General features: G+C 38.2%; 1 protein-coding gene and 2 non-coding genes across 10 annotated transcripts; all 3 read left to right on the top strand.

Annotated features, from left to right (window-relative positions):
• Positions 1 to 6836: 6836 nt before the first annotated feature.
• Positions 6837 to 6908, top strand: TRNAD-GUC (transfer RNA aspartic acid (anticodon GUC)). The gene has a single exon. It is a non-coding gene; the product is annotated as a tRNA-Asp (tRNA).
• A 640-nt stretch (positions 6909 to 7548) lies between these two features.
• On the top strand, positions 7549 to 7620 carry TRNAW-CCA (transfer RNA tryptophan (anticodon CCA)). Its single transcript has one exon. It is a non-coding gene; the product is annotated as a tRNA-Trp (tRNA).
• Positions 7621 to 16196: 8576 nt separating this feature from the next.
• TMPO (thymopoietin) lies at positions 16197 to 44801 on the top strand. 8 transcript variants are annotated; one of them, XM_019641687.1, is made up of 10 exons: positions 16288 to 16738; positions 25063 to 25189; positions 27152 to 27310; positions 28302 to 28394; positions 32551 to 32648; positions 39649 to 39768; positions 39868 to 39963; positions 40384 to 40494; positions 41492 to 41577; positions 42597 to 44801. In XM_019641687.1, the coding sequence occupies exons 1-10, from the start codon at positions 16460 to 16462 to the stop codon at positions 42880 to 42882; spliced, it is 1455 nt and encodes a 484-aa protein (XP_019497232.1). In that variant the 5' UTR covers positions 16288 to 16459; the 3' UTR covers positions 42883 to 44801. The 8 variants fall into 8 exon arrangements, with proteins under 8 accessions (XP_019497233.1, XP_019497239.1, XP_019497230.1 ...); XM_019641688.1 differs by lacking the exon at positions 28302 to 28394 and having other exon boundaries at positions 16197 to 16738; XM_019641689.1 differs by lacking the exon at positions 39649 to 39768.
• The last annotated feature ends 13523 nt before the right edge of the window (positions 44802 to 58324 follow it).

The raw sequence follows: 58324 nt of genomic DNA, 5'->3' as shown, positions 1-58324 counted from the left end.
TGATATTGGGGGGGTGATGGACTGGGAAGGAGGGTTGTCACTTTGTAAGGGGTGAAAAGTATAACAATTGCATTGTTTTGTATACCTGAAACTAAAAAAAAAAAAAAAAGGAACTTTTAACACTTAATAATAAAAAAAAACTCAATTTTAAAATGGGCAAAAGATTTGGATGCTTAAATAAATCCATGAAAAGATGTACAACATTATCAATCACTAAAGAAAGGCATATTAAAACCATAGTGCGATCCCACTACACATCTATTAGAACAGTGTCCAAAAAAAAAAAGTGTAGCACAATAGCAAGTGCTAGAAAAGATGTGGAACAACAAGAACTCTTACGTATTGTTGGTGGGAAAGTAAAATGTTGCAGCCACTTAGGAAAACAGTTTGGCAGTTTCTTATAAAAGTAAACATACATTGGGCCGGCCGAGTGGCACAATGGTTAAGAGCTGGCTTGGGACACCAGAGGGCCCCGGTTCGGATCCCACATATGAGGGCCAGTGACACTGCTCTCTACAGCTAAGATGCTGAACAACAGCTCAACCAGGAGCTGGGCTGCCACCAGTAGCCAGCAACAGAGTAGGCTGCAGCCCCTGTTGCAGTGGGTTGCCATGGGCTACCGTGTGTAGCCAGCAGCCAGCGTGAGCGGCCAGCAGCCACTGTGAGTGGCCGTCCAGAAGCCAGCGACTGATCTGCCTCGCTGGGAAGAGCGCAATGATGGTGCCAACTTGGGCCAGTGAAGCATCGTCCTCCACAACTAGACTGAAGAACAAAACGACAACAACTTGTCTGTTCCCCTTCCCCAATTCCCCAGCACTGTTCCCATCCCCCCAACTCCCCAATTAAAAAAAAAAAAGTAAACATACATTTACCAAAAGACCTGGCAGTCCCACTCCTAGGTATTGACTAAAGAGAAAAGATATATATATGTCCAGACAAAAACTGTACATTAATGTTTATAATAGCTATATTTATAATAATTGAAAACTGGAAACAACCCAAGTGTCCATCAGCTAGTGAATGGATAAACATCTATATAAAGTAATACTAAACAGCAATTAAAAGAAAAAAGGGGGAAAAAATTACTGATACACGCAACAATGTGGATGACTCTCACAAGCATAATGCTAATTGAAATAATCCATATTCAAAAGGCTACAGACTGTATGGTTCCATTAATATGGCATTCTGGAGATGGAAATCACCCTGTGGTTGCCTGTGGCTGGAGGGAGGGGTTTGGCTGGAAAGGGGTATAAGGGAACTTTGTGATGAAAGTGATGGGGGTGATGGAAATAATCTATAACTTTATTATGGTCAAAATTAATAGATGGTACACTTAGAAAAGAGTAAGTTTTACTGAATATGTTATACTTCAGGATTTCCAGTCAAGATGATGGAGTAGGTAAATGCTGTGCTCACCTCCTCACAGGATCAAATCAATTAAACTGAACTACAGAACCACCATTATTGAGAATCATCTGAAATCTAGCTGAACAAAAGCCCTACAACTGCAGATATATAGAAATCACCTCAAGATTGGTAGGAGAGGCAGAGATGTAGAACAGGCTGTTCCCATACCTGCATGTGACGATTAAAAATCAGGAAGGATATCTCAGCTGTGGAGGTCCTCCCCCCACCCACCCCAGAGGAACGAGGCATCCCAACCCCACAGCCAAGGGTTCCAGGGCCAGAGAGAGATGTTCCCATAACTTCTGGCTGTGAGAACCAGCAGAAATTGTGGCTGAGCGAGGCATAGGGTAGCTGGAGTTGCAAGTATTCCTCTTAAAGGGCCCACACATGAACTTACTGGCGGAGTTATTCGCTCTGAACTCCATCTCTGGGGCAGCAGCTTGGGGAACACCAGGGACATGTGGGGAAGAACTGAGTTGTCTAGCTTCGGGGTGAGGACTAGAGGGGCAGCTTTTTCCTAGCGGCAGGAGGTGGCAGAGGCCATTTTTTTCTTTGTTGAGCCCTCCCCCTCCCTGCGTGCAGATGCAGGCAGCTGCCATGTCTGAGTCTCCATCAAACCAGCCATCACCTTTTGTCTGCCCCGCCCTAGTGATTAACAGAGACCCTGCCTCACCCAACTTTCAGGCAAACCCAAGCTGCTTCCAGTGGCTTTTCTGTACAAACAACCTGTCTTAGCTCATGCTTCAGACTTTCATAAAATCTCTCAAATGTTCACAAAACCCAAACAAGCAGCACCTGGCTTGGGCGTGTCCTGTACCTCTGGCTGAGCAGCCCTAAGGCCAGCACCAGCAACACATCATAATTAAAATTCCAAAGGTAAAAACAAAGACAGAATCTTAAAAGCAGGAAGGGAAAAGCAGTTAGTTACTTACAAGGGAGCTATCATAAGACTATCAGCTGATTTCTTAACAGAAACTTTGCAGGCCAGAAGGAATTAGCATGAAATATCCAAAGTGATGAAAAGTAAGGACCTACAATCAAGATTTCTCTACCCAGCAAGCTATCATTTAGAATCCAAGGAAAGATAAAGAGCTTCCCAGACAAGAAAAAGCTAAAAGAGTTCATTACCCCTAAACTGGTATTACAAGGAATTTTAGAGGGACTTCTTTAAAATGAAAAGAAAAATAAGATAAAAAATATGAATAATAAAATGGCAATAACTGGCTCAGTTGGTTAAGAGCTCGCTCAAGAGTGCGAGCTCTGAGCAACAGCGGTTCGAGTCCAGCCCGAGCTGAGCCGCTGCTGAGCTGTCAACAGGTAGCAGGATGGCTCAGCTAAAAAAAAAAATACAAATTGGTTGTTACATAGTAGTCATGAGGATGTAGGATATAGCATAAGGGATATAGTAAAAAATATTGTAATAATTATGTATGGTGTCAGATGGGTACTAGATTTATTGGAGTGCTAGATAGGAGGAGGGTTGGGGGTCTGGGTGAAAAAGGTAAAGTGAAAGTGATTAAGAAGTACAATTGGTCCTTACAAAATAATCATGGGGATGTAAAATAAAGCATAGAGAATATAGTCAATAATATGGTAGTAACTGTGCATAGTGCCAGGTGGGGACTAGAATAGTCAGGGGGATCACCTCTTGAATTATGTAAGTATCTAACCACTATTCCATACTCCTGAAATTATAAAATAATATTGAATGTTAAAGTGTAAAAAAAATTTTTAAGTTATACCTCAATAAACCCTAAAAATAATATATAAATATATACATAAATAAATAAATTACAATGAATAAGAGGCCAAAAAAAATAAAAAGTTCTTAAAACAGCCTGAGAGTCCCTGCATTATCCTATTTCCATTGGCCTTCCAGCTTCATCTCTCCCATGATGCTCCTCTCTCTCCCTAGCCACTTCAGTCTTCTTTCAACTCCTGTTACTCATCATGTTTCCTTAGTTCCTGTAACCTTTGCACATCTAGTTCCATCTAGCTAGAAAGCTCTTCCCTAATCTTCTTAGTAACTGTCATAGTTGTAATTTACCTTTGTTGTTGTTATTGTTGTCTTTTGATTAGTGATATGTGTCTCCTCCACTAAAATGAAAGCCCCTTGTGATCAGGGTCTGTCTTTGCTCATCACTGTACCTCCCAGGAGCCAGCGCTTGGTTTGGCCTACACAGAGTACTCAAGCATTATATTCATTCACTTGCTTACTCAATGTCTCAACCTTAACACATCCAAAACGGAAATGCTTATTATCCTCCAAAATACTGCTGGACATGCAGAGCTGCCGTGTTGCACAATTCCAAGGAGCGCTATCCACACAATATCTATGTGAATGGTGCTCTGCCTCCTCTCCAGTTGTGCCCTTCACGTGGACTATCAATATGGATGGTAGGTATCCTCTGAAGTTGTGCATTAATTCTTCTCCACTTCAGCTGATGGCAACGCTATCCCTCCAGTTGCTCAGGCCAAAAATTTTGGAAGCATCTTTGATTGCTCTTTTACTTTCACACTCCACATTCACTCTATAAGAAAATTGTATTGGCTCTGCCTTCAAATATATCAGCACTTCTTAAATTCTCCACCACTCCCACTCTAGCCTGAACCATCATCATCTCCCACGTGCATTAATGCAGTAGGCCTCTTTGGTCCCCCTGCTTCTGCCCTTGTCTCCTACAGTCTACTCTTAACCATATAGCCAAAAACTCTTTAAAACATCAATCAGACCATGTCACTTCTTTGTTCAAAACCCTATAGTAGCTTCTTATTTCCCCTCAGAATAAAAGCCAGTCTTTACAATAGCTCTAAGGCCCCAAGGGCCTCCCAGATAACTACATGATTACATCCCTTACTTCCTTCAAGTCTGTTCAAATGTTACCTTCTTAAAATGAGGCCTACTCCATCCATTGCATTTAACTTGCCACTCTCCAAAGCCCCTTACCATGCTATTTTTTTCTATTTCCACTCTTTCGCCATCTAGCATATTCACTTATTATATTTAGTGTTCATTGTCTATCTTCCTTCTGTTAGGATATTAGCTCCACAAGAACAAGATTTATCCATTAAAACCTCCCCAGGCATCTAAAACAATGTTTGGCATACGGTAGGTTCAATAGTGAATGAATAACTGTAGTGCCTGCTAAGTATTAGAGGTTAGTAAGTATTAATACAGGAATAAGCGTGACACATGTTGATATTTAGTAACAATGTTTTTCTCTCCATAACACATATTTACTTGTTAAAATACATGTGTGAGGAATTGTGCAGCAGAGTGAAAATTGCACAAAATTTGCAGTCAAGTCTTGGGTGATTGTGGCCTCTATGACTTCCTACCTGTATGACTCTGCACAACATTTTCTTTATCTGCCTGTGAAATAAGAATAAAACATTTGCCCTATTAACCTCACAGGCCTGTTGAGAAAAGAAAATGAATGTGAATGGTTTTGCAAGCTGTGATAAGCTACACAAACAGCTATTTAGGTAGAGCAAGATTTGAAACTTTCAATAACATCGATTGCTATCATGCTATTTACTTCCAAAGAGTTCTGTGCTCTCTGTACTGCCAGTCAGGTTTGTAACCTTTACTCTCTCTCCCAGTGCTGACAGTGAGGAATCTCTCAGCTCTCTTACCCTGTTCAGGTTAATAACCCTCTTTTCCTTTCCATTTTAGGAAGATGGACAGCAGGTGTTGGGTTCCCTGCTCCATGATCTCTGCTGACTCAGGCTGCTTCTTCATTTCTCCAGGGAGGAAGAAAGACCAGCAAAAACACACGTGTGAACACTGACATAGCTTTACCAGAGGTTAGGTGGAGAGGATGGTGTCTCTCTTGACCGGACAAAGATGAAGCCTCTTCTACTAAAGCATGGATGGCATGTGTATTGGGGGAGGGGGGAGAGGGGGNGGGGGTGGGGTGTAGTGGCGTGGGGGGGATGACCAATAGGCAGTTCATGAGACCTAGGTTACCACTGCCCTGAAGTTTTGACAACTTAGTGACCTGGGGCAAGTCCCCTTGATCTCACCAGGAAAAGGACATGAAAATACCGAGGGTGCCAAAAAAATGTATACAAGTGGACACTTTGGTCAACATTGCTCAAGCAGTAGTTTGCTGTAATCAGAAGTGTCTGGATGCTGACACTTGGAGCACTGCTTGTAATTGCAGAAGTCAAACGTGACTTGTATTCATTTTCTGTTATTGGTATATCTTGAGTATTACAATTTTAATACAGTTTTCCTTTCTTAAGATGTGCATACATTTTTTTGGCACCCTCTGTAGTTACCACAGTATTCTTTGGATCCCACAAGTTATTGGAGGGTCAGAAGTAGAAAGAGACCCCAGGACATTGAATTTTATTGAGAATTTTGGTGCATTTAAGAATGAAAAAAATATGCCAAAGCAGACCTCAGAAATTGCCATATTTTAATGTCTGTATTAAACAATCTCATTCATTTGATGGATAATACTACTATGTAACTTATGATCAACAAAAATGTATTAATTCATAGTACACTACAAGGAATGGATTCCTTAGGACTCATAAGCTTTTCTATAATGAAAACTTTCAATCGTATCAGTTTGTGACTCTAAGAAATCACTTAGAGATAATGTCTAAAGTTCATGTGAGGCCCTCCTGGTCCCCCTGGGAACAGTCTTGATCCTGTTAATGAAAAGGCTCAGGCTGATAGAAATTATTCTATTAGTGCACTTTCCTACCCCTGTGTTTAATCATAGGGTTAAACTGCATATCCTTCTTTTGAATTATTTAAATGTATTAGTATTTAACAATTTATGTGTTTATTTGTCATATTCAAGTAACTGTAGACACCTCAGGAAAGAGACCAAAATACAGGAAAAATCAGCTAACAAAATTTCATTTGGCCTCAGCTGGTCAAAACGCACGAGTCTTTTTGTGTCAGGAAAGCTTACAAATTGAAGATGCACTGGACTGTGGGACAACCTTCACTGTTCCGAACATCTGGCAACTACATGATATCCTTGAACTTCCACTTCAGAATGAAAATATAAATTTGTGAAAGTAAAGCTCTGCTTCAACGCACATACTCTTGGGCACTATTAAAACAAATAGAAACCTCGAGCCAGAAGCCTAAATCATCCGGAAAACATAAACAGTCCAGGAAATTATTTTCAACAATACACCATCCCTAAAATTGGAAGCGCATTTTGTTCAATTTATTCTAAAGCTTTTTACTCTTTACTAACTAAACCTGTATACTAATTCTTTTCACGTTAAGCAGAGTCGAAGGTACCGAGAGAGGATAATAAGCGGGGAACCGACCTAAGCGTCAGAGTTTTCACATTTCCGGTTGGCGGGCGGAAGAGATGAAAGGGAAACGGGGTGGGGTGGGCGCGGAAATCTTCTTTCACTTTGAACTAGGATTTAGGAGGCGCCTCGCTATCGGCTCCTCGTTAGTATAGTGGTTAGTATCCCCGCCTGTCACGCGGGAGACCGGGGTTCAATTCCCCGACGGGGAGGTTGAGAAATTTTACTAACCGCTATCTATTTTTCCGTGTAATTTAACTGAACATTGCTGACGTACACAGTATGCTAATACATTTTGTGTGTCTTTACAAAATAATGTCTATGCTTACGGTGAAACAAAAGCCTACACAGAGAGTAAATGCTTTCTATTGTTGGCAAAAAAGGGAAGGGAAAGAGAAAGAAAATGTTCAGAGGAGCCTCCGGGATCGCTTCCAGCCGCTGGCTGGCAAAGCTCTGCGCGTGCGCAGTGGCACCCTGCCAAATTCCAACTCGAAGGAGGTCACGAACTCAGCGCGCCGAACCCTGGGGGGAGGGGAGAGAAAGGGCGGAGTCCCCGCCCCTAACGGGGAGGGTAAAAACGGAAATCGCTTTCTCTAGTAGAGGAAGGACTGTTTTCCTTTTACCCTGGGTATTCAACTAAACGGAAACTCTATTCTGCTACCTCCACTAGTTCCATCGCAAGCAAGGTAGAGGGCCAGCTGTCAGGAAAATCTTGGTGCTAAAGGAATCAATCTCTAATCCACATATACTTGGAGGAGGGGCCAGGAGAAAATGGAAGAAAAAATAGTGGGCACCCGGAAGATAGCCATATTTCTCGAGTCCTAAGAAACTGCGCGAGGCACAGCCCAGCAGGACCTCGTGGCGCAACGGTAGCGCGTCTGACTCCAGATCAGAAGGCTGCGTGTTCGAATCACGTCGGGGTCATAATGTTTTTTTTCTTCCCCCCCTAAACACTATCTCCTTATAAACGTGGGTGTATTCCCGCCATTTTTTAAAAAGGCCTTTAATTTTAGGATTAAATAGTCCTCGCTCAAGTGTTATCCTAGTAATCCTTAGTCTGCAAAACGACAAGGCTCAACATGTATCGTAGAGCCTTAAAGCTGATGTTTTTTATACAGTTTGGCCTTGGAAAGTAAGTTTTCTCTTGTTTAACATGCATAATGCATAAAACTATAGCTATTGCTGTTGTGCATTAGTGGGCATCTTAGTCCACGGTGGTCCTTCACAGGTAATGTACAATATGCTGTGCAAGCTGTTTTTCCAAAAACAGTTTTAGACCCGTTTGTGTGCCTTCTGAAAGCAAGTAAAATAGAGCACAATTTTTAACTGAAAATTATAATAGTTTACATGTTTTAGTTCATGTGCCAGGCCCTGTAAACAACCTTACAATATGTGATGAACATTGTGCTTTTACAGATGAAACTGTGGCACACAGAAATAGTGACCTGCCAAGAGTCACCCAGGGTTCCAACCCAGGTGACTGACTCCAGATCCCCTTCCTTACTAAATGTTTTATAATAAAGGTGGAGACAAACTGTTGAAAATGTGCTAGAAGCCGTTGACCTTAAGTGATACACTAATACACCTTTTATATTTTCACCATTCGTGCAAGTGGTGACAGCTCAGATGCCACTCTCAGCTAGTGTATTGATCTCGTTAATAGCAGGGAGCAAAGTTTACTCATTCACCTTTGTCAGCTTCAAAACTCTTAATAATAAATAGTTCCTTAGAGACATATGTCAAATATTTGTTCTACAAAAAATGAATTAGCAAGAGCATGAGAAGTTAATGTGGTTAGAATTTTATTGGATATGTTCTGTAAAAGTCCCTGAGATTTTCTGTTCAGTGTTGTAAAACTATGAAATATTAATTTATTATGATTCAATCTATTATAGCAGTATAGCTGGACAATGTATTTTCACTTTGTGTAGTTTGTTCATCTATTTGGTTCAATTGAGATTAGATCATCCATTGGAACAGATATTTATGTACCACCAATTATCATGAGCCTGATACTGTGCCAAAGCACTGACGAAAAGGGTGTATACTGAGTAAAAATGGGGGGTTTTTGAGCAGCAGGAGACAGATACGTTAAATAACAAAATACCATAATTTGTTGGGATAAGTGCTATGAAAGCAGCATGAATAGAGTGGTGCGATGGTACTAAATGAGGGACATTAACTCTGCCTTGGGTAGTTCAAGGCCTCATAAAGGTGGATTTTGAAAAATAATGAAACAAAATACCGCAGACTGGGTGGCTTAAACAAAGAAAATTTATTTTCTTACAGTTCTGGAGGCTAGACGTCCAAAATCAAGGTGAAAGCAGAGTTGGAGTCTTCCGAGACCTGTCTTTGGCTTATAGATGGCTACCTTTTCACTATATCCTCAGATGGTCTTTCCTCTGTATTGGCACATCCCTGGTGTCTCCCTGTGTGTCCAAGCTTCCTCTTATAAGGACACCAGTCAGATTGGATTAGGGCCCACTCTAATAGCCTCATTTTAACTAACCACCTCTTAAAAGATCTCATCTCCAAATACGTTCACATCTTGAGGTGCTGGGGTTAGGGCTTCAACATATGAATTTTAGGGTGACAGAATTCAGCCCGAAACATGGATGTTCTTGCTCCCCCTGGCAACCTTTGCATATACAGCATATATCTGCAACAATACTTACTTGACCTTAGCTTGGACCAAGCATGTTATATCCTTTGTACAAAATCATACTCTTGTGAGATAGACAAGGCAGGTTGTTACCTTGTTAATCATTTTGTTATGGCAGCCCTAGTAAAGTAATGCAACTTTGTTACCGCAATCAAGGGGTTCGTTTGGCCTGTATGCATCAAAGCCAAAGGAGACATGAACAGGAGTTTACAGAAAAGAAAGTAAAAGTTTATTTAAGGAAATGGCGCCAAGCCCAGAGACACAGGTGAGCTAGCGCTCAAAGACCTGGCTCCCCAGTGACATGTAAGTTATATGTTATATGGAACAAAATCACAAGACACTGTGGGTTAGGGGTTCAGAGTCGTGCTCGGAGCTGGTTGGTCAGAGGTGAGGTAAGGGTAATGAATCATTTCTTCGGGTCTTGAGGACAGCTCTGTGGGCTTTTCTGGAGTCCCTCTGTCCAGTCTCATGGGAAAGTATCCACAGGGTCATTCCACCTTAGGGCTCAGGAACTGAAACCTAACTTAGATCAAGATACTATCTTTACCCTGCCAGAGGTCCTGACAATATGACCATTAGTTCAATTAGGGCTACTATCTGCTGCTGCCTCAGGGGCTGCCGATTAAGTGTGTGTGTGTGTGTGTGTGTGTGTGTGTGTGTGTGTGTGTGTGTGTGTGTGTTGGGGGGTGGGAGGTAGGTCTCTGAGGGGTGTATAGAGAGGGATATGATTTCTAGAGCTAGAATTTAAAACTAAATGTAATCAAAGTCATAAGGTCCCTTCGTTTCAGCTTCTTTGGAGAATTGCTGGTTCTCCAGTCAGGCTGGAGAGGAAGAGAGAGAGAAAGCTGTAGGGGTAAACAGTAGTGAGAACACTCAGGACCTTGGGTACCATTCTAATTCAGGTTTTATTCTGAGGGCAAAGCTGAGCTATTATTTAAGAATGTGACAGGGTCAGCTCTGGCTTTACAAAGAATGTTAAAAATGGCCTAGAGCAGTTGTTTCCAGAACAGACTTGAGAACAAGTTAGAAACACAAATTTTCAGGCCCCACCCTAGACCTAAAGACTCAGAAAGCTGGGGGTGGGGCCTAGCAACCTGAGTTTTAACCAGGCCTTCCAGGGGATTCTGATGCAAGCTAATGTTTGAGAACCCCTGGCCTACCTATACACAGCAAGACCAGACTGGAGACCCCACTTAACTCATAGGGTTGTTAAGAGAATCAAATAAGATAAAATATGTAAAAATGGTTTCTAATCTCTGTGTGTGTGTGTGTGTGTGTGTGTGTGTGATTATTAATACTGCTATAGCTCTAAAACTATCACTTCACAGGTTCCAGCTTCTTTTCCAAAGCTGGGACATCTATAGTTTCTTAGTATGGCCCATTTGCTGACTTGCTATAACTTTGAAATGACCTAAAATCCAACACTTTATTATTTGATTTTATTTTTTTTAAGATTTTATTGGGGAATTGGGGGAGGGGAATAACTTAAACGTCTATCCTCATTATATAGGAATGATGGGAGGAAAGAGTCTCTGGAATAGATCTGTGTTTGAATTACCAAATCCTGATAAATAGCTCTCTGGTTTTGTTCTTTTTCACCAAAAATTTTCCAGTCTATCATTCTTCCATGTGGATTTATCCACTAGTACAGAATGCTCTGAACATTTATTTCACCTGTTTAATAAATTAGCTTTCTTTTTTTTTTAAGATTTTTTTTTTATTGGGGAACTGGGGGAGGGAACAGTGTTGGGGAATCAGGGAAGGGGTATAGACAAGTTGCTGCCCTTTTGCTCTTCAGTCTAGTTGTGGAGGACATTGCTTCACTGGCCCATGTTGGTATTGTGATCATTGCGTTCTTCCTGGCTGAGGCAGATCAGTTGCTGGCCATTGAACAGCTGCTTATGCTGGCTACCAGCCACTCACGGAAGCTTATGGCAGCTCACTGCAGCCCCACTGCAGCCTACACCATCGCCAGCAACTCAAGGCAGCCCAGCTCCAGGTTGAGCTGTTGTTCACCATCTTAGCTATAGAGGGCGCAGTGTCACTGGCTCATGTGGGATCCAAACCGGCGGCCCTGCTGCTCAGCGCTCAAGCTCCCAAGCCAACTCTTAACCAACGAGCTATTCGGCCGGCCCTAAACTAGCTTTCTTTTCTGAGAATATTTTTTAATCAGTTTACCTTAGACTGAAGTACTCTGGATGAACTGATAAAATGGAGCCTTTGAAAATGCAAAAGTGACAAACTCTGGATTCTGATAAGCCAATTGTGTTTCTTGTAGAAATCTTGGAAAATATACAAAAACATATGGATGAAATAAAAATCACCTGTGCCCCACTACGTAGAGGAAATTACTACAAATATTTTGGTCTATATTCATTTAGTCTTTTATTTTTGTATATATATTTTTTGTTTTTGTTTTTGTTTTGTTTTTTTTAGCTGAGCCATCCTGCTACCTGTTGGCAGCTCAGCAGCTGCTCAGCTCGGGCCGGGCATCAAACCACTGTTGCTCAGAGCTCAAACTCTTGAGTGAGCTCTTAACCAACTGAGCCACTCGGCCAGCCCTTATATATATTTTTAAATAAACGCATATCAGTACTCACTTCAGTTCTTTATAGAACTGAGATCTCACCCTAATATGGTTCTGTTTGTTTTTTACTAAATGCTGTATTGTGAACATTTTTCTTAATATTAAATGAATTTCAAGAACATGATTTTTATGACCATGTTGTATTTCATCTTCTCTGTTTTGAGGTGACACCCTTAAATTCAAAACCAAGGCCTATGCAAAATAAAACTAATGTTAGTTTTACATGTAATATTTTGATAATGAAAGACAAAAAAGCCAGCTGTATGCTAATAACATTAAGAACTTCAAAAAGGAAAATGGAGGCAATTATCCAAGTGATTTAGAAAAAAAAAAGTTTTGAAAATGTTTTCTGACAAAGCTATTGCATCATTTTTTTGTTTTTTAGCTGTAGCCTTGCATAGAAATATCTTTCCACTGCTTCCCAAGGTTTTAGGTGTCAATGCTGTAACATTTTAAAGATTTTTTTTAAAAAACCTAACAGCTGTTTCAACATAAAAGATAGTAAAGAAACTTTTTTATTGGATGAATGTAACACAAAATGAAAGTCTAATCTTTATTTTAATACAGAAATTTCACAGATGATTGAAAGAATCAACTCTTTGAGAAAGAGAGAAGGATGAGAGTCAGAGAACAAGTGGTAAAATTCACTCCCATAGGACACCTTTTCCACTGGAACAAAAATGATAGAGGCAAGAGAAAATGGGTACAGATTTGACCCTGAAGTTGAGGCATTCCCCATGGCTTTTGTTTTCGAAATGTGAAGGAGTCACTAGCTGAAAATAGGGGATGGTGGGGGAAAGGGATGTGATTTATGGAGAAGAGTGATTTATGGAGAGAAGCGAAAGTGAATAATCCATTGGATGAATAGCTTTCCCAGCCAGTGTTGAGGGCACCTATGAGGCCTGAGGTCTTGAATTAAAACCAATCAGCCCTGTTGAATGATTTTTCTCCAGGAATATTTGCTACTTGGTTGCAAGCAATGAGAAAATTTGTTCCAGCAGGGTTAGGTCCAAGCAAGGCTGAGGTTCTTCCAAGTAAGAAAGATAGACATTGGGATAAGAGAGTTGAACCCCTTTGCAAAATAGCGATTATAAGAATTGATCAGGAAATCTAAGTCAGGTGAGTTGGAAACGATTATATGATGGCAGAAGCATGATAATAGATTGTTTTGAAAGTGTTGGGGTTAATAGATTGGAGATCTGAATTAAGTCAGTGAGAGTACAAAAAATGAGCAGAGGGAAAAGGCTAGTGATTGACAATTGGGATGCCTGAAATTGAGATTTAGAAGGTAAAACAGTTATTGATGACAAGATTCAGTCTTAACAACTGGAGTGGATGGATGAGAGAATAGAGGAATAAGTTGTTGGAGATGAAGAGGTCAAAGATCTAAGAGGTCAAGTGTTAGTATTACATGGGTCATCTATAATATTGTTGAATTCACACACAATGTAGACTAGAGGGATGGTGAGGAAAACCCAGAGCAAGGAGCAACAGTCTACAATTTCTGAGAGAGAGTGGCCAGGAGGTAGGTGGTAAAGAGTGATTTAGCCAGATGATATGAACTGCGAACTTCATATGTTTTTGAAGGAGGAAAGAAAAGAAATGGTTTGGAAGTAGTAATCAGGAACAAAGAGACCACATAAGCTCTTTAGACCCAACTTCTTTGCCTTAAGGTTCATAGAGTATAAGAAAAAAATAGCCTCTACTTTGGAGATCTACAGGAGAGTCAAAAGAAAAAAATTACCTTCATGACTAAGAATGGTGGTGCTAGGGATATACCTGGGTGCATCTATAATGATAGCAAGTCTGAATTTGATAACTCATGATTTTGTGGATAAAGTAGAAAGGCAACCTCACTGATAACTTCTGACATCAACCATGTCTCCTAAGAAATGTGTAATCTGCAAGTTACCTCTGGGATAAGAAAAGGAGAATAAAAAGATGTTTTTGCTCAGGGAACATGTATTTCAGGCATCTAGAATGCAGTTCTTTGTGAATTACCTTTAATGTTGGCCTGTAGGGCTAGTACTGTCTCTACTTGAAATAACTTTCAAACTCTATACGTGATTTTTTTTTGCTTGTGGTAAAAGTGGGATGAATTATTGTCTCTTTAAGTATTATACTGCTGGGAAAATTTCTAGTGCAAAGGCCCTATGACAAAAGCAGTTCCCATGCAGCATGGGATGACTCACTTAGGTGGCTCTGTGACTCTTGTGTTGTACTCTACTCACATCACATTAAGGTAGAAGAATATTATCTTCAAGGGTCAGTCGATGGCACCTCCTCTACGGGTCCACTTCAGGGACCTAGCTGCCCAGGTATCTTAAGACCATAGGGCAGCTGTCAGAGCCTGGAAACACTTCCAGTCAGATCAAATCTAGCCCTGGTAATTCTGACCCTTTTCAGTTAGAGTAGTGAAATCTATCTTTTAAAAACTATTACTACAGTTAAGCCAATGCCAAAATCTTCAACTACCAAGGTAATGATTTAATAGGATAACTTGCAGAGATTATGATCAGGACTTTGTTGCTCTGCCTATTATAATTTGAGACTATTCTGGAAGAAATAACTGAACTGTGTCAGGCACACTGCAGATTGGGACCATCACACACGCATTAATTACATTTGTGAGGTTACCAGTCACTGCAAAATCATGGTCCTTTGCCAGTCTGCTTAGTTCCCCTCTGAAGATAAAGACACTGGCCTATGTGTTCAGCGAAGCTGAGGGTTGGGGAGGATGAGGTAACTTATATAAGGCAGCCTCAAACATCTACAAAACAACTTGCTAACTAAAATACTATTTTTAATTTGTATTACTGAGCTTAATACTTTGCTTAAATATATGTAAATTCTGAGATTTTTAGAAAAGAATTAATATATAAAATTGCCTCTAGGAAAGTAATCCATCATTAAAAGAAATATGTCTCCTCAATTTGAACAAAATAAAATGGCTTAATTCATAGGTAACATTTTTAGTGAAGGCGTTTGTTTTAAATTTTCTCGGGAAAAGAAAAAAACTCACAAATTTACTCGAACTTAGCCACGCAGAAATCAGATAAAATTTAAAAAATTATTTTTAAGGAGATTATAAAGTATAGTTTGAAGGTCAGAATCTGGGGAAATAATGATTAAGACACTCTAAATCCAAGGTCTGCCTCTCCTTTCCTGGAAGAAAACGTCTTGAAACATAAATTATTAAAAAATATAAATTTTTATCATCAATAATATTTGTTTCAGGAAGACATTTTAATTGTAGTAAATTTCTGAAACTCTACAAGGTTTTAATTTCAATCAGTAACATAGATTTGATTAGGGTTCCTGGACTAATTACAGGACGCAGGATTTCCCGTATGATTAAAATCCAGTATGTATGTCATCTTTAGTTGCTCATCCAGGCATTCCTAAATGTTTCCTTTCATTTTGTTGTATCATTAAACATTAGGTTTGAATAAATTATGGCAAGATACTTACTTACAGGTGGAGAAATCTAACCCAGGGAAAGCTCTCAACAAAAATTCAGTTGAGCCCTAACTAGCTGTTCAAATGAAGTAATTTAGAAATGCCCTCAACCTTTAGGGTAAGAAGCAAGCGGAACATTTGACAATACAATTTCGTCGCAAATTCAAGGGCACTTTAAAGTGCCCAGTAGTCGAGAGGTCCGGCTTTTCCTCAATTTCGGGAACAAAAGAAGCGTTCACAAGCAGAGACGGGGCTTTAAATGCCGGCTCTCCCCTTCCCTCCCCCGAAAGTAAATCAAATTAAGGAAGATGAGTGCCTACAAACACGCCTCGCTTGTTTTCCTTCCTTTCAGGGCTAGCATTTGGGGAAGGAAAGGCTGCGGCTATTCTTCGGTGGATCAGTGTCCTGAGATTGAGAAAGGCCCAGCGCGGATCCTCGTAGCTGGTGTGCAACTTGGCCCGTTCGTAGGCGATCGACCCCGGGGAGGAAGGCTGCTTCTTAAGCAGGGAGGGAGAGGAAATCGCGCACAAAAGCAGTACGACTTGTCCCTTATCAGCGTCTAAGGGGAAGGGTGGAGAATAGGGTAACAGAAACGGGCCGGCGCCGGGGATCCCGCCCGAGAGGCTTTTAAACTGCGTTTCTACAACCTCTCGCAGGGCGCCGCGGCTAATGGAACCCGCGCGAGGCGTCCCGCCAATCGCCGTCGCGCTTCCTCCCGCCGCCGGCCAATGGCGGCGCGTGTTCTTGGGGCGTGGGCGAAGCAGGCTGCTCTCCTTGGCTGTAGTGTGTGGGCTGGGGTTGGTGCGGGCTCCTATCTTGGCTGCACTTGGTCCGTAGTTCGGCTACGGGGGCTTTTGTGTCCAGCGTTTGCTTTTTTTTTGCTTTGCTTTGTGTGCGTTTTTTCTTTTTCTTTTTTTTTTTTGCTCCGCGGTGTTGCTCCCGGCTGGGAGCCCGGAGGCTCGGAGGCGGCAGCGAGGCCCCCCCCGGGCGAGGAGCGAGCGCGCCGGCGTGAGCGGCGGGTGTGAGGGTTGCGGGGAAGGGGATACGTCGCCGAGATGCCGGAGTTTCTGGAAGACCCCTCAGTCCTGACGAAAGAGAAGTTAAAGAGTGAGTTGGTGGCCAACAATGTGACGCTGCCGGCCGGGGAGCAACGCAAAGACGTGTACGTGCAGCTGTACCTGCAGCACCTCACGGCGCGCAACCGGCTGCCGCTCGCCGCCGGCGCCAACAGCAAGGGGCCCCCGGACTTCTCCAGCGACGAGGAGCGCGAGCCCACCCCGGTCCTCGGCTCCGGGGCCGCCGCCGCGGGCCGCAGCCGAGCCAGCGTCGGCAGGGTAAGGACGCTCGGCCGGGGTCACAAAGGCGGGCGTTTAGCGGTTGTCGCTCCCCGCGCGCTCGCAGCCCTCCCTCCTTGGCGCCCCCTCGGGCCTCCTCGGCGGTGGGGTTGTCCCCGCGCCGCACTAGATGGCTGGCCTCTGGGTCGGCGGACGCTGGATTCGGGTCCTTCGTCGCGGGCTTGCAGGGGAGGGCGCTGGAGAGAGGAGAGTCCCAAAGTTGGGGACGCAGGGCTGGCGGCTTCGCCGTGTGTGTCTGGGAGGTGTGAAGTTGGCGTGTGCTCTGAGGTTAAGCGTGGGTGACGGGCTCGCGCGGGTGGTTGGGTGTTCCTTGAGCTGCGGCTGCCAGGAGTGGATATTCGGACTGGGACTTCGTGCCCTTTTTGAAAGCTCTAAAGAGGAGTCAGCCCGAAACTGCTATAGGTTACATTGGAGCGTTTTCCCGCTTTCTTAACCGAAATGACTGGTAACCGAGTCTCAGAGCGCTCCCTGGAGGGCAATTTGTGCATACTAATTTCTAACCAAAATTTGAAATAAATTCCCGCCTTTTTATGGGTTCCCCCCCCCCCAATCTGGAGGGCTTTTTGAACCGTTTATGTTTTTCTTGTTTGCGTTACTCTTTTCCACAACAGGACATCTTTTGATGGGTCAGCTTTGTAACAAATTAAAAGAAGCATTTAAAAATACACCATTAAGCGGTTTTCATAGATGCTCAAATGTTTGAAAATTCTACTTACTAGAGGCTTGGGTTTTTGGATATTTTTCCTTTTTGGTAAATTTTGCATGAGGAAGGGAAAAGCTTCAGAATCAGGAGAATTGTTTATTTCATGACATTTTTATATGTCCGTATCGCAATTTGGAATATCTAATCCCGGATAAATCTCAAATTGGCTCCAACAAATATGTATTTTGTTTGAGAATAGTTTTTTGTTTTGTTTTGTATTGTTTTGTTCTGTGGGTTTCTATATGCTATTTTACTGCTATGAATCTGCCTAGTTACCAGACTTCAAATCCTAACAAAGTGTAGTAAAAAGTGATTTGGTGTAACGTACAATGAATGCTTTGTAAAACACTGAATGTAGAGTTTGGACTTGTTGCTACTGATTACTAGTATAACTCAAAAACAAAAAATACTGCTTCTTTCAAAGTTATGTTGTTTAACTTTAGTTTTAAAAAATCTACCTGATATGCTTTCTGGACTACCTAGGTGGAAATGAACGATGTAATAGACACATATAAATTTAATTAAATCTTAGCCCAGGCTTTAGCGAATTGAAAATCTTACGGTTTAAGTTGGTGTCTGGCACATAGTAGTGCCAAATAAATATTTGCTCAGTAAATAAAAGGCCACCCGCACCTTATTGTTTCTGATGTCTTGTTTTTTTGTGGACTTAGAGCAAGCCACTTGATGTCCCTCTAATAACTGACACTTATTTGCATTCCCCTCCCCTTCTTTTGTGTTTTTTGTCACCTGAGGAAATACATTTGATGAGTGCTGGAAACTTTTTAAGTGGTTTAAAATTTGTTTTCATTGTTCCCAGTGGGTCATGGACAGCAAAGATTCATTGCACTTATGAACAAGAAACCTTTTTTTCAATTTTTGTGTAATTTACAAGTGCTGATGCAAGCCTCTTTCAGGTCAAGAAAATAAATGTTTACAAATATAAAAAAATAAAGCCACTTGACTCCTCCATAATAAATAGAAATTTACTTTTGAAGTAAAGCATAGCCCTTGTTTTTCCCCAAATCCCTCTTGAAAAAGTAATATTCAAACTATATGTTTCAGTAAAGGTTTATTGAAAGTGAAATATTTTCCATTTAAATTAGCACACTTGAAAAAACATCTTTAGAAACCTGTATTGGTCTTCTGTGCACACATTTTATTCTTGAGCCGTGAAAGTATTTGGTTGTATGTTTATAATAGGATTATTCATTCTTATTTATTTTGATGTTGATTTCATTTTCGATGGAAACATCCATTTGGGTTTTGATCTTTTTCCTGCAGCAACTTTTTAAAAGTATGTCCCAATCTATCCAGTGTTCTTTGGGTTGTAAGAAGACCTGAATGTAAAAATTTAAAATTTTAAATCGGTTATTCAATGTTTTTAGTTTCTACCATCTGCTCTTGACTACTGGATATGGATTTCTGCAGACCCCACCCACCACCATAATAATTTAATGGGTTTTCTTGTATAATTGATTGTGTTTATTACTCATCTCAACAAATTCCCCATGTCATCCAAGATGTTTAGCACTATGCAAATAAGCTCTGAGTGAAAGGAATTAACCTTTTAAGAGAATGTACTATGTCCAGTGGCATGCTAAGCCCTTTAAAATCTCATTAAATATTTGGATACATATAGAGAAATACTATTTCATAGCCATAGATTAAAGACTTCTCTACCATGAGTGTTTAAAACTCAAAAATGTGTACCCTTGGCTAGGCTCAATGGTGTCAACAATTTGAAAGAGTTAAAAGTCGGTCAGTAGCATCATTTTCTGTTTTAAAGCACATTAAGTAAAAGGTGAGTTATAATTTAACTTAGGAGTGTGAGAAGCATTTTATCAGACATAGGAAAAATATCTTGACTTTACAAGAAAAGAACCTAAGGCATTTATAATAAAATTCTCTGTGGAACATTCCTTTTATGTATACAATATTTTATATTCTAGTCATTGTTAGTACCATGTATAATAACTGTATATTCACATTTCTTAAAGAGTATTTATAGGGCCGGCTGAGTGGCTCAGCTGGTTAAGAGCTTGCTTGGGAGCGCCAGCTCTGAGCAGCAGGGCTGTGGCTCGGATTCCACATTGAGGGCCAGTGACACTGCCCTCTACAGCTAAGATGATGAACAACAGCTTGACCTGGGGCTGGGCTGCTGTGAATCGCCGGCGACAGCATAGGCTGCAGTGGGCTGCCATGAGCTACGTGAGTGGCTGGCAGCCAGTGTGAGCTGCAGGAAGCTGTTGTGAGCTGCCGGGAGTTGGTGTGAGCAGCCAACCAATGACCGGCGACTGATCTGCCTCATCTGGGAAGAGCACAATGATCATACCAACAAGGGCCAGTGAAGCGAAGTCCTCCACTGAACTAGACTGAGGAACAAAAACAGCAATTTGTCTACCTGTCTGTTCCCCTTTCCCAATTAAAATCTTTAAAAAAAACCCCAGTATTTATAACCTAGGAGAAAGCCAAATTATGTTTGAAAGTTGCAGATAAGGCAAAATTTTTAGGTGGGTGAGTTTTTGACATTTTAAAACAAAATCAAATATTAATGTGGATTCCGCCCAAGGCATAGCATATACCTTCTATTTAAACATAGGTTTCTAAGCAGTGTTCTTTTTTGTTTTTAAAGATTTTATTGGGGAGTTGGGGGAGGGAACAGTGTTGGGCAATCGGGGAAGGGGAACAGACAAGTTGTTCTCCTTTTGTTCTTCAGTCTAGTTGTGGAGGACGTTGCTTCACTGGCCCATGTTGGTATTGTGATCATTGCGCTCTTCCTGGCCGAGGCAGATCAGTTGCCGGCCATTGGACAGCTGCTCAGGGCTGCTCAGGGCAGCTAACAGCCAGCTGTTGGCCGCTCACGGTAGTTTAAGGCAGCCCGCTGCAGACCCCCTGCAGCCTACGCTATCACCGGTGACTCACGGCAGCCCAGCTCCAGGTTGAGCTGTTGTTCACCATCTTAGCTGGAGAGGGCAGCGTCACTGTCCCATATGGGATCAGAACTGGTGGCCCCTCTGCTCAGAGCTCGCCCTCCGAAGCCAACTCTTAACCAACGAGCCACTTGGCCAGCCTGAGGAATGCTTTTAATTAAAGGAGAGTTTCATTTCAGTCATTGTCATGGTCTCTTAAATTCATTTGGTATAATATGCCAAAAAATAGTTTGCATATTCAAATTTTGGTTTTGGTTTTTAGTTTTCTTATTTCTGAGCTTTTTATGTTATATGTCTTGGTGATACCAGTAATTTTAGATGTTGAGATTATCTAGATTATCAACACAAAATAAACATTTACAGAGTTGGCAATCTCTGCCTTTTCCTTCCAAGGTGCAAAGCAGTGTAGCTTTTTGGAATCCAGTGGAGCAAAACATTCTTGCGTGGTCTGATCTTATGGATTATAAATTCTTAACAGGAAATATTTAAAGGCATGGAACAAAAACAGAAAAAGTTAATGTTAGTGATGTAAATGTTAATTAGGAATTGGCCGTCATACTCTACAGTAAGGTATTAAGTGCCCAGGCTTCTGAATCGGTTATAGATTCAAATTCCAGGTCTCCCCCTTATTGGCCTTGAAAAATGAAAAGTGCCTATCAACTGCTCAATTTTCATTTGGAAAATAGGAATACTCTAATAGCTACTTAATTAGATGAGGATTACGGTAGGTTGCATTTGCATCTGTGAAAGTGTCTAGTGCTTTTTTGTTTTTAGTGCCAAATCAGTACAGTGTTAACCATAATACATTCTTCAGAATTGGAAGAGGTAATTTGTAAAAGTGATGTGTACATAAAGTCTGTTCAGATGTTACTATATAGCATAGGATGCAGATTGCCTGAGTTAGCTGTGCAGCTTTTGACTTCAGTTTTCTCTCTTGTAAAATGGGGATATTAGCAGCTATCTCATAGGATTTTTAGGATTGTTAAGTTAATACATATAAGACACTTAGAATACAATTTGGTAAGTAATAAGGGCTCACTAGAATGTATTTTGTAACAATAATTATTGTTATACTTCATCTTTGCTACTAATGGTAGAGATTAAAAAAGAGTAGGCCATAGGTGGTATCATGTAACTGTTGAATTTTAAAGTTGAAAAATATAAGATATCATCTGGTAGTTGGGAATAAACTGGAGAGCAGTGTCTGGCACATAAGTACCGTATTTCCCCATGTATAAGACACACCCTTTTAAAAAAAATTTGGGTCTAAAAACTGGGTGCGTCTCACACAGTGGTGGTAGATTATTTTTACTTGCATTTCCTGCTTTTTTCGCGCTTGTTTTTTGCGCTCATGCAACCACTGTATAAGACACACCCAGTTTTTAGACCCCAAATTTTTCAAAAAAGGGTGCGTCTTACACATGGGGAAATGGTAGGTACTGAGTATTTTTAACTGAATGAAAGTAAGATTACATGATTTACTTAAAGGAACAGCTTTATGGAGGCAGGAATCAGTAAAATTAATGGTTCCTTATTTAAACTGCTAGCTTGATAATTATGTGTGCCACACTACTTGTCACCCAATTTTTATTCCTATTAAATTGGATATTTCACAAAATGGCATTACTTTGCTGGGACTTTTCTCCCTACAAATTAAAAATAAAATCAAGTAGCTTGTTATGAACCCCGGCTCTATTTGACTTACTTTATTCCAATTTATTGACCTTGTAAGATTACTTGGTGCAGCTGTAGTTTTTCATTATGTTTTATGAAAACATAAGAGAGTTGGTTTCCTGCTTCGATTTGATAAGCCTTTGTTATTAATAAGAAATGGATTTTTAAAAATAAGTGGCTTTTCCCTCCCCAGATGGCACTTTCATTCATTTATTCATTCAACAAAACATCTGTTGGGTGCCCTTTCCTGTGTCAGGCACTCTTTATTTTAGGTGCTTGGGACACAAATATGAATATGACATAGTTCTTGCTTTCTGCCATCTTTTTTTTTTTTTTTAGCTGAGCCATCCTGCCACCTGTTGGCAGCTCAGCAGCAGTTCAGCTTGGGCTGTGAATCGAACTGGCGACCCTGTTGCTCAGAGCTCGCACTCTTGAACAAGCTCTTAACCACCTGAGCCACTCGGCCGGCCCACTGCCATCTTCTTAAACGCTGCATCCAAAATTCCCTGAGATACACATTAAAATACAGATTCTCAGACCCAACAGTAGGACTCAGAATGGGATAAGACTTTTTCAAATAGAGGTAACTTTTCCAAAAGTTTTGAGGTTTTGATAACAAACCAGACTTAGGGACTATTGCTCAAGGAGTTCACCATCTAGAGAAGATAAAGTATTTTTACAAATAACTAATGCAAAGTAGGTTGAACGTGGTGAGTGCCAAAGAAAGGTTTCTTGAAAACCTCAAACTGTTGCAAGAAGTTGAAATTCCTGGATGTTTGGTTGATAATTAGAGTTTGATTGAACATTCTTCTGGTGGAAGGGATTATCTACAAGTAATGTGTACCTGATTGAATTTTCAGTTGAGTTTTTCTTTCCAACCTGTCCTCACGTTTTGGAAAATTCAAGTATTTCACTTACATTGGGATTAGGTCTTTTTGATTAAAGAAGTCTTTTCTCTAAAGAATCTAAGACTTTAGTATTGGGTTGTCAGAAAAGTCATGACGCATTTTTTCAACAACAACAAAAAAATACGTCATGACTTTTCCGACAACCCAATATATAGAACTCTTAGACTCTATAAGCAACTGTTTTGATAGCAAGGTGTGTGGGTTGCTTCAGGATTTGAGCCTGTCCATCTTAGATCAGTGCAATATGTTTAATAAAGCCTTTTGAAAGTACCATCACTAACTTTTCACAGCCATATTTTTATTAAAGATTTCTCTTTAATTGGCATTCTTATTAGCATGTATCTTTAAAAAATAATTTCTCGTAATCTTTTCTGATGAACTTTCAAATTTTTATTTGGTTAAACAAATTTTAATGCATGGTCAAATAATGCCTGATTTCCCCCCAGGCATCACTGCAAAGTGAACAGTCCATACAACTTGATGATTTTTCCCATTTTGCATAAAATATTGCTAGTATTGACTCTTCTTCCTTAAATAGTACTTTGGGCCTAAATTGGCTTTGATATTTATGGCCATTATCTAAACAGCCAGTTATGTTCAGTGTTCAGAGTCATTTGTAGAGCTATTTGCCACAGCCCTGAAAGGTACCCATACTTCTGCTCCTTACTCCTGTTTAACCTTGCAATTTTATATAGTTTTTTCTAGTAGATAACTGCCATTGCTTTACTCTCAAAGCTTGTTTCATGTTCTTTTAACTATAGTAGTGTTCCCCCTTATCCGTGATTTCAGTTACCTTCAGTCAACCAAACTGTAAATATTAAATTTAAAATTTCAGAAATAAACAATTCATGAGTTTTAAATTGTGTGTTGTTCTGAGTAATGTGACAAAATCTTGCACTGTCCAGCTCTGTCCTACCCAGGACTTTCATTACAGTATATTGTTATAGGTGTTCTATTTTATTATTAGTTATTGTTAATCTCTTACTGTGCCGAATTTGTAAACTTTATCATAGGTATGTATGTATAGCTAAAAATATAGTATATGTAGGGTAGCACTATCCACAGTTTCACACATCCGTTGGGGGCCTTAGGCCATAACCCCTTGGATAAGAAGAGGGCACTACTATATTCTTAATAAAAAGGTCATATTGAACTAAGAATGGCAACAAAGCTGTATCAGAGGAGATATATCTGACTTTATGGGTCAAAAACTGGCTACTAACGGTCACTGCGTTTTGAGAGAAGATTCATTTGGGCTTCTTAAATTATAATTGCTTGTTTAAAGGAAATCTTTTTTTTGTTGTTAAAGATTTTTATTGGGGAAGGGGAACAGCCAAGTTGTTGTCCTTCAGTCTTAGTTGTGGAAGGCGCAGCTAGCTCGGCTCTGAAGTCCAGTCGCCATCCGGCTGCCTGCCGGCAACTCACGGCTGCTCAGCTCAAGGTGCATTGTTCAAGCTTAGTTGCGGGTGGGCGTCACCCACCATCCCATGTGGGAGTCAAACCGGCAACCTTATTGTCCTGTTGGCAGCTCAGCTCGGGCGCAGCTCTCTGGCCCATGTGGGAATCAAACCGGTGACCCTGTTGCTCAGAGCTTGTGCTCTTAACCAACTGAGCCACTTGGCCGGCCCTTAAAGGAAATCATTTTTTTATACATATCTAAGTATAAACCTTTATGGTAAGGTCTTAAACTCCTAGGTTAATTAAAACTTTAAATATTATCAGAAGAAGCCAGTAGTAAATTGTATTTACACTTATATGAATGAAAGTTTAAATCCAGTCTTTGCTCATTTTAATTTTTTATGTTATCACCTCCTCTTTAGACAGGTTAGCCAAAACTTAACTATTTTAACAGTAATATCTTTAAAATTTGAGTTACTTGCTTGCCTATTAGGTTTGTATAATTATAACCAAACTTAGGAAATATCTCCAAACAATGAATTGCTTTTAATTTAATCAAATTGCCAGGGTTTAATATAATTATAAATCAACTTAAAGGTGAATTTGCATGTTTACTGAATACAGTGTTACTTACATAGTAAATTAATTTTTTAAATTCATGTGGAAATGATAACTGGACTTTATTTACAGAAAGCCACAAAGAAAACTGATAAACCCAGACAAGAAGATAAAGATGATGTAGATGTAACAGAGCTCACTAATGAAGACCTTCTGGATCAGCTTGTGAAATATGGAGTGAATCCTGGTCCTATTGTGGGTAAGATGATAAAATATCAAATATCTTTTCTATGAAGCAGTACCCCATTCTTTTTCCCTCTTGCCTAGCAGTTACATTTGGGTTCTCAAGGCCAGTCTGTCTTTAACCATTTATATGACCAAGACCTCAGTTTTCTTAACAATAAACGAGGGAAATAAAATGTGAGAATTGAACTAGATAATCTCCAAGATTACCTCTGTTGTTGGGATGGTTTCATATGGTGCTCATATCACACTACCTGGTGAGACATGTGGGTGTCTTATATGTGACTTGAGGGTAATCTGAGGTAACACAGCTGTTCAAATTCATTCAGATAAGTAAGTTAGTGATAGACTTGTTCCTATAACTCAAGTTACTCAGTTCTCGGTATAGTACCCATTTTCAGTTATTAAAAGTATGCTTTTAAAAGTCTTGGCTTGATTGGAATTCAAGAATGATATCCTAAAGGAACAAACTAAAAAGAGCTGAATTTCCATCATTTGGTTACTTTTGGTCATTTTACAAGGCTGATTATGCCTTAATTTTGGAGGGTCTTGGCAATAACCTCAAGATAAGCAAAGTCTATGTACTATTTTGATCTTCTGAATTGCATAAAAGTTTGAACACTAGAGATTTGTCAGTCTGTTTTTTCCTATAGGCGTAGATGGAAACAAGGACTTAGAATGTTGTCTAAATACTTTTATTTAATACACAGCTTCTAAATAGATGATAGTAAGCCTATTAATATAATTACCAGCAGACCTTTGATACCCATTTTAATTTTAAATTTCATTTAAAATTGCAAAAGGGAGATGCCAAAAAATGTGTATTATTATCAACATAAATTAAATTACATGTTGGTATACCACCTGTTCATTTTTTTCCCCAGCTATATTGAGGTATAATTGACAAGAGTTGTATATATTTAAGGTGTACAACTTGATGTTTTGATATACATAAAAGTGTGAAATAATTGCCATAATCAAGATAATTAACATATCCACCACCTAACAGTTTTCAGTTTTCTTTTGTGTGTGTGGTGAGAGCACTTAAGATCTACCTTCTTAACAAATTTCAAGTATATAATACAATATTATTAGCTATGACCTATGTTATACATCTATTTCCAGAACATACTCATCTTGCATAACTGAAATTTTGTACCCTCTGACCAACATCATGTCAAATATATTTAATTTTTTAAAATGTCATTTGTAGGACTTTTCCCATAACTGAATGGTTGTTTATAGGCGTATTAATCTCTTAGAGTTGTGGGGTTTTAATCATAGTAATTCAGAGGAGTGCAATCTGTTAATAAAAACAATTTTTTCTGTAAAAGCAAGTACTGTTATTTAGTATTGGAGAAAATAAAGTCCAAAATACTCAGTTGTACATAGTTCTTCAGTAGGTGATCTAGTAAGACATATCAATCTACTATGTAGTACTTGGTATAAAAGAAACATTATTGTAATTATGTATTAAAACACCAGAAAAACACCTTTTTATAAAAGAATTTAATATATAGTTTTTTTTGTTTTGTTTTTTAAGATTTTATTGGGGAATCGGGGAAGGGGAACAGACAAGTTGCTGTCCTTTTGTTCTTCAGTCTAGTTGTGGAGGACANGGCTCTTCCCCGGTGAGGCAGCCGCTCGCCTGCCATTGGATGTCTGCTCACGCTGGCTGCCTGCCACTCAACGGTAGCCTACTGCAGCCTATGCCATCTCAGGCGGCTCACGGCAGCCGAGCTCCAGGTCGAGCTGTTGTTCACCATCTTAGCTATAGAGGGCGCAGTGTCACTGGCCCATGTGGGATCCGAACCGGGACCCTGCTGTTCAGAGCTGGTGTCCCAGCCAACTCCCAACCAACGTGCCATTCCGCTGGCCCGAAAGTTACACTTTAATGTTGCTAAAGATAATGTCTGAGTTCTATCTTAAATAAGGTGATATAAGCACTAAAGTACTAAAGTGAGTTCTGCCTTAACAGGAACAACCAGGAAGCTATATGAGAAAAAGCTGTTGAAACTGAGGGAACAAGGAACAGAATCAAGATCTTCTACTCCTTTGCCAACAATTTCTTCTTCAGCAGAAAATACAAGACAGAATGGAAGTAATGACTCTGACAGATACAGTGACAATGAGGAAGGTAAAATTTTAAATGATGTTAATTAAATATATGTGATTTTTTTTTTCAGAATCATAAGATATAGTAACCATGAAGAAGACAAAATTTAAAATAATATTACCAAGATATATGTAGTTTTTGTTCATATCATTAGAGTAATTCTCCAAGTAATTTGATTTATAAATACCTTTTGTTGAGAATTCTAAGAAACAGAAAAGTACAAATGTCTAATTTTCTGTCACCTAAAATTAACATCTACCTTTATCTTTTTTCTTCAAATATCATTTTTCTAAGAGAATAAAGTATTACGAATAAACACAAAGTGCCCCCACTTACCTCTTTCCAAGCATCATCTCCATAGAAACAACCATGTCATTAGTTGGGTGATTATTGTTTTATCCTATTTTAAAATATTTTTTCTTATGCATTTATCTAATACATGGTATTATTTTGTACTTTAAAAAGATCTATATAAATAATATGCTAAATTTGTCACTTTATTATCGAGATCTTATTGATATATTACATCTTTTTTATTCCTTGTAAGTAATATATAGCAGTAGTATTTATATATGGCACGTTTTGTCTGTTCGCTGTTGATAGGCATTGAAATTTATAGTTTTCGTTGGAAAATATGATTTCAGGGCAACTTGAAAGCAAATATTTTGACATTTTAGTGGACTATTTTAAGAAAATTTGACCGTGATATTTAAATATTTTAAAAAATAGTACAAGAAATAAATAACCTTTTAAAATTTATTTTAAGAAAAAGTTGGTATTTATAAATGTTTAATTCATTTGAAATGTTTATTAATTTCATGAATTTAATTTGACCCAAATTGCTTATATCTCCGTAAGCATTGTCTGCCAGAGCACAGTCTGTCAGATTGGTTTTTCAGAATATGATATATAGTCTTTTCCTTCAACAGCACTATGTTAGCAAGGAGGCAAAGAATAAAATCAGCTTAAACACAAGTAATGCTTAAACTTCCTGCCTCTTTTGCCTCTACAGGAAAGAAGAAAGAACACAAGAAAGTGAAGTCCACTAGGGATTTTGTTCCTTTTTCTGAACTTCCAACTACTCCCTCTGGTGGATTTTTTCAGGGTATTTCTTTTCCTGACATCTCCCCCCGTCCTCCTTTGGGCAGGACTGAACTACAGGCAGCTAAGAGAGTACATACATCTAAGGGAGACTCACCTAGGGAACCTCTTATTGCCACAACATTGCCTGGCAGGGAACAGATGCAGAAGTTAGCCTCTGGAGGGAATCGGTTTATTTCCTCCAAGTCTAGCCATGATAGGTGTTTAGAGAAAAGTTCTTCGACGTCTTCTCAGCATGAACTCACTGCCCTGTTGGCCTCTGCTGCAGCTTCTCCTTCACTGATTAAAGAAACCACCACTACTTGCTATAAAGACGTAGTAGAAAATATTTACTCTGGAGAGAAAAGTGGAATTCAACCAGTATGTCCTGAGAGGTCCCAGGGTTCAGATCAGTCGATTCTCTCCAGTAAAAGGAAAACACTAGAAGAGTCTGAGAGATCACAAGTAATTTCTCCACCACTTGCTCAGGCAATCAGAGATTATGTCAATTCTCTGTTGGTCCAGGGTGGGGTAGGTAGTTTGCCTGGGACTTCTAACTCTACATCCCCACTGGATGTAGAAAACATATGGAAGAGAATTGATCAGTCTAATTTTCAAGAAACTAAATCCCCGTCTCCTCCACAAAAATTCCCTAAAGTAGGTAAAAAGTCAGTGGAGGAAAAGGATTCGGGTTCCTCTGTGGCATTTCAAAATACACGTGGATCTGAATTGATGTCTTCTTTTGCCAAAACTGTTGTCTCTCACTCACTTGCTACCTTAGGCATAGAAGGGTCTAAGCAATCACAGCATGGTATAACAGATGCCCCAGAACTATCTTTTCCTATCCATGGATCTATTTTAGAAGTAATTAAAGAGGAGTGGCAGCAAATTGATAGGCAGCTGCCTTCATTGGCATGCAAGTATCCAGTTGCTTCCAAAGAGGCAACACAGATATTATCAGTTCCAAAAGTAGATGATGAAATCCTGGGGTTTATTTCTGAAGCCACTCCACCAGCAGATATTCAGGCAGCTTCCACTGATAAACAGTTGGACTTAGCACTTTGTAGAGCATATGAAGCTGCAGCATCAGCATTGCAGATTGCAACCCATACCGCCTTTGTAGCTCGGGCTATGCAGGCAGACATTAGTCAGGCTGCACAGATTCTTAGCTCAGATCCTAGTCATGTGCACCAAGCCCTTGGGATTCTGAGCAAAACACATGATGCAGCCTCATTTGTTTGTGATGCTGCCTTTGATGAAGTAAAGATGGCTGCCCAAACCATGGGATCTTCCACTTTAGGTCGCCGTTATCTCTGGCTGAAGGGCTGCAAAATTAATCCAGCTTCTAAGAATAAGCTGGCTGTGACTCCCTTTAAAGGTGGAACATTATTTGGAGGAGAAGTTTACAAAGTAGTTAAAAAGCGTGGAAACAAACACTAATAAAATTAAAGATAAAGATCTATCTTTGACATGGGGAACTTAGCAGATTTTCTAGGCATTTCAAGTACTTTTTTTCCCCCAAATTTTAGGGTCTTTTTAGTCTCCAGATGGGGCTTTTATCCATCAAGTTATAGTTTATAAGTAGTTGCTTACATAGAACTACCCCTTTTTTTGAAGTTGCACAGATAGAAAGCCTGATACAAATAATTTAAAGCTTTCTAGATCACATTTTTATCTCAAATTGTTCACTCTTTCCTGTTTTACATAAGATTTTACAACTCTTGACAACTAAGAAAATACCATTTACTAGATTATATGTAGAGTCTTCTGGTCTAAATATCTTTTCACTTTCTAGAACTTCTCTATATTTTTCTTTTATGTTCTTGCTTTTGTTTTTTACTTATGTCTTCAGTATCATTCATAATATTCTAGATCATTGCAACTCAGTGTCAGTCTACAGACTGTTACTGATCCACAGTTAAGATAAGCGCACACCAGAATTTTAATCTAGAGACCCTTTCTAGATCAATGACAAGGTTTAGTTTTGTGGTAAAATTTTATCGGTAGAGAAAACTGCTAGTTTATATTCTGTTGTAAGTGCCTCATTTCTTCATGGACTGGTAGCAAACAGTTTGTGGACCATTATTTGAGAAATACTGCTCCAGACCATAATATTCAAGGATAGTACATTCTCACCATCACTGTAGTTTGTCAGATGACCTAGACACTGGAAATATGGGGCTTTTTTTTTTAAGTAACACTTTCAAGGTATATTGTCATTCATAGACTTAGTCAAAATTCTAAAAGCAAATTTAAGTTAGTTTTTTTAAAGTCATAAGAAATCATACTATATCCCAGTGTCTGTGTGTCTATATAAAACAGTATATTATCCTGTGTTTTCATTTCTATGATTGTAAGATGAGTCTAATTGTAGAGGCATTTGATAATCAAATTTCTTTGTATTTTTATGGAAATAGTAGTAGTAAATATAAGCAAAATATGCTCCCTTCAGTACTTTTAGCCATATTCTTAGACTATACATGTCCATCTTTGCAGCTTTCTGGGAGTAATTTTGTTTGTTATTTGTCTTGTGAAATGTACATGTATACATGTACCTACTAAGTGCTATGTGATTTTAAAATGTATTACTGTAGAATGCTTCTGCAAATTCAATAAAGTTGTTAAATTTGAACAGTTTTGTGTGGTCTCCAGAAACATGTTGTATGTGTGTTTTATTCTTGGAGTTGCAACAAGTTAGATATTTGTGGATGAACATCCCTTTATCATTTCATCATTGAAACTCACTTGACATTTCAATGGTATAGTTGAAAATACTGTAAATATTGTTCTTTATTCTCTTGGAGCACCGTGTTTTTATTGGCTATTGGAATTTTAAAATATTAGGAAGAATTAATCTAACCAGATACCTTATTTGTTTAAATCAGTTTCTGCTCAATTACTGTTGGGTTCGTAAGATGCTTTCTAATTCTTAGAATCTGAGTTAACAAAGCTTAACATTTTATAATGCTGAGGATTGTCCCAAACATAGATATAATGATAGATTTATTAATAGGAGCACTGGGAGGTGGGGTTGACACCGTAATCCTAAGTAAAGGTTGAACTATTTGAATATCATGGTAAAAATTACTATTTATTTTGGGGAAGCTTACAAGTAGATCCTGGACTGACCAGTATTAAGAGTAGATAGTTATCAAGACACATGACTATCTTGACTACTTTTTAGTATAACTGCATTGAATTCATGCAAAACTAAGCTTTTATTTAAGAATTGACTCCATTTCTGTCTCTGATAAGTAGTCTAAAAGTTTTGATAACAGGTTTTAGAATAACAGCTGACACTAATTTTGCTATACAATGATAAATGGCCACAAAAATATGGAAGTTAACTAAAATTTATATCAGTCTTTTCATATATCCAGCTCTTTAAATGGTGATAGAATCAAGACTAGGGGAATGGAATTTTGAAGCCTATAAAAAGATATATATATTTGAGTTAGGTTAATAACCATCATAGTGATATGCTAAGTAATACATATGCACTGGCTTCTCTTCAAGGAGATGTTATCTTACTTGTACTGTGGGAGGGAGAAGAGAAGTAGCCTGTGATTTGTTGTACTTCTCTGCCAACAAGATTCCTCTTTACCTCAACTGTACCCAGGTTTTTTAGAATCACATCAAAAAAGAAGGGAGGAGAGACTTAAACTGACTTATTAATGTCATTGCACTAACATTGTTATAAGCTTGGTACCATATAGGTTTTTCCCCATAAAATTCCCTATAGCTTTTTCCTTTTCATATTCCAAATTTTAATTTAACAACTAATTTGTACTGTATGGACAAAAGAATGGTAACAACTGTATATTTTAATATTCTCTCCCCACATCTAAACGTTTTTTTAGTGAAAAGTCTCCATGGGAACAGTTTGAATTCACTTTTATGTTTCAGGCTATTCGTCTTAGAAAAAGGAAAGGAAAATAAATAGGAAGTAATGATGAGATTAAAGAGTGGGGGAGATAAATAGAAAGGGAATAAAATAATGGGAAATAAAAATTTTAAAGATAAATTGTGGTTAAACAGTTTTGGTCTATTGAGGTAACACCAGTAGACAAAATTGTTTTACATATTAACGTGCCTAAAACCAACATTCCAAAATAATGTTAAGATGATTATAGTTTATTGTATGTTTCAAAGAGTAATGGTTTCTCCAATGTTATTTGCAGACCCTAAAATAGAGCTCAAGCTTGAGAAGAGAGAACCACTAAAGGGCAGAGCAAAGACTTCAGTAACACTCAAGCAAAGAAGAGTTGAGCAAAATCAGGTATCTTTAGTTTTATGATCACTGTATTTAGGTATAAGTAACCTCCAGACAACACTAATTTGCCTGTGTCCTAACCTTTGGTTAATAGTTGACACCCAGATTGCAGCACACTCAATAAAGTGTTCATTTCATTGTTCATTAAATGGCATTAGAAATCTAAACTTTGTGTTAAGTCTTGTCAGTAGTGTAGCCGTGCAAAAGTGTTTAATGTCTCATTTGTGTTTGATTCTGTGCTACGCATAGTTCCAAGCCAGTCATCCTGCTTTTTGAGAAACGTATTTTTTTATCATATATTTTTTTTATTTTTATTTTTTAATTACAGCTAACATTCAATATTATATTAGTTTCAGGTGTACAGCATAGTGGTTAGACATTTATACAAGTATAATTTACAAAGGGATCTCTCCTATATAAGTCTAGTATCCACCTGGCACCATACATAGTTATTAAAATATTATTGACTGTATTCCCTATGCTTTGTTTTACATCCCCATGACTATTTTGACTACCAATTTGTACTTCTTAATCCCTTCACCGTTTTCATCCAGCGTCCAACCCTTTTCCATCTGGCAACCATCAGTTTGTTCTCTGGATCTATGAGTCTGTTTCTGTTTTGTTTGTTCGTTTGTTTCGTTCTTTAGATTCCTCATAAATGAAATCATATGGTGTTTGTCTTTCTAAGAGAAGTATTTTGAAAGGTGGAAATGCCTGTGCAACACTGATACAATTTTTTTAAAAGATGGGAAGGGTGTTATATTTGTGTCTTTTCTGGATTTCTGACTTTGCTTTTACTTTTGCCTGTCTTCTGTGACTTTTCCCTCAACTCTGGAGCTAGCCTAATCCTAAGACTACACTGTTTTCTTTCCTTATTCCTGATGAAAATTTACTTTTTTTATTGTGGGCGAGGCAAGATGCAGTTAATACAGAAACTAGAAAAATCTTGTGAAGGACACTGAAATAGATAAGCATGGAGAATTTTGGCCCAGAGTGTGAAGGTAAGATGGTATAGTGCTAGCAAGAATGCATAACTGGTCAGATAATAGGTTAAAAGAAGGGAAGAAGGATGGTAGGAAAGGTGGTTTCAGGGGTAATGGAGTTGAGGAATCTAAACTGAGAGACAGGATAGATAGTCAAAGAAGAGTAGATTTAGGAGACGATAGGCAGAATTAGACAATGGCTTTATTGTACAAAATTGAAAACATTAGAAAAGTGGAGGAAAGAGTTTAATGACCTTCTAGTCATAGAGCCTCAACAGTTGTCAACATTTTGCCAGTTTTATTTCATTCTCACCTGCACCTTCCAGCTTTTTAAATTCCTTTTAGTTTTGTTTTCCTTTTCCTGGATTATATTAAAGCAAATCTCTAACGTTCATTTCATACATTAAAATGTCAGTATTTCCATATATATTTCTAAAAGATAGGAGCTGTTTTTATACACACACATACAATGCTACTATCACACCTAATAAAATTAATAATTTTTCATGTCTGTGTTCAAAATCCTCCAGTTTCAGAAATGTCCCTTATGATTAAATTATTCAAGTCAAGTCAGGATCCAAACTTCACATATTATTTGTTTTATTTTAAAGTTGTTTTTTTTTTAACTTTATTGGGGAACAGTGTTTTTCCCAGGACCCATCAGCTCTAAGTCAAGTTGTCTTAGTTGTGGAGAGCGCAGCTCAGCTCAGCTCCAAGTCCAGTCGCCATTTTCAATCTAGTTGCACGGGGCGCAGGCCACCATCCCATGTGGGAATTGAACCGGCAGCCTTCTTCTTAAGAGCACTGTGCTCTAACCAACTGAGCCACCTGGCCGCCCCACATATTTGTTTGATATTGTTTTGTTTTATCTCTTAACTCTGTAGCTTTTTCTGGTATAATTGTTTCCTCTCCACTTATTTGGTAAAGAAACCAGGTCAGTTTGCTACAGAATTGCCCACATTCTGGGTTTGGCAGATGGTTTCTTCAAGTGTCATTAATTTGCTCTTCTAGACCCTGCATTTCCTGTCGTCTGGGAGCTAGACTTATAGCAGGGCTATACAGTAGACCTTTCTGTGATGATCGAAGTGTATCTGCTGTCCATTATGGTAGCCACTAGCCACATGTGGGTATTGAATACTTGGAATGTGGCTAGTGTGGCTGAGAAACTAAAATTTTAATTTTATTTAACTTAAATTTAAATTGCCACGTGTGGCTAGTAGCTACCACATTGGACCGCACAGATTAGAGGGTTGGTTAGATTCAAGTTCAGTTTCTTTGACAAGAATGTTTCATAATGGTGTTATGGCCTTCATATTGCATCATTTCAGGAGGCACATGATGTCCTTTTGGTGATGCTAAAATTACTTAATAATGGGCTCAAATGTTGAAAGCCTAATCCATCCACTATAAAGTTCCACATACCCCTTTCATTTAATGGTTATGACAACCGTTTATGATTATTGCCCAGATTCATTATTTCATTTGAGGTTTGTAAGATGGTGATTTTTCTCATCTCTCATTTCCTTTACCTTTATAACTGGAATTCTTTTATAAAGAACTTTCCCTCATGAACTGCTTAGTTACCTTGAAATAAAATTCATATAGGAAAGCCAGGATAAATGCTTGCTTCCACTTTTCAAATTAAAGTCACCTTTTTTTTTTTTTAAGATTTTATTGGGGAATTGGGGGAGGAGAACAGCATTGGGGAATCGGGGAAGGGGAACACGCAAGTTGCTGTCCTTTTTGTTCTTCAGTATAGTTGTGGAGGATGTCGCTTCACTGGCCCATGTTGGCATTATAATTGCGCTTTTCCCGGCTGAGGCACATAGGTCGCCGGCCACTGGTTGGCCGCTCACGGCAGCTCTTGGCAGCTCATGCTGGCTGCCTGTCACTCATGGTAGCTGACAGGAGCCCATGGCAGCTCCACTGCAGCCTACGCAGTCGTTGGCGAGTCATGGCAGCCCAGCTCAAGATCGAGCTGTTGTTCACCATCTTAGCTGTAGAGGGTGCAGCGTCACTGGCCCAAATGTGGGATATGAACCGGGGCCCTGCTGCTCAGAGCTGGCGTCCCAAGCCAATTCTTAACCAACGTGCCACTCGGGTGGCCTTAAAGTCACTTTTAAAAGTGATCAGTAAGTTTTTTTTACTGGCATGGTTTTTATATATTTGATTTATGGTCAATTGCAGTCATTTTTTTTTTCATGTTCAAACTGTGCCATCATCACTAGCCATTGGGAATTACTGAGTTGGTTCTTCTATCCTTTTATTGACCCCATTTGTCTTGTTTTCTGGCTCAGTAAAATGACCCATGCTCATTAATATTTCCTGCCTGTTATCCATTTTTCTAAAGAACTCTAATCCTTGTAATAGAAAATATTGTTTGGAGGATACCTACAATCTGGATTCTAGGGTGTTCAATCCTACTGGGTTGTCATTGCTTCTAGGCCCTTTCAGTAAAGTAGAGCTAGAGTTACATATTTTTTAGAAAGAGAAAATAAATCACGAATTCATCAAATTTATGAATTCAGGCCTATCTAACTTCTGTTATATTTTGTATCTCTTCTCTCTTATGCTGAGTATCTTAAAGTCACTTGAGATATTTTTTCTTATTTATTTTTTTTATTTATTGAGGACATATATGTGGTTTTATTTAGGTAAAACAGGTAATTTCAGAAACCTGGTTTCTATCTTTGTTCCTTCCATCCACCGGTAATAATTTTTATTTAGTTTTGGTTTATATTTTGTTTTTTTTAAATGTAAGTAAATACATAGATTTATATATTATGTATGCTCCCCTCTTTACATAAAAGGCAGCATACTTTGTATGTTTCTTTCTGTTTTTATCTAAACACATAGCCTAGAGTTCACGTCATGTCAGAATATAGTACAGCCATCTTCCTCATTGCTTTGTACCACTGCGTGATAGTGCATTTTATGGATGTACTGTAAATTGTCCTGCCACTTTCTTTTTGGTGAATAATTGGATTATTTTCTGTTACATGCTAGCTTGAATAATGCAAAGATGAACCAATGAATAGCCTTCTACATGTGTCATGTAATATTTTAACCAATTTATCTTTGGGAAATCTAGAAGTGAAAATGCTGGGTAATTTTGCTAGATGTTACCAAATTCCCCTGTGTAATACTCGTAGTTGAAGCATTTTGCATTCCCACCAGCAATGTATGAGTATCTCTAATGGAGTAATATGGCCCTGCTTTTAAAAAAATTAATATGAATAATGATATTGCTCACGTTTTACCTAAATTGATAGTTCTTTAGAATAAGGTGGGTTTTAATTAACCTCTTTCTTTTCGTAACCTAGTTTTGTGTAAATTTTTTGTTTATAGCTTGTATTTTTACTCACGGGGATTTATAGCCTCCTTTGCTAGCTCAGCTTCTGCATTGTTATGTGCCTCAACTGCCTCATGTTTCCTGAGTAACTTTTTACCTGATAGCTTATCAAAAGACATTGTGAGAAGGTTTTTGTTTTTTCCCCCTGTTGTCAATGATAAATTCAGGACTTTTATAGAACGTTTTTATAGATGATCCTCCAATTCTTATTTTGGATTTTGGCCACACATATAGTAGTCACATTACTAATTTTACATAGCAATGCGTTTCTTTTCAATCAGTAATTGTTTGGTCCATCTTACTAAGTAGTTATAAAATGAAATTATAATTTTATTATTTTTGTATTTATATTTTTTTCTCAAAGTCACTTGTTCATAGTGGATTCTGATAGAAAAAAAATTTTGTATCTTCAGAATATCTTTTCTGATGTGTGAAATGTTGTCAGCTTACTGTGAAGATGATTAATTCTAAATTAAGTAATGAAAATAAAGAACTAATAAAATTGGTTGATAGTCCTCAACTAAAGAATTTAATAAACCTGAACAAAAGAAAATATAAATGACTTATAAGGGAAAGTGTCCATTCCACTTCTGTTCTTGCTATTCCTATAGGTAACCAATGAGTTTCTTGTGTTTCCTTCCATGGAAGAAAATCAAAGAATCGTTAAATGGAACTTGGCCTTTTTTTATTAACCATAATAGTTTCAACAGATGTTTGATAAAATTTTCGATGAGATTATTTCAGTTATGTATTTAAAAACAAAACAAAAACATAACATAGAAAGTCCTGGAATTTGGTAAATAAACAATTTTAAGGGAAAAGGATGTTTTTTCTCCCCTACTTCCCTACCTTTGTGGACAAAGGTAAAATATCTGGTCTTTATATTGTATCAGTTGCTTTCAAGCAATGTAGTTTTTAATTATTTGAAGAGTTTTAAAATAGTATACTATACACTGATAATACCAGATAGACTATCAAACAGAATATTTTTTAAATACTTATAATTTTCATTGGTATTTGAGCAATTAATTATTAAAGAGGAAGCAGTGTTGAAAGCAGTTTAAAAAAATTCTTGGCTTTGAGATGCATCATAAGTCAGTTATATTATCTTAAACCAGTTGTTCTCAACCCTGGCTGCACATTAGGATCCCACTCAGGAGCAATAAAAATTTACTGTGCCCAAGCTAGATTCTGACTTGATTGGTCTAAGGTGGGGCTGGGGGCATTTGATATATTTTGAAAGCTCCCCAAATGATACTGTGCCACCAGGATTGACACTAGAGCTATTGTTTCCTTCTATTCGAATAATCAGGAATTCAACTCTTAAATATTTGTTACATGTAATTTGTTCACAGATTTGTCTTTTGACTAACATTAAGCTTGCATTCAGCAAATATTTCCTAATTAACAGCGGGAAAAGGAACCCAGAGATTCTTATTGTGCGTCAAAAGGAAACTACAGAATCAGTTCTGTGAGACAGTCTGTACCCTGTGGGGTCTTGGTGGTAATATTTCCAGCCAAACAAGCATACTTATTGAATGACTGCTTTTGTCCCAGGATAAGAGTAAAATATATCTGTCTTTAAAATTAATAGACACTGACTTGGATATAAAAACATTCGTTATCTAAATAAATATTAGCTTGAAAGCAAAAGTGACAATAAAAGCACACTCTAATATAATACTAATCACTGGTGGCTGTTTTCTAGTGAAAAGGATTTAAAAGTATCACCTGGTAATAGTAGCATCCAAGTTGAGCAACTTGCTATTTGGATTGCAGTCTCTCAGATCCCTGCTTAGGGCTACTGCATCAGAATCTGCATTGTAACAAAAGCTCCAGATGATTGGTACACAAATTGCCGTTTGAGAAAACTAGTTTAATGGTTTCAAGCTGTTATATAGGGACTACTAACTTATTATTATTTTTTAATGAGGAAAAATCACTTGGCTTTTCAGGAAGAAATGAATCTGGGACTGGAAGGTAACAGTGCTTTGTCACTATTACCTTTCTGTAGTGAGGAGTGGGTAGCACTGAGCTTTGGCAGTGACACTAGGCTTGCATTTGTGAAAGAGGTGACCACTAGGTTCTTGTTGCTGCTCAAGTTTAATATCTGTTTCCAAGAAGAGTGACACCTGGGACTTGTTAAGTTCAGATAGCTGTGTATGGATTATAATTTAAACTGATTCTATTTGAATAATTTAGCCACACAAAAATAATGTTTACTCTATTTTAACAATTATAAAATTTGTATTTTGTTTTAAAAGTAAACTGACTTGTAACAGATGACTTCCTTGTAAGTCAAAGAAAGTCATGCTCGGCCTGCTTTTTGTTCAGACAGCTAAAGAGATGCAGCTGTAATACTAGAGCCAAGTAGCAAACAGCAGTCACAAAAGGAGCCAGTAAAAAATTGATGTGCTTTCCCCCCCCTTGTTTTTATTATAATTTGTGAGCTCTTATAGTTGGATTCAAGTGTATTTTTACCATACGCTAAATGTTTTCTGATACCTACATATTCCGTTCAATCAATACATACTGGAATATATTGAGGGCATAGCATTGTTTGCAAATGCTGGCATTTGGAGACTTCATGGCTTCTCAGTGTGCTAATGTGGCCATTATTAAGGTATTTGATGTTAGAATATGACTTTCTAATGTGTCAATGCTTAAATAGAGCTATTCTCAAGCTGGAATAACTGAGACTGAATGGACAAGTGGATCTTCAAAAGGCGGACCTCTGCAGGCATTAACTAGGGAATCCACAAGAGGGTCGAGACGAACTCCAAGGAAAAGGGTGATGCAAGGCTTATTCCTTAGAATTGGGTTTTCAGATTGGTAGGGTTTTAGTGGTTATTTTATATTTATTGTTTTTGTTTTGTTTTCAAACTAACAGGTGGATACTTCAGAACATTTTCGTATAGATGGTGCAATAATTTCAGAGAGTACTCCCATAGCTGAAACTATAATGGCTTCAAGCAACGAAACTTTAGTAAATATGTTTCATAAACTATACAAGTGGTTTTCTTTGTAAATTACCTTTTAATTAGAATTGGGGAGGTGGTGAATTTTGGCAAATCTCAAACTTTCATGTTTTTAAACATTTTAAATTCATTTTCCCCACATAATTCTGAATTTTAGAATTTTTCAATATAGCCAGTTTATATATATAAATTTAATTCATTGTGCAAGAATCCTAAGTATGATAAGGACACTTTTTTGCTAAAATAATTAAAGCATGATAAGGCTTCACATGTGAACCACTGAATATGTTCATTTCTGGGTCCTTTTGCCTAAATTTTTATTAAGGGAAAGTTTCAAATATTACAGAAATATCTTTTTCTTTTCTTTGTTTCACATGTCTTTGTTATGTTTGGATAATTCTGAGTCTGAATAATTTGAATCTTGGCAGGTTGTCAATAGGGTGACTGGAAATTTCAAGCATGCAGCTCCTATTCTGCCAATCACTGAATTCTCAGACATACCCCGAAGAACACCAAAGAAACCATTGACAAGAGCTGAAGTAAATGAATCAAATTTAGATCGATGTTATCATTGATCTTTTAAAGAGGAAATATTTTTATTTGGTTTTGGAGTGGGAGGGAGCAGAACTTTCTTCATTGGGTGGTGCGGGTGTGGGTGTGTTGATGCATATATTATTATTTTAATATCATACCTTTATTAGTGACAATAAAAAGTAACTAATAAGACATGCTAATACTATCCTCTTGCTACTCTGTGCCTCTTAAGCTCCAGTTTTCAAGGGAGCGGTCATTTGTGTGCTGCTAATAACATGTTCTTTGTTATGGATGTGATTTGAAAGTTTATCTGGGCTGTAGGGGAGGCTGTACTATCATTCACTGAAAGGTCAAATAATGAGACTTTAAAGTGACTTTGTATGATGCTTCATTTGACTAACTCGTGTATAATTAAGCTTTAAAGTACTAACTGCATGATGCATTGTAGTTTTAATGAATCTACCAAAGGTTATTTTGATCTGGGCTTAAAGGTAAACAGCAAAACAATTGGGTTAAAAATATATATTTGTGTTTTTTAAGTTAGGAAGATTAGATTGACTCTGTGGTTAAAAACATACACTAAAATTTGTTAAAGATCCATGCTAATTTGATATCTTCTATATTTGATCATTTATTACAAAATTCTTAAGGAAGAAAGAATACACTGTTGTTAATGTTAATGAAAAGTATGGGAAATCCAGTGGGGGAACTTATACTGTCATATGAGCTGCACTGAATTTTTGGTTTTTGCCTTTACATTATTTGAATGTGTGGCGATTTTTTTGCCCTCCCCCATTATCATATTAGCATATCTTTACTTTGAAGAAATTTGAAAAAAGCCTTAGAAGTGTGTGGATACTTAGGCGATAAGGAATTTAGAAATGGCAGTTATAAAAGCTGGGATAGATAAAGTGCATTCTATTCTCTTTTATTTAAAAGTGTATTTTAATTGTTGCACATTTCTACTAAATTTTAACTGGTTGTTTGTTTGTTTCTTAATAGGTGGGAGAAAAAGAGGAAAGAAGACTAGAAAGGGATATTCTTAAAGAAATGTTTCCCTTTGAAGCATCTACACCTACAGGAATTAGGTATTCAGATACACTGAAACAAGTATTGGTGTATTCTGGGACATTTTTATTTATTCCCACCTTTATTGCAGTATAATTGACACATGAAAATTGTATATATTTAGGGTATATAACATGATTATTTAATATACATAAATGGGAATTTTAATTTTTAATTCTTCACAAAGTTATAACTGTGTCAGAATTAAACTGTTCTTTTGGGTGTGATTTAAATCTTCCAAGCTGCCAGTTCGTATATTCTGGAAAGTTGAGTCAGGTGGTTATTGTTTGTTTGGTTCCTTTTAAATATCAACTCTTTTCCCTCTGTATTTATACATATAATCTGTTTGGCCATTGTTTAGAAAGTATAGGTAGAAATCATCCAGATTCTTACAAATTAGAAATATTAGCTGTTAACATTTTTGGTATATGTCTTCATATACTCAAATACATAAATATGTTCGATATTATCTTTTAATTTTTAGCAAGTTTTCTTATAAAAGTGATACATATATAATTCAGAATTCCTATTCCACCATGTTGACCGGAACTGAAGTCAGTTTCAAAATTAACTTTGTTAAGCTGAAAGATTGTAAATCATTTATCTACTATTTGGTTCCTATTTTTAAATCTACATAGAATCCTAGTAAGAAGGAAATCATTGTTTTCCCTGAGAGTTGCTCTTTTCTGATTGAAAACACTGTAGATACGGGTACTTGTTTCCTGACTGAAGGAATCACAACCAAACTACCTTATTTCTTGCCTCTTATCTCCTAAATGTATTAGCTCTGAGAAGCCTTTAAGAAGGCAAGTTTAATGAATATTTATCAATGTTCTGAATATTATTTTCTGATAAAAAGTATGCATCTAACTTTTTAAATGGAAAATATATAGAAGTTTTAAATAGGTTGACAAACTTCACTTCTTATATGTGGCATCTTTCTACTGTTATGTCAAGGAATGTGTTTTGTATTAGGAGTGGTAATTAACATATTCTTTTCTAAAATTTATTTTTCTCTTTCCCCTTTCACTCCCAACAGTGCTAGTTGCCGCAGACCAATCAAAGGGGCTGCAGGCCGGCCATTAGAACTCAGTGATTTCAGGATGGAGGAATCTTATTCATCTAAATATATTCCTAAGTATGTTCCCTTGGCAGATGTCAAGTCAGAAAAGACAAAAAAGGGACGCTTCATTCCCATGTGGATAAAAATTTTGCTGTTTGTTGTCATGGCCATTTTTTTGTTTTTGGTCTATCAAGCTATGGAAACCAACCAACGAAACCCGTTCTCTAAATTTCTTTCTGATGGCCCTAGAAATGCCAACTGAATAATATCTCTTTGGCACACTCACCTTGGTCTCCTATTTTTAATAACTAAAAAAAAGCATTTGTGTACACTTGTTGACTCAAGAGCTAAAAATAATGTGATTTCACCTCAATAAATGTATTCCATTGAAATGCAGACAAGATATATAAATGGACTTCATTTAAATGTTTTGGACTTGGACTAGTAGGAGATCACTTCGTGCCATATGAATAATCTTTTTTAGCTTTGGAACTTTTTTGTAGGCTTTATTTTTTTAATGTGGACATCTTATTTCATTTTTGAGAAAAATGTATATTGTTTTTGTGTATTTTGGGAAACAAGGGCAAAACATGGCAGTGTAATGTGAAGCTACACATTTAAATACTTTGAATTCTTACAGAAAAGATTTTAAGAATTATTCTCTGCTAAATAAAAACTTTCGAGATACGTGAAATGAAATTCAGTAAGGGGAAAAGTAATGGGGTTGTACTTTTTATAACGGCAACAGTTTGATGGTGTTTATAGCGAAAAGTATGGCAATAATCTCTTCTGTAATTTTTGTTAATAGTAATGTTATTGTAGCCCAATTGTACTCACTTTTTAAAAGATTTCTAGTATCATGGATGTCCTACTTCAGTAAGACCCATTTAAATACAGTTGATTATTAGCAGAGATCTTTTAGTGCAACTTACGTTTTAGAGAACTATTAGCTGGCTGTACATGTTTTTAAAAGCTGTTTAGCTAGCTATAAGGCTATAATTGGAAACTTGTACTTTTTATTTACAGCAAAACATTTTGTCAATCCAATTTGCTACCAAAATATTTTTTACATAAATGTGTGTTTGTTTAGAAGTAGGAAACGTTAAACACTGGTCTTAGGTTTCATTTGAATTTGTTATTGCATTGTCTTCTGCACCAAAACCAAATTTTGCCAAGTTTTTTTGCCCTCTATTTCCCAACATAGCTTGATTTAAAAGTGCAAAAAGTATTTGCTTTTAAATTACATAGTAAACTTTTCTTGGATACATAGTAGTTAATACATAAATTTGTAAACTCTGAATATGAGGTGGGCATTATGATTTTTGTATACCCTTGAAGTAGCTAACTTTATCTTTGTGGTTGATTTATTTTATTTTTTTAGCTAAAACTTACCTCATGTATAACGTGGTTAAGTAAAATAGTAGGTAATTGAAATTTCAATAGAATCAAGTAAAACAAAAATTTTAAACTTATTTGTTTCAATTTTACAGTCTTTGACCATAAAGCACACAAAAAATGTAAGTTATTTTTAAATATCATCTGAAATAAAAGGATAATTTTTAAAAAGGAAAAAGCTAAAGATGTGTATTTAGACCAGCATACTGATTTGAATTAGTTCCATTCTGGTATTTAGCTTGTAGACATTTTTCTCCTAATTGGCAGTTTACCAGAAATGTTTGTAAGCCTGGTCCTGCCGGGGGAGTGAGAAATGTACTCCTCGATCAGAAATGCTTGCCTTTCTGAGTAAAAGTGTTTCTTTGAGATGAGCCACAGAGGAGGCACCGTTTACTCAACAACTTTTCCTCTGTAAGGTAATAGTCTACGTTTATTTTCTTTGCATTTAAACTTTCCCATTTTGTTTTCAATCTTTTGTTTATAATTAGAAATTGTGAGAAGCTGCATTTAATGCTTAAAAATGTGGGACAATAAATCACACTTAACATGTATATAAAATCAATTTTATAATAGGAAAGGTATGGTCCAACATAGCAAAAGTAGGACCAGGTAAAACATGTAGTCTTTTTTTTTTTTTTTAATGTGTATTTGGTCTTTTGTCTGTGTCTGTTTTATTCCACTAGAATAAATGTGTCCTTGATGTAAATGCGAAGCATTTCTTCCTGATTAAACTGTAGTTGTAGACTTTACAATATAATTCAACAATAAAAAAGTAATTAACCTCTAGTTTTGTCATTGCAATAAATGCTTTTTGGATAGCACAGACTAAGATTTCCTGATAACATTTCTTATGTGGTATTTATGGATTGAGTTTTAGTTCTCATTTCAGTATACTCCTTTATGTTTTGCTTCGAATCATTGTAATCAGGTCCTTGTTTAACATAAGTAAGCGATGTATAGCCATTGTACTTGCAGCATGACATAGGGAAGCTCAGAGGCACCGCTCCCACCTACAATGTGCTAAAGACTTCTTTTCAGTCTCCCCCTGCCTGCCAGTTTTACTGTGTTAGTACTTTTCTTTGGCATTCATGATAGTTCGTCTTGCTTGGAGATGAAGCAAAGATGTTGCTAGGTATATTTATCAGGGAGCTGTGGTCACAAGGATGAGTGCCTTTATCTCTACATCATTCATGCGCCCCCCGCCCCAAGCTGATTTTATTTAAATTAGCGATTCTCATGTAATACATATGCTATTATAATTAACTAGAAAGCAAGCAGCATCAAAAGCTTAAGATAACAAAGTGTTTTATGGTATGCTTACCATGTGCTAGATTGTGTTCTATGCACTTGATCTATTGACTCTCTTAATCCCCATGATGATCCTGTGAAGAAGGTATTTTCTTTTTTTTTTTTTTTTAAAGATTTTTATTGGGGAATTGGAGGATGGGAACAGTGCTGGGGAATCAGGGAAGGGGAACAGACAAGTTGCTGTCCTTTTGTTCTTCAGTCTAGTTGTGGAGGACGTTGCTTCACTGGCCCAAGTTGGCACCATCATTGCGCTCTTCCCGGGCGAGGCACATCATTTGCCGGCTTCTGGACAGCCGCTCACTGCGGCTGCTGGCCGCTCACGCTGGCTGCTGGCTACATACGGTAGCCCATGGCAACCCACTGCCACAGGGGCTGCAGCCTACGCCGTCGACTGGCGACTCACAGCAGCCCAGCTCCAGGTTGAGCTGTTGTTCAGCATCTTAGCTGTGGAGGGCAGTGTCACTGGCCCTCATATGTGTGATCCGAACCGGGGTCCTCTGGCGTCCTAAGCCAGTTCTTAACTATCGTGCCACCCGGCCGGCCCAAGAAGGTATTTTCTTATTATCTCATTACAAATCAGGAAAATGGTGCTCAAAGGGGTTAAGAAACTTGCCCAAGTTTGCACAGCTAGGAATGGTGGGTCTGGTTGCATATGCTATGGCAGAGGGGACCTAAAAGATGAACATTCTGTGGGTACTCTTCACTAGTTCTTATATTCAGCCTTGCTCCTTCCATGACTTTGGTGGTGCTTCTAGGATCCAAACCTCTTTAGGAGCTAAGGTTCACTTCTAGTTTTAATCTTTCTCTGTAGCTACTTAAGTTTGAGCCTTCTTTAACTTTGTTAATTCACTTTTTATTTTTAATCTGTTTTCCATCTTCATACAGTTTTTCGAAATATATTGTCTTTTGATGTTTTTCTCTTCCATTCTCTGTTATTGTGTTAAAACTTTTTAAAATTCCCCTTTCAGTAAGAGAGTCTCAACAGGAAGAGGTTATGAACATATGTGGTCAATCTATCACCTTGAATTAGCAGTCACTGAGAACTTTACAGAATTCACCTACCATCCTCTCACCAAAGATTTGGAAAGAAAGTAGAGGAGGAAACGGAATTTTGAGTGCAGGGAGACGCAAAACATCAATTTTGTTACGTTCTGGTATAGAAGCACTAGTTGAGCTGACATTTGATGACACTTAGGCAATATTCACAGTGCTCTGAAATTGATTGCTTGTAAATTTTTACCACCCACTTGAAATATTTGATGCTTCCTCTGTGCTAGGCATAATGTTTGGCAGTTCTTGGATCCAGTTTTAAAAATATTTTGGGGGGATGGATTTTGGACAGGAGTCCACCATCCTCACAGAATGCTGCATTCTGAATAAACCTTTTCTTTAAAAAAAAAAAAAATCTCTGAACTTGTTTAAAAAAAAAAGTTTGACCATTATATTAATAGCAATATAGGTTTATTTATTGCGTGTGTGTTTGATGGATTGCTGTCTTTTTTTTTTTTTAGCAATATAGGTTTATTAGCAATTTAAATACTGTTATTGTTCTTTATCTTATTGAGAGAAATTTTGTAATGTTTTTTACTAATCCATTACCTTTTAATATTAATAAATCTTAGAGTCTTATTCTGTACTTTTACCAAAAGGTACTAAAATTTTGAGAAAAATCTAATGGACTTATCAATCAAAATAATTCTGCAAACTCTTTCTGAAATGACCTAGAGGAGAACATCAAATGGTGTTCACTGGTTCCAGTACATAGAAATTCTGTGACTTTCTGGAATTACAGAAATATCTAATACAGCCATATGCTGAGGGGACGGATATAAAATGTTCAGGTTTTTTGACATGTCTCATATCTTTGAGTCATTTGTGTGAAAGAACTGCCTTAAACTCACAGAAGTGACCCAGTTCAGGTTCAGTGTGTTCAGGTGACATGTTCAGGGTGGGGACAAAAGCCCCATAACCCAATGGAGACCGTTTATGAGCATGTCCTTTCACATGTGCTCTGCTGAGAGCACCTCTGGAAGAGAAGCACTAAATGTGGCTGCTGCTGATGGCTGTAGCAGGCCTCTAATCCTTCCTTTGATGTCCAGGGTCAGTGCCATCCTGGTCCCACCAGGTCTGCGAGGAGATTATGAGAAAGAATCTCTTTGCCATCTTTCCTTGTTAACATTTTGGCCACCACCTGGGCTGAGCATCTGTCCATCTGCTGCTTGGCAGCTCAGAGCAGCTTCGGGCGAGCTGCTGCTGCCTGGCGTCCTCCCTCACCATCCACTCCCCGCAGAGGTCTAGGCCCGTGTCCTGATCCTCCCGAAGGAATCCACATTTTTGTATGCTTTTGTGTATGTGTGCTTAACCATGAGTTCACACCACCAATGGTGAACCTCTGCATCCTGCTGGGGGAGGTGGTATGTCCTTTCAAGGCTTTGCAGAGTTCTTGGGTTCAGGGTCTTCTGCTCCAAGAGATGTTCCAGAAGGAAGACAGCTGGTCTAGAAGTTTCAAGAAATGTTTATTTTTACATTAACCTTTTGTTTCTCTTCCACCTCAATACCAGCTCATCTTAAGGGAATGAAAGCTTTTACTGGGCTGTATTTGAGGCTCCAGTTGGGGTACAGACCGGAGCATGGAGTCCTCCACAAGAAATTAGTAATGTTTAACCCTTGTAAGTCAAAACCAAATATTTGTCAGAGCTTGTTTGGAATAAACCAAAGCTGATTTTGAAAATACAGTCTTGATTATATGCTATTATGCTAGACCTCTACTGATTTTATTGCCCAGACTTGAGCACACTGATCTTATAATAGTGAATAATTTGAAATTGCAAAGCAGTTTTGTCGTAGTAACAAATTCTAGTCTATCACTTCTTATGTTTTGGGAGAAGAAATAAGTTTACCTATTGCTATGTGACCTCAAAATTTAGCAGCTTAAAACAATTGTTGCACTTTTGACGGGTCAGAAATCAGGAAGTGATTTAGTGGTGTGGCTCTGACTCATGATCTCATGGCTTTGTGATGAAACTGTCAGCCAGTGCTGCGGTATCATGTGAAGCCTCAAGTGGGGCAAAATCTGCTTCCAACCTCATGTGGTAGTTGGCAGGCCTCAGTTCCTAAAGGCTGGAGACATCATAGGTTACATGGTGCCCTCATGACGTGACAGCTGGCTTTTCCCAGAGTAATGCAAGAGAAAGTGCACCCAGGATTGAAGCTGCAGCATTTACATAACGTAATATTAGAAATGATATACAATCACTGTGCCAGATTCTGTTGGTCTTACAGATCAGCTCTGATAAAACGGGGAAAGGAGTATACAGGAGTGAATACCAGGAGGCAGGGATGGTGGGAGCTCTTGTAGCTTGGCTATCACAACTATCTTAGTCTGAGGGATTATATAGATACAGTAGTCCCTCCTTATCCACAGGGGATACATTCCAAGACTCCAAGTGGATGTCTGAAACCACCAATAGTACTGAACCCTGTGTATACCACTTTTTCTTGTACATGCTTGCCTATGATAAAGTTTAATTTGTAAATTAGGCACAGTAAGAGTTTAACAATAAAAGAATAATTAGAACAATATATTGTAATAAAAGTTATGAGATTGAGAAAATTTAACAATGTAGCTTTTCATCTATTGGTCATTTTATTTCATTTTCATTCATTGCCTATTTATATTTTTGCCCATTTTTGGTAATTGGGCAGCTTGGTTCTTATTGAAAGGTTTGCTCTTTTTAATATATGTCTACATTTCAGGTTTTTCCTAGCCCCTTTCAATTGATTTATAGTATCTTTTGTAGCACATACGTTGTCTATTATTAGATAGTGAAAACCCATTAATGTTCACATCTGCTCCTGGCCCTGACAACAACGTAACAGATTTGTCTTCCCATTGTAAACAGCTAGAAAACTAAGCAAAATACATGAAACAAATTTTTTTCTGACATTAGATACAGTACATGTCTGTGATCCCTGACAGAAGAGAAACAAAGTGAACCCATACAATTCAACTTGTTTCTTACAGTGCTTTCCAGTTGGTGACAAAAGGAGAGTGAACCCAAAGCAGAGCAAGGGTCTCTGGTTAGCTGAGGATGCAGAAATTAAAGTTCAGGGACACGGAGGCAGCTAGATTTAGTGGGAAAGAGTAACAGAGAAGGGAATTATGCAGTAAGAAAGCTCCAGAAATCTGCATAGGACTCCCTTCAGTCTGACTAAATACCATACTGTGCCTACATAGGGTGATTTGCAGGCATTGGATGAAGACCACCTGCGCAAAGGCTGTGAGCTGAACATTTCCGAAAGTTCACACAGGGCTGCGGGACATTCAGTTTACAAACAGCCAGCTAGAGTGCAGAGAACTTGTAAAATACCCAGGATATTTTGTTCCCAGAAGGGCCACGCCTGAGCAGCAATAAACAAGCTCTAAAATAAAAGCTACTCTAGATGCATCCTAACAGAGCTTAAACAGCTTTGAAAGGATCAAGCTGACCCCCTAGTAGATTGTTTTCCAGAACAAGGTTGAACACTTTAAAGGAAGACAACAAAATGCAGACCCTCAATAATATAACATTCGGGCCGGCCAAGTGGTGCTTTGGTTGAGAGTTGGCTTGGGATGCCAACTCTGAGCAGCAGGGCTGCCAGTTTGAATCCCACATGAGGGCCAGTGACACTGCGCCCTCTACAGGTAAGATGGTGAACAACAGCTCTACCTGGAGCTGGGCTGTCGTGAGTCGCCGGCGATGGCGTAGGCTGCAGTGAAGCTGCAGTGGGCTCCTGTAAGCTACCATGAGCAGCTGGCAGCCAGCGTGAGCTGTCATGAGCCGCCGTGAGCGGGCGTCGAATGGCTGGCAAGCGACTGCCTCACCCAGGAAGAGCGCAATGATAATACCAACATGGGCCAGTGAAGCGATGTCCTCTAGACAGAAGAACAAAAGGACAGCAACTTGTCTGTTCCCCTTCCCTCATTCCTCAACGCTGTTCTGATCCCCTAATTCCCAAATAAAATCTAAAAAAATAACATTCACAATATCAAGGATACAATAAAAAATGCAAAGGAACAGGAAAATATAACCCATAAGCAGAAGAAAAATAAGTCAATAGAAACAGGCTGGGAAATGGCTCATTAATAAATATACTTAATGGGCTGGCCGAGTGGTGCGTTGGTTAAGAGCTGGCTTGAGACACCAGCTCTGAGCAGCAGGGCCCGGGTTCTAATCCCACATGGGGGCAGTGACACTGCCCTCTACAGCTAAGATGCTGAACAACAGCTCAACCTGGAGCTGGGCTGCCATGAGTTGCCGGTGACGGCGTAGGCTGCAGCCCCTGCTGCAGTGGGTTGCCATGGGCTACCGTGTGTAGCCAGCAGCCGCGGTGAGCGGTCGTCCAGAAGCCGGCGACTGACCTGCCTCGCCCGGGAAGAGTGTAATGATGGTGCCAACTTGGGCCAGTGAAGCAACGTCCTCCACAACTAGACTGAAGTACCAAACGACAGCAACTTCTGTTCCCCTTCCCCCAAGTCCCCAGCGCTGTTCCCATCCCCCAATTCCCCAAATAAATAAAAAAAACCCAAGGGAATCTTCTAAAGATGAAACATATACTATTAAAAACAAGGGATGGACTTAACAGCAGGTTAGTGCAAAAGAAGATGAATTAATCTGAAGACAGCAATGTAATGATTTAAACTGAAGCACGAAGAGGAAAAGGCCCCGTGGCCTGTGGGACAATATGAAGCAGTCTTTCGCACATGGAACTGGAATACCAGAAGGCGAGGAGAGAGTGAGCAGAAAAATACATTTGAAGAAATGATGGCTGAAAAATGACTAAACAAAACTAAACCCACTCATGTGAATAGCACCAAAGTCAAGACATAAAATATTTCCACCACCTCAGAAAGTTCCCGTATTGACCCTTTGTAATCAACTTCTTGTCCCCAACCCCATATCCTAGAGGACTGTTTTCTGTTCCTCCAGTTTTGCCTTTTCCAGAGTGACATGTAAATGGGCCATACAGTATGTAGCCTTTTGAGTCTGGCTTCTTACCCTTAACACAGTGGTTCTCAACTGGGGACACTGCTAAACTTCCTACAATATACAGGACAGCCCCCCATAACAAAGAATTACCAGGCCTAAAATATCAATAGTGATGAGGTTGAGAAACTTAGTGTAAGGCTTCAAAGAATTGTCACATGTGTCAGTAATTTGTTCCTTTGTTTTAGAATAGGATTTGTATGTGCTTATTTTCCACTCGTATGTCTCATTTGCTCAAGTGTTCAAACCTTTGGACCAATTTTAAGAGTAGTTGACTATAACAAAATTAAAAGACGTCTACAACTTAAAAAGGTGAAATTGTACATCAATACCTGGCATTTTAAAAAATGCCAATCTGTCTACAAGGCACAATTATCTCCATCCTATGTGAATCTAACTTCGTGGGAATGTATTTGACTATATGCAATTTATATAGTATATACAATTTTTACAGTACATCAAGATTTCATGATTTTCCCAATCTTTTAATATGGATTAGAAAATTAGATTTGTTTCATTAATATATAATCTTAAAAAAAAAAGTACTGAGACTCCAATATGGATTTGGGTGAAAAGAAAGTTAGATGGAGGAAAAAAATCAAATCTTTCATAGATTAACTAACCTTAGGTGTTATTTAAAATGAACAAAGTTAATTTCATGTAGAATTCCACTGCTCTCGTAAGGCCTTGGATTCTGTTAGAGAAGGCTTCTCCAAGTCAAGATAGGGTGCAGGGTCCTGCTTGGAGATGAGTTTGGGAATGGTGAATTGTTCTGTATTAATAAAGGATATGAATATAAAACAGGAGGCAGTAGAGATCTGGGAGGGAGAGCTGAGAGGGACCAGCAGAGTCGGGCACTGCATGCAAAGAAAGGAAGGAGCTGGGAGGACTCTGGGGCAGAGCAGCCAAAAAGGGGCTTTGGGATAGAAAGAATGACTAAGGAGATTTTTACTTTTATTTGCTCTGGAGTGTGCTTTGCAATAATTTCTCTGTCACACTAAAAAATACTTTCAATAAAGGCTTTGTTGTTCACCAATTCTTTTGTGTTTAAGTAGATTATTTTGAGTGAAGTGGAAGATGGAACTGGGTTCTCTGGATTGAGGCAAGGGAAAACATTACACTGAGAAGCTGGGTTGGAGGACAGAAGAGACCAAGAGAGCATAACTCTTTGGGACTTAGCAAGAAATTCCTAGAACTTCAGACTATGGAATTAGTGGGATCCAAGCTGAGATCTCCAAGGCGTAAAGAATCCAGCATAACTAATTTAGAGCTGGAATAAATAGAAAATAGCGTAAGATATTAGGAAACCCCAAAAAAGGATAGAGGGGTTTACTAGGCTGGAAGGTGGGCAGGGGTTGTGGATTCACCTTTTCTGTTCCCTTCCCCATCCTCAGGACCCCTTTGTGACTATTCTGTAGCTCTATGATATGGGCCTGGAACCCTAGTCTAGAACACACATTCTTGGTGCCCGGGTGTCTAAGGAAGCAGTGCACTTCAAATCATGGAGAATTCTTTTTCTGAGGTGCCTTAACCACTCCTTGGCTGAGCTCAAGATGGATATGGTGTGGGCCTTTAATACCAACTTCTTGTTGCTGTGGAGGATGTGACCAAAAATTGTTAGGCAGGGCAGGGGTTGGAGTGGGGGCTAGGGCCTGAAGCATAGAACATTTATGTAGCTGTGGCAGATGGCTCCTGGTTAAACTACCAAACACAGCGACTCACTGGTCATGGATGGGATTATTGAGAGCATTTAGACTCCCAGCAGAACAGAGTCCCTCATACGTGTTCATCAGCTACCTCCCTTCAGGTGTCTCTAAGCCAAGCCCTTCCTTTGTGTTAAGGCTGGTATCCAGAGCAGGGCAGAGTCTCTGGAAGCCTCTCTGAAGAAACATCACAGGCCTGTAGATCTGAGAGTCTGTGCCCCTCCTCAGCAAGGGACCACTGACTGAGAATCCAATTGACAATCACATACAGAAAACCGTTCCTGACCTTTTTAAAGAAGAAAAACACAAAATATCTTAATCTGCTTTAAAAACGAATGAAAAAGACGGAACACAGACCTCCATTAGTTAACAGTGACAGCTCCCCATGTTGTTGTTTTATCTTTAATATCCACCTCCATCCATATAATTTTTATTCTGTTTTTCTAAATTCATCCTTTTTTTTTCAAATCAATCATTTATGGCTCAAAATGTCCCACAGATAGTTTTGCTACATAGATTTTAATAGATGAAGCATAAGCATTCACCTACAAGTATTTGAATGGACACATTTTCGTTTTCCTTGGGTAAATACTGAAAAGTACAATGGCTGACTTATATGGTAAGTGCATGTTTAGCTTTATTGGACATTGCCTCACTTTTTTCAAAATGGCTATAACATTTACAGTCCTATCAGAAAGTACTGCCATTCGTATTGTCAGTCTATTTAATTTTGGCTATTATAGTAGGTGTATAGCACATCTCATTGTGGTTTTCATTTGTATTCTCCTGGATGATTATTGATGTCAAACGTCTTTTCATGTTATTGGGCATTTGTATATTGTCTTTTATGAACTGTTTGCTTAAATCTTTTGCTGATTTTGGGAGTTATTTGTCTTCTTATGGAGTTATAAGAGTTCTTTATATCGTCTGGATCATCACTATGTGGTTTTAAGCAACTAGGTTTTGTATGTTTTTTTGTTATTGTATAACAATTGGTAACTGACGTCACAACTATAGAACACCTTATACAACAAAGACAGAAGGCATGTTGTTGTTGTTTGAATTTTCTATTGCTACTATTACAAATTACCACGAATTTAGCAACTTAATACTCATGTGTTGTCTCACGGTTTCTGTGAGTCAGAAATACAGCGTGATCCTGCCAAGTTCTCCGCTTAGGGTCTCACAGCACCAAAATCAAGGATGCAACAGGGTTGTATTTTCTTACTGGAGGCTTGGGGAAGAAGCTGTATCTAAACTCGTTAAGGATTGTGGCAGAATTCAATTCCTTCTCAAGCTTTGCGTCTGGCCCCCTCCATCTTTAAGCCAGCAAGGTAGACCAAGTCCTTCTCACGTTTTGAATCTCTGCTTGTAAAAGCTCATGTGATTATTGTGGGCCTATCTGGATAGTTCAGGGTAATCTATTTTAATCATTACATCTGCAAAATCCCCTTGTCACGTAATGTAATGTATCCACCAATGAACACCAGCAGATGAAGGTCATGGGAGTCAGAATTCTGCCTACCACACATATTCTTTTCAACTGGAGCTGGAACATTAATCAGAATTGACCATAAGCTGGGCCCTAAAGCAAGACCCCCAAATTTTAAAAGATTGAAATATTTTACAGTATATTCTCTGATCACATGCAGTTGAGCTAGAAATCAATAAAGAATGATATCAAGATCTTCAACTGCTTGGAAATTAAGCAATGTACTTTCAAATAACTTATGAATCAAATAAGAAATTACAACAAATTAAAAAATATTTCAGGGCCAGCCGAGTGGCGCGATGGTTAAGAACTGGCTTGGGATGCTAGAGGTCCCCGGTTCGGATCCCACATATGAGGGCCTGTGACACTGCCCTCCACAGCTAAGATGCTAAACAACAGCTCAACCTGGAGCTGGGCTGCCGTGAGTATGAGTAAACATCATACTCAGTGATAAAATTTTGAAAGCTTTCCATATGAAATCAAGAGTAAGACAAGGATGTCTGCCATCACCAGTTTTATTCAACATTGTACTGGTGTTTTCAAATAATAATAAGTCAGGAAAAATAAAAGTCTGGAAAGAAAGAAATAAAACTATCATTGTTTATAGATGACATGATAATATATGAAAAAATACAAAAGAATCTACAAATGAACTATTTGAATAGATTTATTTAGCAAGGTCTCTGAATGTAAGGTTATTACTCTAAAAGTTGTGTTGCTATTTATCAGCAATAAATAGAAAATGAAATTCTGAAAAATATACCACTTAAAATAATATCAAAAAGCATCACAAACGTATCACTGCATAAATTATATAAATGTCTAGCTATTATGCTGTACACCTGAAACTTATATGAATGTCAACTATAACTGAAAAAAAAATTTGAAAAAAACAGCATCACAAATGAGAAACTGAACCTAACAAATAATGTCAAAGATACCGGAAACCACTAATTTTGAAAAAAATTAAAAGAAATCCAAATAAATACCATGTTCATAGATTGGAAGAGTTAACTTTTTTCCCCCAATTCATTGATAAATTCAATGTAATCCCAATCAAAATCCCAGGAGGTTTTTGGTATAAAAATTGACACAAAATTTCAGCTGATTCCAAAATTTAGATCGCAATGCAAAAAGCCAAGAATAGGCAATCTTAAAGAAGAATAAAGCTGAACAATCACACTGCTGGATAACATGACTTATTATAAAGCTGTGGAAATTTAAACAATGTGGTGTTGTTCCAACAACAGACAAACAGGCCAATGGAACAGAACAGAATCCACAGACAGGCTGAATAGAGTCACCTGATAGGTGACAGAGATGAAATTGCTGTGTAGGGAAAGTGTGGTCTTTTTACTATGGGCCAAGTGACTAGCCTTATGGAAAAACATTAAACTTGATCCCTACCTCACAATCATCTAAAAATTAATTCCAGGTGGATATTCCTCTAAATGGGAACGATAAAGCCATAAAGATTTTTGAAGAAAGTATAGCAAAAAAATACCTTTATAAACTTTGAGTAAAGCTTTTTAAAAGAGGATGCAAAAAGTGTTAACTATAAACAAAATAATTGATAAACTGGACTCTAGTAAAATTAAGAACTTCTGTTCACCAAAAGACACCATTAAGAGAGTGGAAAGGAAAGCCAAAGAATGGGAGAAAATATTTGCTATACACAAAGGGCTCATATCCAGAATATATAAAGAATTTCTAAAAACTGATCTTAAGAAAAAAGGCAGACAACCAATAGAACAATGGGCAAAAGACTTAGTTAGGCATTTCACAAAACAGGACACTCAAATATCCCGTAAACAAGTACGGAAGATGGTCAACTTCATTAATTAGTAGGGAAGTACAAATTAAAGCCAGAAAGCCATACTACTTCACACAGAAGGGCTAAAAGGAAAAGGCAGAGAAAACCTAGGTTTTGTGAAGTTGAGGAGCGACTGAATATTCTCCTGCATGGAGGGTGGAAGTGTCAAGTGGGAACTACCTGGAAAAAGTATCTACTGAAATAGAAGGTCTTGTAGTCTATAACCCAGTAGTTCCATTCATATGTACATACCCAACCGAATGTGTTCACATGCTCACCAAAAACATACACGAGAATATCTGCAGCAGCACTGTTCATAATATCGCAAACCTGGAAACAACGCACATGTATATCTGTGGTAAAGGGATGATAAATTGTGGTACCTTCATACAACGAAATGTTACAGAGCAATGAAAATGAAAAAAATCTATCTGTACAGTCTTTGTTCTAGTTACAAATACTATACAAAATTTTCAAGCTTTATCTGGTTTTGTGAATTATTTTTATTGTGCTCCAAAAATCATGGGCTCTTATCATCCTGAGTCTTTTTAACCATGTTGTTCCTTATAATTTTAACTATGTAATAATCTTAAAAGATGCAGACAAAAACATTCTATAAAATTCAACACTCACTCATTATTAATAAAAATCCAACTCTGCAATATAGCAATAAAAGGGAACGTCTTTAATGGATAAAGGTTGACTATCAAAAACCTACAGTGATATACTTAATAGTAAAACAATATGAACTAAATAAATAGTTCCTAAGTAGTTATTGTAGGAACTAAATGAGAATGCTTACTATCATTGATACTTTTTCATCTCTAGGGAGTAGGTTAAATCTTCATTTTGCAGCTGAGGACACTAAAGCCCAAACAGGTTAAGTAATTCCCATGGGGCCATACAGCTAGTCATAGAGGCTGGAATTTTGAATTTAGATCTGACCCAAGGGCATTTTTACTTGGGAATATAAGGTGTATTCCTACGGTGATAACGATAAAGAAATGTCAAACCAGGCACAACAAAGTAACGCCAGACTTTTAGACTCTACTCCTTAGTTAAGGGAGCATTTGATCCCTTAACTAAGAGGGCTGCCATCATCAGATACCAGAGGAAGCCAAATTTTTTCTTTGATTAGGGGACCAGAAGGGCTTAAGTGAGCTTTGTTTATTTAATTGGATTGGAGACACAACACTAAGGTATTTTTTTTCAGGTATCATAGTAACAGTGACACTTTTCCTAAGATTATTCTAAATAGATATAACAGAAAAAAGTTATATGGCTTTATCAGTAAATGTGCACTCTTGTATTGTTTAGTTTTTGTAAATGAGTCACTTTGGAACTATCTGGGCATTTTTACCACACTAAAGAACATGTTTGTTAGCAACGCCAAGGCATATACCTATTATTGTCTGTTATTCCTTTATTCGTCAAGAATGTCTCTGATATTTTCACTCAGGTGATTTCTAACTTCCCAATATTCTACAAATAGAATATTTTTATGTACAGAGGTTTGTTCTATAGCATTTTCATACTATAATAGCTTAGGTTAGGAAGCTTTGAAGAGTTCTTAATTTAAAGTTTTACAGATGAATTCAAACTTTCTCAAATTTTTTCTCAGCAAAAACTAAGAAAATTTTACAGTATATATATTTTATATATGTATATATTTTTTAAAGATTTTTTTTAAATTGGGGAATTGGGGGATGGGAACAGCACTGGGGAATTGGGGAAAGGGGAACAGACAAGTTGCTGTCGTTTTGTTCTTCAGCCTAGTTGTGGAGGACGTTGCTTCACTGACCCAAGTTGGCACCATCACTGCGCTCTTCCCGGGAGAGGCAGATCAGTCGTCGGCTTCTGGACAGCTGCTCACGGCGGCTGCCAGCCTCACGCTGGCTGCTGGCTACACACGGTAGCCCATGGCAAACCCACTGCCTACACCGCCTCAGGCGACTCACGGCAGCCCA

The sequence above is a fragment of the Hipposideros armiger genome, unplaced genomic scaffold (genome assembly GCF_001890085.2).
Source record: "Hipposideros armiger isolate ML-2016 unplaced genomic scaffold, ASM189008v1 scaffold_63, whole genome shotgun sequence".
In the NCBI taxonomy this organism is placed as follows: domain Eukaryota; kingdom Metazoa; phylum Chordata; class Mammalia; order Chiroptera; family Hipposideridae; genus Hipposideros; species Hipposideros armiger.
This window is presented reverse-complemented; position numbering and strand designations above follow the sequence as displayed.

Excerpts from the sequence above, each read along its gene's own strand:
- TMPO (XM_019641685.1), top strand. The coding sequence starts at position 16,460 with ATGCCGGAGTTTCTGGAAGACCCCTCAGTCCTGACGAAAGAGAAGTTA. Across the intron at positions 16,739-25,062 it reads GCCGAGCCAGCGTCGGCAGG|AAAGCCACAAAGAAAACTGA; the intron begins GTAAGGACGCTC and ends CTTTATTTACAG. Across the intron at positions 25,190-27,151 it reads GAATCCTGGTCCTATTGTGG|GAACAACCAGGAAGCTATAT; the intron begins GTAAGATGATAA and ends CTGCCTTAACAG.